This window comes from Theropithecus gelada, chromosome 2 (assembly GCF_003255815.1).
Source record: "Theropithecus gelada isolate Dixy chromosome 2, Tgel_1.0, whole genome shotgun sequence".
Classification (NCBI taxonomy): domain Eukaryota; kingdom Metazoa; phylum Chordata; class Mammalia; order Primates; family Cercopithecidae; genus Theropithecus; species Theropithecus gelada.
In genome coordinates this window covers 141,779,023-141,851,111 of record NC_037669.1, presented here as the reverse complement: position 1 = coordinate 141,851,111, position 72,089 = coordinate 141,779,023, and the positions used below count along the sequence as shown (strand labels likewise).

The window sequence follows — 72,089 nt, the reverse complement described above, 5'->3', positions numbered from 1 at the left end:
TCTGAATTCCATTCTTATGTTCTGAAGTGCTAATAACCCTGTCTCTTAACATCAGCCATACTGAGCTTCATAAATATCATAAAAATTACTGATAAAGTACACAATATATAATACTTCTAGGCCCTCAAACCTGCTGCCATTACTTCTAATGGCCAATTTAAAATTATTCCAAACCACTAAATAATGAGAAAGCTTGACACATATGACCAAATTATTTCTTTATAAAAAAAAAGAATGCTTTTGTGGTTGAGTACCAAGATGTCTGAGTTCTGGGGAATTTATCCTATTGTTTTTCCACGGGTGTTCAGCTTCTACCTTTCAAAGGCAATCTCTTTCCTTACGTAAAAAATTAGGCAGTACATATAGCTCGTTTTCCATACCTCAAGCATTCATCCTGTTAATACTAAACAGGTTTATAATTACAGAGGCAGCAAGGCATGGTGAAAAAGTACTTACTTCAAGAGTAAGAAGACTAATGCTAGTAATGTTTTCCTATGATCCAGTATTTGTTGGAGCTACTATCCATCAAATATGTTTGGTGGATTTATTAATCCACCAAATAGGTGCTCAAATGGAGCATCTATTATGTTCCAGGTACTGTGCTAGGCACTGGAACTACAGAGTGAAAAAGATAGACATGGTCCCAGTCCTTATTTAAGGGATAACAGATACTGGGCAAGTAATAACAAGTTGAGCATTATAACTTAACCTCCATAAGACTCAGTTTCCTGTGTAAAATAAGGAAAATAATAACAGTACCCCATATGTTCAAATGAGGTCATATTGTAGAAAAAACTTTATAAGCTCTCTTTTTCCAGATGAACTACAGGCATCTTCTACTAGCTTTTGATTTTCCAGAGCCACAGAGCATATCTTACTTATCTTTGTAATCTCAGCAAGTAGTGCAGTGCTTGTCAAGTTAGCAGGCCTCAACACGTGTCTGCTGAGTAAGCAACAACTCCAAAAGAAGACAAATCCATACTTTTACACAATTAAAAGTCTTTTCATTTTCTTACCAAGATTATCCACCCATTCATGAATTTATGAACATTATTAGTAGAAAAGCATAAAGTAAAACTACAGTAAACTGTTTCCAGTTAGCATGTATTCATCATCAAAGTGTATATGTTGGAATAACTTAAATATTACAGCATTTAAATTTTCATCGATTCAATTTAATATAACAAGTAATTTGTACCTAAAATAACTTCTGAGGGCAGAGCGTAATTTTGCAAAGTTTGACAAAATTATTTGTGGCTTAAAAAGCACCGATATAAGGTACTCAAAACAAGTGATTTACTTTAAATTTCAAAATGAGATATAAAAAACTCGAATTAACTTCTAGCAAAATTTTCCCCTACAGAAAAATGTTCTAACAATGCTAAAACACGGTGAAATAAAAAGTGTGTGAAAATGCCAACTGACTTGTTTCCCCACGAGTCTACAAGATTGATGGACTTTAATTCTTTGGAACATTAAAATGTATATAGCTGACAGTTTTACTATGGAAGGTAATTGTTTTAGGTTTTTTTCCTTTTAGAGGGCTTAGAGGATAAGCTATGCTTTCTGTTTCTCGTGGAACTGCAGAACAGAAGGACTGGAAGTGAGGCCTAGGAATTGTCTGGTTCAGCCTCCTTATTTTTCAGAGGAGGAAGAACAGAGGCTCAGAGAGGTGAGGTGATCTGCCAGTTGCAGAGCTGGGGCTAGAACTAGAGTGTCTTCTTCTCTAGGAGAGGAAGTAGCAGCAGCCTACCTCAAACAGCAGCCTGGTATCCTGGGAATTTGCTGGTATGCTGTGTGGACATAGTCTGACCCTGGAGAGCCAAATTCCAAGACAGTTCCACATACATTCCAGATAAAAATGCATCTTCATTTGAAGTGAAATAAAATGACAGACCAACACCCCCCCCCCCACACACACACACCCCATTTTAGGACTAGAAACATAAAATTATCTAATATTTTAAAATCTCTACTCCTTAATATAACAGAAAGACCATCAGAGAGCATCATCCAACCACATCGGCAGTTCCCAACACACCAGCCTAACAAGTGCACCTTAAAGCCTACACTGGTCCATTGCTTCTTTCACTTGTCAAGCAGCTACTTTCTGCTCACTTCATCCCCCTGTGAAGAACCTCACACCTATAATCCCAGCATTTTGGGAGGCCAAGGCAGGAGGATTGCTTGAACCCAGGAGTTTGAGACCAGCCTGGGCAACAGAGCAAGGGACTGCATCTCTACAAAAGCTTTAAAAAAAATAATTAGCCAGGCCTGGTGGCGCGTGCCTGTAGCCCCTCACTATCAGGGGCTCTTATCCTCACATTTATCCACATCAGGTTCAACCTCTTTCTCCTGACCCCTCCCTCCACCAATATGAAGTTTCAAAACAAAACAAAAAACCAGAATGTAGTTCCTCTTCACAAATTCGGGAACATCTGATCTGGTGGTTCCTAAATTATAAAATGGAGTAATGGAGAGAACATACACCTGGGTATCACTCAGATCCAGCTCAAATGTGGCTCTGATTATAAACTCTTGAAGAAGCCCTCAATCTCTTGAAGGTTCAATTTCTTTATCTCTAAATTAGAGATAATAATGCTTATCCTACAGAGCTGTTATAGAGATTAAATAAAGACACATTTAAAATGTATTTACCACACTGCCTGGCTCATGCTAGATACTCATTCCTTTCCATCTTTCAATGAAATTATATTTCCTAGCTTCTGAATTATTGTTCTTTATTTATTAGGTTGGTGCAAAACCTAGCTTAACTGAAACTGACATATCTTATCAAATATCTGATGTTCTTCAGCAGGTTTTATACTAATACATGAGCTACGTCAAACATTAGTGACAAGGCTGACCACTTTATTGTTTATACAATATTATTCAGAAAATATACGTATTTGGAAAATATTATTTTGATCAGAAATATTATCAATTTATCTTCTCAGTTTATGTAATTCATAATAATTCTGGGATTAATTGCCTCCAAATTGGATATCTTTTCAAGAAAACTGGTTGCCATCCACTGTTACATGTAGCCTGAATATTGATCACTAACTAATAAAATCATACCGTTTGACACATTTAAATAAAAGTAGTGAGTTCATGGTTCAGAATGAATATGTGGTTCTATTCTTTAGAAAGCAATATTTTCTACTTATGAGGTAGTATTTTGCCCTTTATGATAAAATCTCATGCTCCTTATCTAAACCAGAAAACATCAACCTTTTAATCCATGGTTCTGTGTGTTTCCTGGGATCAATGTGGTTAAACACTTGCAGCCGACTCACTTAGTCTCCCTAAATTTTAGGGTCCCAAGCTAGGTGAATAAAATAATTTTGCATTTATAATAATACCTTTCTTTTACAGAATTCACAATGCATTGAACTACTCTATTATTAATTCTGAAGCATTCCTATAGACTTAGTAGAGGGTATCTATTAAACCCAGCTTCCAAACATGAGTCACAGCCATGGGCTGAGTGATTTGCTCAAGGTCACACAGATATAGGGTTATAAAGATCAAATGGTATCATGCATGCCAAGATTTTGACAACCATAGAGTGCTATATGTGTGCAGGGTATGACCAGATATATGAACAGAACTGTGATGAGTTTTCATAGTTATTGGCTGCTATTCTCAATACTCTTTTCCTTTGACTTTCTGGCCAAAACCAAAATAATATATGCCACCAAAAAATCTCACAGAGCATAATGAGTAATAACAAGAAGTTGGGACATATACAGAATCCCTTGGAAATATGATGCCATGTAAATGTTATGAATATTACTGGTGACCCTATTATTAAAGTATAAAACAACTTGTTTATTTACTTTTTAAGAAACAATAAAACAAGCTTGAAATTCTGATCTAATTCTAACTTGGGGATTGACTTCCAATACTTTTGAATCTCTTCTGCTGCATCTACTTAATTTCCTACTTGGCTAGAGAATTACTGAGAAATCTTGTAGGATATTTTAAGTACTTGCTACACGATGCTGGCTATACAGTTATAGAATATCAGCAAAATTTGTATATTATTCTCCCTGATTCTCAGAACTATTTCAGAGTATAATGAACTGCTTCAGAGGGGTCTGAGGGCTTCTAGTGAAAAGTGGTTTAGGACGTGCCAAATACCATGGTTGCTATGAAAATTATCAACCAACTAGAAACATTAGCTATTTTATGCCAAAAAAAAAAACCAGTGTTTTAATAATGATTCATTTCTGGTCATTAGCTGATTATTCTGAGTTCTCATTATCCTGAAACTATATTAGCACTAAAGAAAAATATGTTTGCAAATTTGGCTTCTTTTATGTGATGGTTCTATCTCTCATGTACCAACCATAAATTCTTTGCCTCTGGGACTGCAAATGCTTCAGCATGTAATGGAAAGTTAGTATCACATGGCAAGACATTTGTTCTCATTGCAGAGTGAGGCCAGCTCTGAAATTCAAACCCTAATGAGAGCAAGTATGTAAATGAGAGCAGCCAAACCAAACAGATGAAGAAAACAAAGCCCAAGGAGTCTATAAAAGACATTTTTTAAAAATCTAAGTATTCATTATTAATCAATAGCATTTAGACTTATGAATTCAAAATAGAGCTTTTCCTAATACTTTGTTACTACCGTGACATATCTATAGACCTACATTTAAAAAACTAAGGAGTTTGTACCCTTAGAGTGTCTATAATTTTTAGATTTTTCTATGCAAAGGTTATTTTAGCCACTACACCAAATATTTAAAATATTTCAATGTGTCTTGAATTAAATATGATTAAAAATGGCTAGTGTCAAAGTAACGTGTATTCTTGATCAAGATTTTAATCTTATACTTTCTAAAAACTAAATAAGCTATTTTCTCAAGGACTTCAACATATGATCCAATACATACCTTGCATATTTTCTGAAAATTTTGCAACAAATGAAATGCATCAATAAAAAGATAAAGAAACCTTTATCTTGTAATTAAAATAGTATCTTTCTTTTTTTCCCTTTAAAAAAGACATGTTTCAGCCAGGCGTGGTGACTCACACCTGTAATCCCAGCACTTTGGGAGGCGGAGGCGGGAGGATCACCTGAAGTCGGGAGTTCGAGACCAGCCTGACCAACATGGAGAAACCCCGTCTCTACTAAAAGTACAAAAATTAGCCAGGCATGGTGGCACATGCCTGTAATCCCAGCTACTCGGGAGGCTGAGGCAAGAGAATTGCTTAAACCCGGGAGGCGGAGGTTGCAGTGAGCCAAGATCATGCCATTGCACTCCAGCCTGGGCAACAAGAGCGAAACTTCATCTCAAAAAAAAAAAAAAAAAAGACATGTTTCAAAAGTATCTGTCATTGCAAGGAATTTCCCACTTTACCAATGTTCCACGCTTTTCAGCATGTTTATTTACTTTCATAAATATTGAATAAAATTGTTGTAGCATGTTGTAAAAATGGAACATTCATTTATTTATGTAACATTTACTTAGAATCCAGTATGTCCAGGTTATATTATTCACTCTGAGAATATAAGAATGAACAAGACAGATTAAAACCCTCTCCCTCTTGGAATAATCCATTTCAGTATAGGAAGAGAGACAACAAACAAAATAAGTAAATAATATAGTATATTAGAAGGTTATAAGTGTGCTAGAGAAAAATCAAGCTGAAAAGAGGGATGGGAGGTGGAGAGGCTTGCGGTTTTAAATAGTGTAGTCAGGGAAGTCCTCACTGAAAAGGTGACATTTGGGCCAAGATCTGAAGATGAGGGAATTAGTCATGCAAACAGCTTAGGGAATAAGGAGAAAGTATAGTACGTACAAAGGTCCTGAGGCAGGAGGGTACATTGGTAGGCTACAAGAATAGCAAGGAGATCACTGTGGCTGGAGTAGGGTGAGCACAGAACAAATCATACAGGTTATTGTTAAGACTTGACTCATTCTGAGTATGACAGGAAACAATGAATTTGAGCAAAGTTGTACAAATCAGAAAAATAGAAATGACTTGGATGTATTCACCTAGTTCTAGCAAGAAACTGAAGGCACAGTTCCAAGGGGATTTTGAGTACAAACTAATGTAAAGAACAATTACAGAAATATGGGCAGTTAAGAGTCCAAACAAGGAATGCTGAGGCATTCCGGGGCTAGTACACTGGGGTTCTATCACCACACCTGGATCTGAAGCAGCCCAATAAGAGTTAGAGCCATGGGCGGGGATCTGATACCGGATGCGGTTGTAGAGGGATGGCATCACTACCAGAATCTCAGCCTAGCTCAAAGGGAGGGGGAAAGAAATACCCCAAGTTCTTTTTTCTACTACCCTCTGACCTCCTGCCTGTGGTTCTCATTGGCTAAACCCAGGGAAGACAAGGGATTCCTGGTGATGAGGGCCAGAGCACTCCATTCCTGGAATGCAAGAGTGCACAGAAAAGCAGGGAAATGATAGAGAAGTGGAATCAGGCAATAACCAGCACACTTGAGTGTTACCAATGCTGAAGCAAAGACATCTTCTGGACCCATTTATATATTTATTGCTGCACGTAAAAACAAGAATCCAAATTTGTTTGGGGAATTTAGATTCATGAAGTATTGGCACCGAAAATAGTCATTTGTTCAGCCAACTCTGTAATTTTACAGTTAAAGAAACTGAGGCCCTTCAAGACTATGACTTGTTCAGGGACACACAACTAGACACAATGCTGCAGAGACTGTAACAGAACAAAGGTTTCCTGACGTCCGTCTCTTTCAACTTTGCTTATAATATTTTAATTATTTTTCTGTCCTGTCTGTCCTTGTAATTCCATTCTAAAATCCTTTTGTATTTCATAAATTAACTCTTATAAGTTTCTCTGCATTAGTTTGATTCAACTGAAAAGGCACCAATTATTTCTAATATTATCTTTGAGGGCATTCAAATATATACTATTCCCAAGGGACAATTTATCTTTGGATAGCATTTATGAACTATCGTCGATCACAACAGCTAAAACTATAATCTTGGCTGTTGTTAATACACCCTTACAAAATTATTTTTGGCTTAGCCTGGAGTCTGTGGGTACATTTTAAAATATACGAAAGTAATATATTTAAATAAAAATGATATGTGATCATTGCAGAAATTTTGAAAAAAATATATAAAGCAAAAAAAAAAAAAAAAGCCTATTATCTCATCCTTTAGATATAGCCATTATTAAAGTTCTGATGTATTTCTCCCAAACTCTTTTCCTATGCATACATGTAATTTTTAAAAGGCATGATATAATTTTAAATTTTTTTACTTGGTATTCTAACATACTTAACATTTTTAAAAATTTTCAACAAATGACAAATGTTCATCTTCAAAATGATTTTGACTTTTGAAAACAGAAGTCAACTAGAAGGTCAGGAGTTTGAGACTAGACTAGCCAAAATGGTGAAACTCCATCTCTACTAAAAATACAAAAAATTAGTCAGGTATGGTGGTGGGCGCCTGTAATCCCGGCTACTCGGGAGGCTGAGGCAGGAGAATCCCTTGAACCCAGGAGGCAGAGGTTGCAGTGGGCTGAGATTGCACCACTGTACTCCAACCTGGGAGACAGAGTGAAACTCTGTCACACACACACACAAAAAAGTCACCTAGAGGCAAAGTTCATTAATAAGGTGGGCTATAAAGTTTGGGTAATATTTTTCTACCCATAACAAGGTGCTATTTTAAAGCAATATGATCAGGATTTGTAAGCTTTATAATTAAGTTGTAAAATAATCTAAGTTTTAGGATGATATTTAACAAAAATGCAACACGAGCATGTGTACCCTTTTTAAAGAATTTACACAATAACTTTGGCATGCTATCCTTTTTTTTATTGAGACAGGGTTTCTCTCTTGTTGCCCAGGCTGGAGTGCAATGGCATAATCTTGGCTCACTGCAACCTCTGCCTCCCAGGTTCAAGTGATTCTCCTGCCTCAGCCTCCCATGTAGCTGGGATTACGGGTGCCTGCCACCATGCCCGGCTAATTTTTGGTATTTTTAGTAGAGATGGGGTTTCACCATGTTGGCCAGGCTGGTCTCGAACTCCTGACCTCAGGTGATCCATGCACCTCAGCCTCCCAAAGTGCTGGTATTGCAGGCGTAAGCCACCGCATCTGGCCTTCCTTTTTTAGTCTTAAGGTTTTATCATATCTTATAAAACACCAAATGCCATCAAATAGTAACATATTTCAAAAGCATTGGATAAGATAAGCAAACTTTCTTCTTTTTGCTTGGAATTTATATCACCTATTCACATTTACATTGGAGCCTATGGTATAAAACATCTAGCTATTTCTTCTCTCATGTTCAACTAGGAAAACAGGTTACCTTTGTGTGCTCTAGAGAAAGTAATAATGGCCTATGGTGGCCTTGCTTTAGATTTTAGCTGAGTAGGAACAAATTTAACCTTTGTATATATAGGTCTGAGTTGAGAGAAGATAAAGGGAGATATGAAGAAAGTGCCCAGGCCAGTTGTCCCCACAGGTGCTTGAGAGTGTAACCTTGCTAATAAAGAAATAGCCCATGAAACAGAGTAATAATCATCTACTATTCAATTGTACTGGACAAGGAAGAGAAAGTAGTTTCTACAAGAAAAGCAACCCACCAGTATCAAAACGCATGGCCTTTCCACCGACCTCTTTCAGAAAAGGCCCCCGCTCTGAGGCCCTTTTATGACTACTTGAACTCTTTAAAGTGTCCCTAGATTTGCCTATGGATATTTTTATCCACTGAAAAAAAGGAGTCTCAGCCCTGAGCATCCCTAAAATTAGCTCTATTTTTGTCACACTTATCTAATAATTACATTTAAACAAAATGACTTCTTTTTCCCTGTTGTCCAGAGTTGTTTTTTTTTTTTCAAGTGGGGCATTTCAAGCTTCTCTTAAATATTGAAATCACTGCCTTTAAATTAAAGTTAAGGTTTCATTGAGAAAACGATTTCTCTCTTACAAAAACTTAGTCATTTTGCAACAAAGTTATTAAATCTCTATAAGAAATGCCATATAGATTGTTGAATATTTCTTCCATTTTGGTATTACACAAATAGTATAGTCCTACAAAAAGAAACTTACCTTTGACCATATAAGTTATTTTTAAATCTCTCTAAACATAATACACAATATATTATAAACTATTAGAGGTTAAGAAGATTTTTTAAAAAGGTTTAACAAGTGTAAATCAGATCATGTTAATCCTCTGCTTATAATCTGCCTGTGGCTTCTCATTGCATTTAAAATAAAATATCTGTTCCTCCACTTGGCCAACAATGTCCATATGATCTGGCCCTTGCCTACTACTCAGATGCCCCCTACTCCCTTCCAACCACATACTGGTTTCCAGCACAAAGGCATTGTCCTCATCTGTCTCCCTTCCTAAAATGCTCCCCTGATGAGCTTGTCCTTAGCTCAAAGAACACTTCCTCAGGCCTACCTGCAGGTAACCTGAGTAAGGTACACTGTCTCCCTTCTCACCTTGCATTGTTGTTTCATTTTGTTCTTAACACTTACGAATATTTGAAATTATATTTTTTTGCTTATTTCTTTGGTGGTTGTTTCCCCCACTAAAATATAAGACCTATTTGAACAAGGACTTTGCTTTTCATGTCTGGTTCACAACTATTTTCCCCAAGTCCAGCAAAGAGGCCAACATAGTAGGTTTCTTATGGAGTCTTGTTCTGTCACCCAGGCTGGAGTGCAGTGGTGTGATCTCGGCTCACTGCAATCTCTGACTCCCAGGTTCAAGCGATTTTCATGCCTCAGTCCCCCAAGTACCTGTGCCTGCTACCATGCCTAGCTAATTTTTGTATTTTTAGTTGAGACAGGGTTTCACCCTGTTGGCCAGGCGGGTCTCAAACTCCTGACCTCAAGTGATCTGCCCACCTCGGCCTCCCAAAGTGCTGGGATTACAGGTGTGAGCCACTGTGCCCAGCCAGGTTTCTAAATTTATGTTGAATGCATGAAGAAGTAGAGCTGGTATTATTATATTTGGAGCTGTTTGTCCAAGATACAAGCTTGATGTTACTATGATAAATCTTTTTATTCCACAGAAATAAAATATCTCAAATGAAATATTAGTACAAAAATTATTTTGAACACAGTAGTTATGCTTAAAGAAATTCAGTGGTGAATACTTACTATGATTGAATCATCACAATGTAATTTATCTTTCTTGAATATATGCATTTTTGTGTGACAGGCTGATTTTTTTTTCCTTGGAGGGTAGAGTCATTGTATTGATGAAATACCAATGAAAAAAACAAAAATGAAATGTGGATAAGCTAAAAATCTGAAATTAGATTAGTTGTTGAGTAAATATACACAATACGCAAAGAAAAAAGATTAGTATCAAAATCCAGAAACAATGGGGAAGGATAAAAATTCTAAACATTTGAAGATGAAAATATATTTACATCTAGTCAATTTAGTTTAACAACAGGTAAATGCCACAAAAAGGGGGTCAAAACAATACTGTTACCATTATTCACTAGGGGTTTGATGGCCAAAATTAAAACAACCCTCTGGTTAACTTTTCACCTTGATTTTGCATTTCCCTATGTCTTTAGTTTGGTCACTTCCTTTTCCTTCAAAGATCCCACATTAAGGATGGGGGTAGGGAGTGAATATTAATTTGCAGAGAAGCAGCTCATTACATGACCATTTTGAGTAACACCCAAATCCTTATGTAAACATGGATCATGTGTTGAGCTTTTAATGAGTATGAATGCTTTCAAGGTAGGATTTCAAGTATTCTAAAGTTAAATGCTAAAAGTGTTTTGTTTCCAGTGACTAAAGAGCTAGCTATTTTGGAATTAAAACATAACTGGGAATGCAAGGTAGTCAAGATTCTATCTGTACCTTTCAAAACTTTGGCTTCTATGAATAAAAGTAGTTCAATCAGCCAGGTTAGAATGACCTTCAGATTATCAGTCCGGAGCATTTAGGCTATCCTTCATGTGTGAATACAGTTTATATAAGTTTCTACACTCACATTTTTAAAAACTTTACAAGCTGATAGTAGTAACATACAGAGGGAATTATTACCCCCAAGTCTAGAAATTTGCAGTCTTTCAATGTTCTTTTGTGAGTATTTAAAGTTTTACAACTTAAAATTACAGGTATACTACAACTTTAATCAATACTTCAAATTCATATACAAGAAAGACTAGACAGTGATGATTCACTTTGTCAAAGAATGTGTCATTGAAAGTCTGTAAATAGCTCATCTATGACAGAATATGGCTTCTCCATAAAATCATGGATATCTAGTAACTGCTTTCTTCTTTTTTTTTTGAAATTAACAAATGGTATTGCCAGTAGTATCACGTTGAGTTGCTATCTTTTCTTCTGAAGATGCCAAAGCACTGCCACATCTGTGACCTTTTTCCAAAGTTTTTCAGTGGGTTTGGTAGTTTAACACCCCTTTACCACAATGTTATTTCTTTTTAGTGATAGGGAAACTGAGGGATTAATAGACTTGTCAGTAATCACAAAACAAGATTATAGCAAAACCGGAGCTTACTCTTGATCTGTCCAACTAGGAAATGTAGTTTAAAAAAAAACTTTATCCTGAGTGGCCACATATCATATTTAAAAAGAAAAATAAAGAAGTAATATAGTCATTAATGGATTTTGTTTGGATTTTCTGTTGCCCTACATTGCAGCATTTAAACAACTTGTAAAACCACAGAGTTAATATCTTACATTCTAAGTTAAATTCCATAAAATATAATACAGGCCTTAATAGGACATTATGTTTATTATCAGTTTGAAATGCACCCTTTACTTTTACCAAATTGCTACATTTTGCTTGAACATCAAAGGTCTTTGGACATCAAGGAAATCTTCACTAAAAAAAAAAAAAAAAAGACATCATTGTTTCACAGTATATTAAACTCAAAAAGAGTATTTAATAGAAGTTTCCTTAAAACACCTCATTATCAAGTAGGCATTTGTGCATCTCAGTCAAATTATATTTTTCTTTATAAAAGTATTTATGGAATTTTATTAGCCTTAGTTCTTTCTCATTACATTTTTTTTTCCTTTTTGGGCAATACCACACAATGGACTCACTGAAGGGGTTTATTAATATGATATTGTTCCAGAAATGGAACCCTAGGAAAATCATACTAATAAATCAAGTACCACTTATTTAGACAACTGATATTTATTTCTACCAAATGCTTTCTGGAACCTGAAAACTATTTCTCCATTTTGTATTTTTCTATTAGGTTGGCGCAAAAGTAATTGTGGTTTTTGCCATCATGTAAGTGGCAAAAACCACAATTACTTTTGCACCAAACTCTAATAATTTGGTAATAAAAAACACAGAAAATAAGCATAAGCTATTTCTAAACTCCGGAAAAAATTGTTAACTGGGCTACAGGTAGTCCAATTCTTAATACACAACACAGAGAATGTTCAATAAATGTCACTGTCTGGTAGTATTAATGCTAAAGGGTTACTTCTCTTTGCCTAGGCCGTTGCTTAATTTCTATGGAAAGTATTTTCTTTATCCCATAATGTTTAATGTATCATTATTATTTTAAATATATTATATCTTCATTTAAAAAAAAAGTCAGGTTTTCTTGAGTATCTAGAGTTTACATTCCAGGATTTTCTATGAAATAATGCACCATCTGGTACTGATATGGTTAGATAATAACCTACGAAAATTTGGGGGTATGATGTTTGCAGATGATGAAAACATCTTGCTGTAGCAGTTTTTTATTTCATATCAGTAGAAATTCTCCTTAATTTTTAACTGCTATTATTCCCCTGTATTATGTTTTATAAATGTACCTCATGCATCACTGCAATTTGAAATATTTGAAAAAAGTACCAGGTACAGAAGAAACAGTCAAATTGGGGGCTCTAAGAGCAGTAATCGAGGATTCCCACAGCCTCTAGTATGGTCTCTGGGTGCAGGCATGCAGCCTGGTAACTGCATTAAGACTCCTAGTCTTGAGGTTTGGGACTCCAGGGATCTCTTTCTTCCAGTGAGTTAGGCTACCATGTTACTTATTAACAACACTGTATACAGGGAGAATATGTACTTGCATATACATCCTGCTTTCTATCATTTAAATTAGTTATTTAAAGGTTTTCAATTCTCTGTGGACCAACTTATGAATTACATACTTTTTTATTTAGATATAACTATGCCACTTTTTGTCCTCTACATTGATTTCAAACTTAATTGCAAAAATCAGAATTCTTATTTATTCATAGCAGTTTGATGTAATAAATTCTGTACATTTTTTTAAGGGCAAATGTATAAAAGTAGCTAGGGCCTTTAAACTTTTGGAAAACAGTATTTTCAAGAGAACTATTAAACACAAACACAAATCCTTAAACATCTAAACGAGACTTTTAAAAGTTATAAATCATATGCTTTTCCTAAGATGTCTTTGAACACCTTTAGCACCCTCATTACCAGAAATTTAGTCCACTTCTGGATCTCTTCTAAATTATCTTTATCTTTCCTTTCATCTCATAATATATCCTTTTAAGGAGAAATGGTCTTACAGATTACTTTAAGATTTTTCCTTTAAATATATGATTTAAGAGTATTATAACGAGTAATCAAGAAGTTTATATGATAAAATAATGTAAAGGGATGAGCAGGCATATAACACTCATTTTTCCAAAAGCACCACCATCAACACTACCCATTGATAACCACCTTAAACAATCTGGTAAATCAATCCAAAATTAAATTAAGCTTTTATAAATTCATATTGGATTTAACCATTTGATCTAATTTATTGATGGAAAACTGCCTCTGACAATTACCGAAATTACAGATTTAGAAAAGAAACATTCCATTAGCTATCGCTGCCACAATAGCATAACGTTACATTTTATTCCATTACTTTCGCCCACCCCCTTAAGAAACAGGGATTTTATGTGGTCTTATTTCACATTCTGACTCTAGTCACTTGGGTTTGGAGGGCATGGTTTCCACTAAGATTAAAAGACCTAGTTGTATAAATTACAACTAAAGACCTAAAAAATTCTCTGCAAATTTAATTCTCAAAACACCTTTTGGGATTAAAAAGTATTTCTATTCTTCAAAGATTAGAGAACCGAGTTCAACGATTTACTGATTTAAGTTATCATAATGTGATTGCTAACGCTGCAGTAGATATGAAATCTCGATTTCCATTAAGACTTAGATTTTACCTAAATGATGACTGCTTTAGTATGTCAAAGTTTAGGAGCCCATCCCCATTTTTTTTTAACTGCTTAAAAGAATGGCCTTACCATTTTCTTTGGCCAGGAACTAGCTACAAGATGATAAATTTGCCAGTACTTTCTTTTCATAGTTATGCTTTGTACTGCAACAGGAAAGGGTGCTTTATCACTCGTTTTGGTTGTTTGTGGCCCAATCCAAATCATATAACACCCTGGCTGCTACTAACAGTTTTAGAATAAACAAAAAGAACTATAATGCAGTAGGTTCTACATTTATAAAGCCTAAAAGCTGATTTCGTGCCGAAAGTAAAAACAGTGTCAGGAGTTTAAATGAATCCTGGAATCACAGCAAATTCAGGAAATTTAGGAATACGTTGGTAACCCTTAAGCTTTTTAAAAACTGACTTCACCCTGGGCAAGTAACCATCCCCTGATGCCGTTGTTGGAGACAGAATTTCTGGCAGGAAGATAATTTTCTGACTCAATCTGGCTTGCTGTTCTTGTTTAATCATCCCCATTTCTCTGAACATTTTACTCCTCTGACGACAATGGTCAACATTTATTTTCAGAAGTTTTAAAGTGATTTAGTTCTTCCAGCCGCATCTCTCTTTATCCCATCTAAGTTTTCCCCAGCCCCCATTCCTATCGCCTCGTTTCACTAAGATTTTGCTAAACATTAGACACAAGCACATGACCTCCAGTCTTCCAATGTCTCGGAACAAACCGACGTAAAAACATCTGATTAGTTCCATTGTAAGCTTCCCTAGGCTTGGAATTTAAAAATTGTCTTTAGCTCGTCAATTCTTAAAGAACCTTCAACACAAAATTTAAATTTAAAAAATTTTCAATAAAGAAACCGCTCCCTTTTTTAACCTTTAGCTCCGCCCATTGCCCCCCCCCCAGGTTCCACGCGATACTGCAGGAAACCGGAGGGGGCGGAGCGGTGACGTCACGACGCCGGTGCGTCACGGAACGGCGGCGGCTGCGGCGCTGGCGGTAGCTGCGGCAGCGGCGGCATTTTAGTCGGCAGCTGCGGCGGCAGCGGGGCTGCTGCTTCTCCCAGCATCCCTGGCGCGGCCATTTCAGCCCCATCTTGGCCCAGCGGAGGGAGCTGCAGCCGCCGCTTCAGCAGTTTGAATTTCAGTTTCTCCGGGGTTTAGGAATTGGGCGCACCGAGAAGGAGCCGAAGAAGCCACCACCGCTACCTCACACAGCCGGGGTGCCTCCGCTCCCGTGCCAGCGGTCTGCCGCCGCCGCCGCCCCTCTGTGAGAGAAGCCGCGAGGGGAGGCCGAGACCGCCGTCGCCGCCCGCGCGCAGGGGTGGTTCCCCCTGTAAGGGGAGGACCGAGCCGGCTTTCCCCTCCCCCAGAGCGGGTTTCCGCCAGAGACAGTCGACATGTCCCTGGGGTTGAGCTCCGGCTAGAGCCGGGGAGGGAGGGCCGCCTGCCCGCGCCGCAGCCCCACCGCCCGCCGGCGGACCTTCAGCCAGCCCCGGCCCGCGGCTCCCGGCTGAATCAGGCATCTCCGACTCCGGACTCGCCACTCCTTCCCTCAGTCGGAGAGCCCAGCGCTGACGCCGGCACCGGCCTGAGGAGCCCGAGCGGGGCAGCACCGCCCCTCACGCCGCCGCCGCCACCGCCGCCTCCTCCTCCTCCTTTTCGCCCTCCCACTCCCACCCCCAGCCAAGGCCTGCTGACCGCGCCGAGCGCCGAGCTGGACTGACCACGGCTGCCCGGAGACGGGAGAGGAAGCAGCCGGCCCGCCCCTGGGTTCGCGCTCTCGCCGCCTCTGAGGGAATTGAATTGAGGCGCCGCGGCTGCGGGAGCTGAAAAGGAAGGAGGAGCCGCCGCGGGACTGAGACGGGGGCAGAGCCGAAGAGACAGACACAGAGAAGGAAACGAGGAGGAGGATGTCTCACCGGGCGACCAGCGCCTGGATCAGCTCGTGACTTACAGCGGCGGGCCTCGGACCCCAGCGCAGACTCGGACTTTTGTCTTTGGGGGCCCGTGCTCTGCCCTCCCTGGTTTCCCGCAGGACCCGGAGGAGCCGGCGTGCCTCTCTGCCCTCCAGCCTTCTTCACCATGTCCAAGATGCCGGCCAAAAAGAAGAGCTGCTTCCAGATCACCAGTGTCACCACGGCCCAGGTGGCCACTAGCATCACCGAGGACACTGAGAGCTTGGACGACCCGGACGAGTCACGTACAGAGGACGTCTCCTCCGAGATTTTCGACGTCTCTCGGGCCACGGATTATGGCCCTGAGGAGGTCTGCGAGCGCAGCTCTTCCGAAGAGACGCTTAACAATGTTGGGGATGCGGAGACTCCCGGGACCGTCTCCCCAAACCTCCTTCTGGATGGGCAGCTGGCAGCGGCGGCTGCTGCTCCCGCCAACGGAGGAGGAGTCGTTTCGGCCCGGAGCGTGTCTGGGGCGCTCGCCAGTACCCTGGCGGCGGCCGCCACTTCGGCCCCCGCCTCAGGAGCACCCGGCGGCCCTCCGGTCGCGGGCTCATCCGCCGGGCCAGTGACTGCAGCCCCATCTCAGCCTCCCACCACTTGTAGTTCCCGTTTTCGCGTGATCAAGCTGGACCACGGGAGCGGAGAGCCCTATCGACGCGGCCGATGGACGTGTATGGAATACTATGAGCGGGATTCAGACAGCAGCGTCCTGACTAGATCCGGGGATTGCATTAGACACAGCAATACTTTTGACCAGACTGCGGAGCGGGACAGCGGCCTGGGCGCCACCGGAGGGTCGGTGGTGGTAGTAGTGGCCTCCATGCAGGGGGCGCACGGGCCCGAGTCGGGAACTGACAGCTCCTTGACTGCTGTGTCACAGCTACCCCCGTCGGAGAAAATGAGCCAGCCCACTCCGGCCCAGCCGCAGAGTTTTAGCGTTGGGCAGCCACAGCCGCCGCCGCCACCCGTAGGTGGGGCTGTGGCTCAAACCTCGGCTCCGCTGCCGCCGTTCCCTGGAGCCGCGACCGGGCCGTCGCCAATGATGGCAGCCGCGCAGCCCAGTCAGCCCCAGGGAACGGGGCCCGGGGGACAGACTCTGCCGCCGACGAATGTAACCCTGGCGCAGCCGGCTATGTCCCTGCCTCCGCAGCCGGGCCCTGCAGTCGGCGCTTCTGCTGCGCAGCAGCCCCAGCAGTTCGCGTATCCTCAGCCTCAGATACCGCCCGGACATTTGCTGCCCGTCCAGCCCTCCGGCCAGAGTGAGTACCTGCAGCAGCACGTGGCCGGCCTGCAGCCGCCAAGCCCCGCGCAGCCGTCGTCCACCGGCGCCGCAGCGAGCCCCGCCACGGCGGCTAGCCTTCCCGTGGGCACCGGCCAGAATGTCTCCTCGGTGGGCGCGCAGCTCTTGGGCGCGTCTTCCCAGCCCAGCGAAGCCATGGCCCCCCGGACGGGACCAGCGCAAGGTGGGCAGGCCGCGCCATGTCAGCCGGCTGGAGTGCCGCCGGCTACTGTGGGAGGCGTGGTGCAGCCGTGCATGGGTCCTGCCGGGGCTGGGCAGCCCCAGTCCGTGCCTCCACCGCAGATGGGTGGCAGTGGTCCGCTGTCAGCCGTACCTGGTGGCCCTCACGCCGTGGTGCCCGGAGTTCCAAACGTGCCTGCAGCCGTGCCCGCTCCAAGCGTGCCTAGTGTGTCTACCACTTCTGTTACTATGCCAAATGTACCCGCGCCTCTGGCCCAGTCTCAACAGCTGAGCAGCCATACGCCAGTCAGCAGGAGCAGCAGCATAATCCAGCACGTTGGGCTGCCCTTAGCGCCAGGCACACACAGTGCACCAACAAGTCTACCACAGTCTGACCTAAGCCAGTTTCAGACTCAGACCCAACCTTTAGTCGGGCAAGTCGACGATACTAGAAGAAAATCAGAACCCCTACCTCAACCACCACTTTCTCTCATTGCTGAAAATAAGCCTGTTGTGAAGCCGCCTGTTGCAGATGCCCTGGCAAACCCCCTTCAGTTAACACCTATGAACAGTCTGGCCACCTCTGTATTCAGCATAGCTATTCCTGTTGATGGTGATGAAGACAGGTATGGAAATATCTATTTTAAATATTTGATAGAAATGCTTGGCCAACATTGTAGCTTAGGATGCAACTTTGGGAGATTTGTTGTCAACTGAGGCCCTTAGCATTTTTAAATACAAAATTTAGTGTTTGCTAAAATTGATTTAGATTGCTGATGTCAAAGGGTGTAATGAGCGAATTGGTCATGTCACAGTTGTTTAAAAGCACTAAAATGGGTCAGGATGCAACATTGTTTACTCAAAAAAAGGTGAATTTAAGCTTAATCCTTACCATTTAATGGTGGTAGCTAGTATGTTATGCTCCCATAGATTTGTTCTTTTCTTACATATCAGTCACACTTGAACACTTAAGGCAGAGAGATTTGTCAGTGTGAGTTTTGAGGCTGAGACATAATATTACTTACAAATGTTCCTTTCTGGAAAACCAGAAGGCCCTCTAGTGAAAAAAAAAAAAAAAATCCATGTGAAGAATCTCCTCCAGTGTATCTGGAAAGGCTGGAGACGTAATGGTGAAATGTCAAACCCGGCTTTGAAGATCATACTTAGTTCAGCCTTTTGATTAAAGAAGGTACACCCAGAGACTTCTCTAAGATACTTTTTTTGTTGTTAAGCAAAAACTGTACTGGAAAGATGTTCTTACCTTCCATCAGTCTATTTACTATAGGAAAGGGAGGTTGAGATCGATCCTTTAACTGTAGTGAAAGCTATAGTTCTTGAAATTTAAGAGTAATTTTTAAATAAAAGTGTAAATGTTAATAACTGGCTCCCTGTATTTAGGGATGCTTTTTTAATGGCCTAAATAAGAATTGGTGTATTGCTACACCAATGCCACAAGAGCTGATATTTGGTTATGGTTTAATGAGGATTTTTGTGGTTTTGAGGAAGTGTCACATGTAAATTTGACATATATATTGCAAATTTTTAAAAGCTGACTCGTTGCAATGTTTTAAAATTATATTTTAAAATTATAGAAAAAGTTTCACGAATTTCACAGACATTTCTTTGCTGGGGTTTTTGTTTAGCGAGAGGCTAATTTTAGGTGTTTTTAAAAGATGAAAAGTGGTATTATGGATTTCCAGAATAATTAGTGTGTGGAAGAATACAGTGACATATATGTTAAAGCTTTCTCTTTCTATGGTTTCTTCTGAGTTCCTTCACGTTTCTTAACCTCCCATTTCTAATTAGCCTTGTATTTTTGTTATATACTTCTGTTGGTTTGAAAAATACTCACTGAAATTCATTCATCTTCTCTGCTTTTTGTAATTTAAAGTTCATCTTTTTTTGTAGGTGACTTACTTATGGGGAGTCTTTCTTCACTTGAGAACGCTTAGAGAACACCACGTGTCCATAAGTGCGCTCAGCTAGCTAGTCATTGAGAAATTTTGTGTGGATGGGACTACCAAGTAAACTGATTCCACGAGCCACTCAGAAAAATCTGTCTACTTTTTATAGTTGCTCCCATTGTCACACACAGGGACACACCTGTAACACAGATTGAGCTTTATTTTTTCACTTTTGGTAATAATCAGCAGGCATCTTCTCTTTTCTAGCTGCCACAAGCCAATTTTTTCCTGATAAGTTGGCAAATAACCTTTTCTTTCCTCTGTTCCTGTATACTGCCCATACTGCCCCATATCTCTTCAAGAAATGATGACTGGTTTCCTGACCTACCCCGCTTTCTATACACACAAACCCCTCCACCCAAGAATGCAGATTACATTTTCTCTCCTCTTCACACCTCTCAGTTCACAGCATACATACTTAGATTCCTCAGAACTTTAGTATGATGATAAGGCATGAAGCAGATAGTTCTGTTGATAGATGGAAATTGAAATGTATTTAGGATATGACATCAAAAATGCATTTATTTCTCCTCTTACTGTGTTAACAGTTGGTAATCTGAAGAATCTCATTTCCAAATTTGTGAATGTTTGAACTACAGAAACTACTGTATCAGTGTTCTTATCAATTGCAACAGTTAATTCAGTGCAGGGGTTTTGATGTATGTGCAGTCCTATTTTAAACATGACACTTACCTCCCTCACCCCAACCATTTAAAATCTACATCGCTTACCAAATGTTCATTTCTAATTTTTGTTATAGTCTTTCATTGGTTTTTAACTTGACATGTTAGTTTCCAAGATGTAATCTTACACATTTGACTGTTTTGTCACTGGTCCAACATACCTGGTGAAGGAATAAATCCATTAAGTAGAAATAGTTGGGTTTTTTTGGTTTTGTTTTAATAGAAAGCCTTAGTAAAAAACAGGGCATTTTAAAATTTTGTGTTTGAAATTAAATAACAGTTTTCCAGGCATATGTTTAAATTACTGAGATGAGTACTTTTGAGGAGGCTACTATCTTAACTGAAAATTTTAATTTTAATGTGATTTTGGGTTACCGCCTTAAAATCTGCATTCAGTTTTATATGCAGTCATTCAAATTTGAAATAAAACCAACTGGAGTGAGAGGTCTTGAGTAATTACGATTTAAACTTTGCAAGTAGTTTGACTAATTTCAGATCCTAAGGAAATATTTGTAAATAAGATGTATGCTTTTTAAAAACAAAAAAAAAATTAGGACTTTAGTAAAGTCTATTTCTTTGAGAAAAGGAAGGAAAATGGGAAATTAACAAAAAGATTGAGGTGGTTTAGGTTGATACATTGAAAACTCTATCTTGAGATTTTGATTCCACTACCTAATACAAAGCTCTGTATTGGCTTAATTTTGAGATCATTTAGAATTAAAGAACTGGGCCTTGTAGTAATACATCTTAATATTATCACACCTTTAAAAGGCTGATGGTTGTATATGCAGAAGGTTCTCAATTAGCATTGCCTATTGACTCTACATTAATTACCATAAAGTTTATCTTTCTGGCCATTTTCATTAGAAAGGTTTATGGTCAGTTGTTGAGACTTTTCAAATTGATTTTGTGTAAACTGGTGGATGTGATGGTTGAAAATATAATTCTTAAATGTGTAGCTACTTTTATAGTGAACTTTACAAAACTTGTTTAAACTGCATACACACTTAACAGTCTCCTATAAATGAGAGGAGGTGCAAAGTATTACTGGCCCTTTTGGAAAAGGATCACAATACAGATCACTTTCCATAGATAGCCGACCAGTGTGAACTCTGTAGGCCGCATTCCAGGAACTCTTATGAATGGCTGCAATTGTGAGCTGTCATCTGTGGCCAAAAGACTGTTGAAAACCTGATTCTAAGGATCCTTTGGTGGCAGATATTTCTATGTCTTGTTAATGGTTTTGTTTGTGTGGTTTGCTAGTGACCGCTGATAAAGTATTATACATTGTGAAAGTTAAGTGGTGTGTCCTGGTATGTGCCATAAATACACATTTTGTTTGTACATTTATATATATTTTAAACAAAATTCTGCTTTTTTTTTTACTTGAAGTTTAAGTGAGAGGATTAAGTAAATGTATACCAGGAGGCAGAACTGTCTCAATCTTAGACCTCTGTTATATGAAAGTCTCACTGAATTGAGGTCTCTAAAGATGGACATTTCTGTCTTGAATATGTTTCTTGGAAGCTGACATTTATCTGTTAAATTGTGAAGGTAATTTTGCTCTTGTAGGTTTACAGTTGATGTGTGAATTACATACTAGATACTATCTTAGGCCTATCTACATGTTTAAGAGTGTTCTTACTGAGGAGTTAGTAATAAAAATGTCAGATCATATATATGTGATATTATTGTTTAGTATAAAAACTGATATTGATGTATTCATCAGGAGCGCCACATGGATTACTAAAACATACTTTATTCATAAACGTGGCTCGAAGTAAAAGGAAATGACAGTTTTCCAAAAAGGCTTACGGTTTTCCGAAGTACCTGAAATTCCTAAACCGTGAGCTATATCTGTAGGAGTGTGGCCTTTTATATTCACAGTGACACATATTGTATAAAATTTTATGTGAACTAAATCATATAGGCCAAACATTGTTAAATATTTTTAGAAAACATAATGGCTTATATGTGTGTGAATAATACAGATTCCAACTATTTTAGTAACACTTGTTTTTTCTCTTTAGGAGATCACAACCCCTGAACTAAATCACCTTTATGAGAAGTCATTTTATATAGGACTGGTGGTAGGGGTATATATGTTCTCTACTTCCTGAGAATAAATATAATGCCAATTCATTTGTTATTTAAGAATCCTGGGCCAGGGGTGGTGGCTCATGCCTTGTAATCCCAGCACTTTGGGAGACCAAGGTCGGGATTGCTTGATGTTTGAGTTTGAGACCAGCCTAGGCAACATAGTGAGGCCTTGTCTCTACAAAACATTTAAAACTTAGCCAGGTCTGGAGGCCCACACCAATAGTTTTAGCTACTTGGGGAGGCTGAAGCAGGAGGATCACTTGAGCCCAGGAGCTGGAGACTACAGTGAGCTATGTTATAATATTGCACTGAAGCCTGGGCCACACAGCAAGACCCTGTCTGTAAAAAGAAAAAGAAAAAATAATTCTGATAGCACTAATTTGGAAATAGTGAAATATAGTACTGGATCTGTGAATCTGGTACTTCCCAATTAGGAATGGGAGTCTATCTGTCTCTGCACCAGAAAAGATCAGAAGCAGTTATGAACAAATGGCAGCCCCACCAATCAAGTAGTAAAGAAACCCAAATAAATCTGTTTCCTAATAGAGGAATAGTAGTTAGGAAAGTATAAAAGGATTCTGACCTTCCTTTCCTAAAATGGCAGGAGTTGGGGGCGGGGAAGTGTAGAATGATAGCAGATTACCAAGGTGGAAGAAAATACAGTGGAATAGCATGAAATATAGTCTCAAAAGAAATAGGAACACTTGTGAATATTGAGGAACGGTGTTCTAATTCTTTCTTTGAAGAATTGTTTTAGTCCAGTGTGTATTTCCTTTTCTGAAGATTCTGTTTATTTCTTAATTGCATTACTCTTTAAATACTTAAAGTATGAGGAAGGAGAGGCCTTACAAAAGCAGGTCTGTCTGGCTAAACATAGCCTGAATGATATTCCATAAGTAATTCCTTAATTGGAAAAGCAGATTTTTAGTAAGAAATATTAATCATATTTAAGGGGTATGTGTAGCAAAACTCCTGATATTTAAGTGTATGGTTTTTCTTTATACTAAACCAATGGGCTTGTGATTTGAGGCTACTATTTTCAACGGTATTGTGTGAATTATTGAGTCCACAAAGAATATGTATACCTGAATCATTGGTATAATGTCTTTCCCACAGCAATTCTTGAACGTATCAAATTACTCAATATTTGTTATATTCTTAATCTGGCATTGCTTAGGGCAAAAACTGGGTCTCCCTCATAAAAAGGTAGGAACAGTAGCCAGTTTGCATCATTCCTATACATCGTTCCATGACTTTAATAAGCATACTTTGATGTATACTCTTCAAATTTGGCTTAGTAATATTAAAGCTGTATTGATGGATTGTTTCTTATATGAAAGTGTTGCATGAGTTCTGCTCTCTTTTTTTTTTTTTTTTTTTTTTTGAGACAGAGTCTTGCTGTGTCGTCCAGGGTGGAGTGCAGTGGCTGTATCTCAGCTCACTGCAAGCTCCACCTCCCAGGTTTACACCATTCTCCTGCCTCAGCCTCCTGAGTAGCTGGGACTACAGGCGCCCACCACCTCGCCCGGCTAGTTTTTTTGTATTTTTTTAGTAGAGACGGGGTTTCACCATGTTCGCCAGGATGGTCTCGATCTCCTGACCTCGTGATCCGCCCGTCTCGGCCTCCCAAAGTGCTGGGATTACAGGCTTGAGCCACCGCGCCCGGCGAGTTCTGCTCTTAAATCAGGTGAATTAAATTTCATCTAGATTGCTTGTCTCAAATGTAAAGCCACAAATCAGACTTAAATAATTAGCATTTAGTATTTAGTTTGATTTCTTTGTACCCAAGCTAATTTTTGTTTAAGAAGAAAAAGTGCTTCCATCCTTTTAAATTGTACATTTATTTGTGATGTTAAGTGAAAATTCTGCAGATAATTGAGTTAATTTTATTAGTGTTTGCCTGGGACATATACCTATTATTAGGGTAGGCAGGACAAATAAGTAAAGTCTAAATGTTAAATTACTTAAAGCTTCTTTTCCCATAAGCCTTTACTAAAATTTGTCTAAAGAATATTGCCTTGTAGAAGATGGAGTTTGTGATTAACGTGTCAATTATTATAAATAATGATGGCATAGTTTTAAATGTTAGTGTTAGGCTGTTCATCTTCATTATTATACAAGTATATCATTTAACCTGAATAAAGGATTCCCAAAGCTAAGTGTAAAGCCCACTAGTTTCTAAAGTAGAGTTAGTATTTAGTTTTTATCAAGTGGTTTTGTATGTTAAAGCAAAACAAATCTTTGCTTGGTATACTGTCTACCTAGTCTTTGAAGACAAAACAAAGGAGAAAGGAGCTGTTTTGATCAAATAAAACCAATAGCATGTTTAATTATGTGTTAACATATGTGAATGACCATTACAGAGACAGTGGAGTCAGACATACCTGGGCTAAAATCTAACTGCTGTATTTGACCTTGAGCTAGTTGGCGTAGATGCCTTGTTTCCTCTTATGAAAAATGGGGATTGTACCTACCTGGGAGAGTTTTAAAGGATTAAATGATGTATGCAAGTAATTTGAACAGTCTGTAACATAATATATGTGGCAAACGTATGTCACAGAAATGTTAATATTTCAGTTTCCAAACTGTTCTCCCAGATCACCCCTTCACATGCTGTAAATCATACCAAGAATCTTCCATTTTAGTATGAAAGCATAATTGTATGGTATGGTTGTAGTCAGAAAAAAGGAGATGATGTTTTAGTGCAGAGGAGTCATGATATTGTAAGAAGTATAGGGAATTGTGTTCCAGTCATGGCTCTTCTATCATTTAGCTGGTTTCTTTGGTCAAGTCATTTCACTTGTCTGTTTTTCTTTTTTGAGACTTTGTCAAATTTTAAGATTTCTTCTAGCCTTATGTATATGAGACCATACATTCAGGTGTGCTTCATGAGAGAACAGCAAACTTAAAACTTGTCACCCCTTTCCTGCCACTTGACTGTTGTGTGGCAATAAATGAAGTTTGCAAATACTCATTAAGTAGGTTGATGGCCCAAGAAAACATTTAAAACAGCATATCAGTCATTCAGCTTTCATGATGCTTTGCGAGTAGTGAGCACTGGAATACAAATATGAGACTATCCTGCCCTCCTAGATCTCAGGCATTTTCATCATCATGAAAATGATGATCAGATGTATACTTTGACATACATTGTAGGTGGTGATGGAGTAATATAAGGTGCTAATGGGAACAATTTGAGACATCAGATCAGGTTGGGATTGGTAGGGTAGTAGACTGACTTCTATTTAAAAATTATTCTCTGCATAGGTATTTATATAGTTCAAAACTCAAAATATATAAAAGAGTAAAATCGAAAGCCTCTCTGCTTTCTCTGTCCTCTAGCCACCCAGTTTGTCCTTAGAAGTACCCATTATTACTTGTACATTCTTTTGAGGCTAACTCTTGAACTAAATCTTAAAATGGTCATTCAGATTAGGTCACTAAGAAAAGAAGGGGATAGTTTTCCAAGCAGAGATAAAAGGTAGTTTGTATAATGATTTGTGAAAGAGTGAGAATCTATCGTTTGGAAAATGGTATTATTAATTTGACAGGAACCAGAGTGAAGGACTTAAATGTCATGGTAAGAAATTTAGATTTTTATTTTTTTTTATTACTTTTTTGAGACGGAGTCTTGCTGTGTCGCCCAGGCTGGAGTGCAGTGGCCAGATCTCAGCTGACTGCAAGCTTCGCCTCCTGGGTTCATGCCATTCTCCTGCCTCAGCCTCCCGTGTAGCTGGGACCACAGGGGCCCGCCACCACGCCTGGCTAATTTTTTTTTTTTTTTTTAAGTAGAGGCGGGGTTTCACTGTGTTAGCCAGGATGGTCTTGATCTCCTGACCTCGTGATCCGCCTGTCTCGGCCTCCCAAAGTGCTGGGATTACAGGCGTGAGCCACCGCGGCTGGCCAGAAATTTAGATTTTTATAGTAAGTTGCTGTTAAAGGTGTTTATTGAAGCTTTTATTGTTAAAATAATGTATATCTTGAAATGATTTCAGTATCCTTTCAGTGATTATTGCATTTTAAATTATAATCTTATGATAAAGTTGTGTTAAGGGAATACCTTCGGAGTGCTGAGTCCCAAAAATCAGAATTCTTATCTAATGAAATATGCCAAATATTTTGGTACACCTAGCTCTAAGTTTAAGTATTTTGTTTCCCTCAATATTACCTTGATAATGTCAGAACATTTGGTACATGTTGAGATACTCTACCAAAATTTGATTTATAGGCAGCGTAATTTGGAAACTAACCCTATATTAAACAAAAAGCAAACTTACTTGTGTCAGGTCCTATGTATATAGACTTTCATTTGATCTTTTCAACAATTTGTAAGAAAGTGGTTTCTTCCCTTCCTCCTTTCTTATGGTTTAAGGAAACAAACTCTTAGAATTTGAGTCACCTAGGTATTGGGTGACAAAGCATAGACTCATATTCAGACCTTTAACCCAAAGCCAGTGCTTTTGAATATTCCAAGTTACAAATTTGTTTTATTACTTGGCAGACAGTAAGTTAGGAGGAAGGAAGAGCTACCATAGCCACTGATTTGTTGTGTTGTAACCCTTTACTTAAAGGATATTTTTAATCATTTAAATTCCCCAGATAATAATACTGGAGATGGTGCTTGTTGATCTTCTTCATATCGTATTTCCTTGGTTTCTATTTAGAGATCTCTGAAGTCATATTTTGGCATAGATAAGAGAAAGAGGTGTTTGTTGAGTGCTCAAGTACCTTATGCTTTAAGCTTTGACAATTTTTGTAGCTTAGTTTTGAGGTATGGAATGTTTGTGTTTTTCTCCCTGTTGTAGTCAGTTACCCTACAAAGTAGTATCTTGCAAAAACGGGTAGACATGCCACATGCTTTGAGTCATTTTCTGATATAGTATTTTGACTTACTTGGAAATTAATGTGATGGACTATTGAGTATGTAAAGTCAGGGAGAAAAGAATATATTTTGTTCAGTGGTGTTGAAGAATGTTTACAAATAGGAAAACAGCATTTTTGTTTAGGTGGCTGAAGTACAGTGTAAACCACATCTCAGTCTTCCTAGAATTGCTTCGTTGTCTCTATATTTAGAGTGGTAGTTTATATTAATGTCAAATAAATTGTTAGAAAGCTGGTTTCAAATTTTACTTCCTGAGTGGAAGAGAATTTGTGACCACAGCTGCATAAAAAATCAGTATTTCGTTCTAATAAAATATTTAATTTCAGTTGCCTCTTCATGCTTTCAGGTTTCATAGACTGTAACCTTGAAATGATCCCATTAACAGCCTTTTCCTTGGGCTCTTAATCTCCTCAATTTTATGCCATTCCAAAATAGAAGTCTCTCTGATAATCAAGCCCTTCAATCTTTACAAATGGCTCTTTTCCCTTCTACTTTCTTGATCAGTAATTTCACAGACTTAACTCCTTTAATCTATACCTGTTAATCAGTGTTTGGAGACCAATTATTGTTGCTGTTTGCAAGAAATCCCTCAGTTTATGGATAACATCCCAGTTGAAGTATCCCAGAAACAAAATTTCATAGCTTATAAGACTGTCTGAATTTTTACCTTTAAAATCTAGACTGTTTAAAGTTTTATGTAGTACATAGATTGTATAACTATGTACTATGGAAAACCATGTACTGTGGCTTCTTCACTTTGAATATATGTAGAGTGATTATTAATTGTTAGCTTTTTTCTAATTAAGTGTATTCTAATATGTTCTAAAAACTTTTGATCCATTTATACAGTATTTTGTTTCACAGGTTCTTTACATATCCCAGTATTTACTACTAACTACAAATATGTTTGTTTTTCACTTTTACATTTGACTTAAGAGATATTTCACTATTCTGTAAAACTGCTGGAATTTTATAACAAGTCATATGACTTCATTTGGAACTAACTTACCTGGAATATGAATTTGATTCAAATTAAATATTTATATTTCCAAAGTCAGAGGATCTAAAGTTCTTTTAAAGAGGCCAGGTGTGGTGGCTCATGCCTGTAATCCCAGCACTTGGGGAGGCCAAGGCGGGCAGATCACCTGAGGTCAGGAGTTTGAGACCAGCCTGGCCAACATGGTGAAACCCCATCTCTACCAAAAATACTAAAAATTAGCTGAGTGTGGTGGTGGGCACCTGTAATCCCAGCTACTCGGGAGGCTGAGGTGGGAAGACTGTTTGAACCCAGGAGGCAGAGTTTGCAGTACAGCCACGATTGTGCCATTGCACTCCAGCCTGGGTGAGAAGAGTGAAACTCTGTCTCCAAAAAATAAATAAATAACAGTTATTTTAAAGAATATCATCCCTATAAATATATTGTGAGTACTCTTTAATGAATTTTGAATTGTAGACTTGAAGAATAACTTCCAAGTATACTCTTTCTTATTCTTTTGTGTATACTACCTTCCTCTCTGAGTCACTCCATTTAAACTGGAGGTTTCCAAACAGACGTTTGAGGAGAGCAAACTAGTTCCCATATGTTCCTGGGCAAGCCTGTTTTTTTAAAAAAAACAAAAAACAAAAACAAAAAAGGAAACAACAACCAAAAAAACCCAAATTTGAATGTTCAGTTGGTTCAGTTTTCATTTGATTTGGCAGACTGACTTCTAAGTACAGCGAAAAAAGTGGCCTGACAAATACATCTTAAGAGGATGTAAGCCGTTAAACAAACAGTAGTTAGAAACCTCTTAAGCTTTTCTTGTTATTAGCAGGTCTAATCAGTGTCTTTGATTGCCTTAGACCTAGTTAGGAGAAAAGCGGTGAAGGGGTTAAAAGAATAGAAAGGAGTTGAAGTAGGGCAAGCAATGAGAAATACACGTATTAGTCTCCTAATTAATCAAACAGTTACTTTAGTGATTCTCTGGCATCTTGGAAGTCATTTTTTTTTAATTGTACTAATAATTCTGCACAGAGTTTAAGGCTGTTAATAGGACTCCAGAATTGCCATGTTGTATCTAAACCTCATTTTGTAGATTAAAATAATAGCTATTAAGAATTCACTGTATGCCAGGAACTTTACATTTAGACTCAGTTCTTCAGCCATCCTGCAAAGCTAGGTAGTAATGTAACCAGTTAACAGATAAAGAGACAGACTTAAAGAGGTCAAACTAATGCTGCTGTGTGTTTAGCGTAGTGGTTTAAGAGCATAAACTCTGGAACTAGATTGCCACCTACTAGCTCAGTGATGTAAGCCAAGTTACTTCTATCTGACCCAGTTTTCTCATCTATGAGATGGGAATAGTGGTTCCTACCTCTTAGGGCTATTGTCAAAATGTAGTTAATGAGTGTAAAGCAGTTAAAATAGTGTGTGGAACCTAATAAATACATTCTTAACCACTGCTGTTCTGCTACAAAGTTATATGGCAAAGTTTTTGTTAGCTTCCAGACTTACAGGTTGAAGGTGGGGGAAGACTATGAAAGCGTGCTGAGGAGGAGGGAACAGGTTTGTCAAAAGTTTGGGTCCCCGTGGAACCAGTCCCTAGATAGGAGGTGAATCATACTTACTGGGAGACAGTCCAGAAGAGCCCATCAGTTAAGAGTCTATGGTGATAGCCCTAGGGAATGTATCCCTAGGGAATGTTAGAAATGAAAAATAATTACGATAAATAGGCTTTTACCCCTTAAAGTGGTACAGTACCAATGCTAGAATTAGAAAGCTGCCAAACAATTGCAGCGCCTTTTTTTGCCCTATACGAGAAAAAAAAACACATATAAATAAATGGGTTTTGAAGGTGGAAAGGTGTCAAGTCCAACCCAGGAAAGAACTCTTCATTGTTAATTATCAAACCTTTGCTACTTTTAACAGAGCCTAAGAAAAGTTTTTACATTGTGAAGATATAGCTTAACTTACTTTATGTGGATACTCTACCTGAGAATAGCCTTGTTAAACTGTTAAACAAGATGGATATTTATAAAGGCATTTGGTACAGAACAGTGTTGATTAGGCTATGAATTAGTCATATTTATATGCACACACACACAAAATTGGATGCTACTTAGTATTTAGTTTCATCTGCATTACCTCTTTATAACTGTGATCCTGAATTATTGTTGAAGTCTGCTGGATTTTGTCCAGTTTTTAATTTCTTTCGAACTGTTGTTTTAAGCAAACTTACGTGGTTTTTAAATCTTTTTATTATTAAAAGTTACACTGTTTTAGAAATCTAAAATCTTCCATCTTCTTTTGAAAAGTAGTGATTATACTGTACGTTCTCAACTTCATTTCCATTTGATTCTCGGATCTCACAGGAATCCTTCAACTGCTTTCTACCAAGCGTTCCATTTGAACACGTTACAGGAATCAAAGAGCCTCTGGGATAGGTATGAATACTTACATATGGAATGCATACATGCAAAACTGTATGCATGAATTGCTTTGCACTGTACTGGTTTCTCATCATTAAAACTGATCTTTGTTATTTTATGGGGGGGAAATCACATGGTATCTAGCATGGGACAAAGCAGCAAAATAAACCAAAAGGACAATCTATATTTTATATAGAAAATAAACATACTTTTCTGCATCCTGTGTACTTTAAGTATATCTATATTTCTGAAGGGTTCCTATTGTGTTGAATTTTTGATATGAAATAGTCACTTCCCCAGTGTATTTTAATGCAAATACATATTCTATAAAATAAACTATATTTTAATTTTTGTGCTATTTTATGTTTTCTTTTTTTTTTCCTGTAAAAGCCATAGTGATTCAAAGCAAAATGTTATTTCAAATTATGAAATTGGAGGAGGAACAAGACCAAGGTATCAAAGTAATTGTTATTTAATTTTTGGCAAGAAACTTTAACTTCAAGTTTGTTTGCTAGAATTCACTAGGTCTGCATTACTGATTTGTAAGCCCCTAAAACAGTTTGCTTTCTTACAGAAATGCTATATAGATTTTACTGTTAACTTTTAAAAATACAGAATGAAGTCTTGGAGTTCTTTTATGGCAAAAGATACTTTGGTTTATCTTTCTGCTTAACACACATTTTAAGTAGTGTATGCTCTGTTCGATCGTTTTGCTGAATATTTATTAGCACTCCATCATTTTGTGTTTAGTTAATAGAAGTTGAGTTCAAACAATGTTTTTAAAATTCACACAAAGCTCGTTAGATTCTTTTAACTCTGCCTGGCAACGCATTTGTGTCTTCTGCCATAGTTTTTGGATAACACTCATGAACTCAACTCCATCTCTTTCATTAGAAAAGAGTATTGCTAAGTGCATGTACATGTCATATTAAGACATGATACACATTGCCTAGAAATGCTAAAACAGTCTTAATTCTTCGGCTTGATTTGCTTGTGTGTGTCACTCTAGGGAAATAACAGTTTTTTTTTTGATGTTGTGTTCCAGAAATGTTTTTAAATAGTTACTTTTAGAACAGGAAGTTTTAAAATTTGTAGTACCGTGTTTATAAAATAAATTTTTAAATAGTTCTGTAGCCATTTAAATTAATACATAAATGTAAATTGTGAGATGAAATAAACATGAAGGTTTAATCATTCAGATAGTTTTCCAAATGTAGCCAGAATGTGAGTACTTTGGAGTATGCTTTATAGTTTCCCTTAGAAAAAGGAAAAATAGCACTCTGTTTAGAAATGTAATAAGAGTAGCTTTCAAAAGTTTGATGATTTATTTCAAATAGCTAACTTTGAGCTGTCATGGTGTCGATATGAATGATATATATTATTTTTATCAGTGTAGAAAGGTTTGAGCTATATTTTTAATAATTTGAATCTAATATTGAAAGGTTTATTTTGTTTCATAATAAAACAACCATAGAAGTTGGCTGTACATCATTTGTTGTTACAGCTAAATACTCCTTATATGTTTTCTTTTTTAGATACCAGAAACTTTTAAGTATCGGAAATGAGGCAGGTTGCGTATCTATGGTTTCTCATGGGTTGAAAATACTTATTTTATCTTCTCCTTGGAGCCTGTTGTTCAGAGCCAAAGAAGTTAGTGGATTAATGTGTCTGTAGTGTGTTAATGCCAAAATATAATAAAATCAAAATATAATCAGATCAGCCATTCTTCACTGTAAATTGGCCTTGTTGGTACTAAGGTGACAAGCCCAACCCAATAGAAACTGGCTAGTGGCTTTCTTTGAACTTTTCAACTAGCTTATTAAATTTTCCATTGAGAGAAGCAATCATGGCTAACTTTGTTAGTTTTAATAATCTACACTTTCAATTGGTAACTACAGAATTACTGATAGGTGTATCAGCTGATAAAGTATCGTGAGACCGTTTATTCCTTGCAAACGAGTTGAAGATTTGTGTGTGTTAAGCTTTAAAAAATATTAAATATAACTTCTGACCTTGTTTGTTTTGGACATCACCAAATTACATTGTTCATTTTTACTCTTATAAATTCAGGATTTTTTATTTTACTAATTTGTCAAAGAGGTATTTGGCAGGGGTGATTCTACTATTAAAGAGAGACATTGACTGGGCGCAGTGGCTCACGCCTGTAATATCAGCACTTTGGGAGGCTGAGGCAGGTGGATCACCTGAGGTCAGAAGTTTGAAACCAGCCTGGTCAACATGGTAAAACCCCATCTCTACTAAAAATACAAAAATTAGCTGGGTATGGTGGCACGCGCCTATAATCCCAGCTACTCAGAAGGCCAAGGCAGGAGAATTACTTAAACCTGGGAAGCGGAGGTTGCAGTGAGCTGAGATTGCGCCATCGCACTCCAGCCTGGGTGACAAGAGCGAAACTCCATCTCAAAAAGAAAAAGAGAGATGTTTGGGAGTTTAAGGGACTGCAAGTCCCTAACGTTATCTTCTACATTATCTATTTATTTTGAGGCATAGATTTGTCTCGCTATTGCTAGATAACAAATTTTAGGCTCCTATTTATGAATGTTGGAAATCATTTTCAGTAGGGGCAGCTTTTAAGTGCCCATTTTCAGTAAACCTGCCCTAAATAGCTGAATATCCCTAGTTTGATTTTGCGTAACTCGAAAGACAAGAATCTCCTTTTTTCCCCAGGAAATCTTTCAATTTAGCAGAATATCTTTTAAAATATAAGTAACTAATGTACCTTTCTCATATTGACTTAAAATTCTCTAATGGCCCCTTTGTTTCCTTCCATATTTAAATTATAATTGGCAAATTAATAGACTTTTCACCAAGTAGCCTGCCTCTGCTTATATTTAGATACTTCTCTTTGCATTTATATCCAGTGCTTTACTCAGTTATTGTACTAAAATTGCAGCTTCCCTCAAGCCTTCCTTTCCCTTTTTCTGTAGGTGCCATCATGGTTTCTGTCTTCTCTGTTTGCCATTTGCAGAGTCCTCAGGGAATCAATTAGCTGAAACCATCTTCAAATGTAGGGACAGTAGATACTGATAACTCAAAAATAATCCAACCCTTTCTTCAGTAGCCCAAACTGTTTTTGAGTTGACTCTTTACTAAAATAAATACTATAACTGCCGTAGCTTTCTGGGAGATTATCTTACTATGGAGGAGTTAATTTTTCATGAGATCCTAGCCTATTGGTATTTCAGAATAGTAACTTTAATATTTGACTTCCTATTTTCTAAACAACAGTTTTCCGAAGTTAATACTTGGCATTGCTTTGTTAAATTGGCAGAATTAGTTTAGAAACCTATCCTGATGATCACTGGGGTGCAGGGAGCAGGTTGTCTTTGGGAGTCCTTTGTTTACAAAAGCTCAGCGTAAGAATTTATAGCAAACAATTTTACCCTCTTCTAAATACCAGGTCACTAAAGTAAAGGAGTACTAAAGGGAAGAAACTTCAGCTAGACTAAAGGAAGAAATTAGGTAGCTTGTAAGGCTTTAACCCTATCGATAAGCATTTGCAGAGCTTTTGTCTTCATTAAGAAATGCATAAATGTTGTTAAAACAAGTGAGAGAACAGTTGCTAGGTGTGCTTGTCTATCCTTATGATAACATGAGTATTTAGAGAGAAGTTTATAAGGAAAGTAGTAGACATGGGTTATTAACTTAAAATGAAAGTCTAGTAAGTTTATCCTAAATTTTTTCACTAGATAATTGATGATCTCTCAGATTGTTTTCTACAGTGATTATTCACTTACATTTATTACCTCTAATTTTAAAATTATTGGATAAAAAAAGTCTTCTTATTTCAATAGCCTCGAGTATTTTGTGTAGGGAACGCCTTCCAGTATTTCCTATCATTGTTCTCTATGAGATGTTTTTGAAGCTAGGAATAAATTAGAACTAAGCTGCTTGTATCATAAATACCTTTGGTACCATATGAGACAATTTCTTTTGTTTTACTCATCTCTAAGAAGCTTGGCTCCATCATGAACATCCACCAGTACTTGTTGTCTCAAATGGTAAAACTCAAGTTGTACAACTTAGCTGATCTAGTTTTTGAATGCTTGGTGATAGGACTTGTTAAATTTTTTTATTGAAGTATAATTTGTATCAGAAAAGTGCACCATTCATAAATACATAGCTCTAATTGAACACACCTGTGTAACCAGCGCCCAGATCAAGACAGAATATTATAAGCCCCTTTCATTTCCTCTTCGTGCCCCCCATCAGTCACTTCCCCTCCCAATCCTAATTTCTAATGTGTTATATATGTAGGACTATACACTATGTGTTTTGTGTCTGACCTCTTTCACCCAGTATTATATTTGAGATTTATCTGTATGGTTCTGCATAGTTGTAGATATGAACTATGTAATTTTAAAGAATCACTCAAGTAAGTTATTTGTTGGAGATTGGTATTGGTTAGATGTTCTCTCCTAGTGATTATGCGTAAGTATCTTGAGGATATGTACCTGAACCATTTTGTGACCAACCCCAACAGATTCCTTACTAATTTGTACCTAGTACTTACATAATTTATTATCTGATTATATTTCAACCAATTCCACTAAAAGACGTCTAGTAGAGGATAGTCCGGGAAGCTAAAAATTAATAGAGTATAGCTTTTTAATGATTGCACCTTTTATTCTTCCTCCCTCCCTCCCTCTTTCCTTCCTTCATTTCCTCCTTCCTTCCTTCTTCCCTTCCTCTCCTTCCTTCCTTTTATTTTACTTTTTAATCTGAAATAATTTTAAAGTTGCAAAAATAGTGCTGAGGGTTCTTGTATGTCCTTTACCTAGCTTCCCTTAATGTTAACATGTTGTACAGCCTTAGTACAATTATTGAAGTTAGGAAGTTAACATTGATAGAATACTATTAACTACAGATCTTATTTTAATTTTACCAAGTTTTCCACATTTTAAGTGTCCTTTTTCTGTTCCAGGATCCAATTCAGGATTCCACATTGTGTTTAGTCATTATGTCTTCCATTTTAATTTGTAACATAGCACTGTTCCTTTATTGAACATAGTAAGTACCAAGTCTGGTCTTATTGGTGTGGAGAGTCAGTTAAGTAAGGTTTTCATCAGTAGTTTAATCTGTAGTTCTTAAGTGGGGAATGGGACAGGCCCAGGGTAGGAGGGGCAGGTAATCAGTGGTACTTAGAGGATGAAAGCTTTATATATTCATTCTAAAACTCATTTTTGAATCTCTGATTTAGATGGAAACCTCAGGGTGTGGTTATGTTCAGATGACGTTAAATCAAGGAAGTGACAGCCATTGAGGATGACAGCATTTATAAATTTAACTGAAACAAATACAGAAACCAAGAAATTGGAAGAACTCACATGTAAATTCAGGAAGGTTGAAACCTAGGTTGACTAGTTATAGCAAAAAAAAAAAAATACTTAGATATGTGTGTTAATGGCATTTTGTAGTATTGGTTAGCAAGTGACAGGGCTGCCACAACTAATGTGATTTTAGGTGATATTTCTAGAACTAGAGTAAGAAATGATGGTGACTAATCTGTTGTACTCCATTTCTACAGAATAGTTGTTCTAAATACAAAACTAACTAGAAAATCAGATTTCTTTATACTCTACTTGCACATCCAGGGGTATTGCAATAGGCAGACCTGAGCAAGCTTACTAAAAGTAAACAGATCCCTTGGGAAATGGTCTTGCCATCACTATCTTCCTGTCTGTTAACCAAGGATGCTGATTTTAAGTGAAATTTAGTTTTAGTTACTTTAAAATACCTACGCTGGAGTTTTATTTCCCCCACTTTTCTAAATGGAAAAGAAAAGAGGTAAGTACAAGCATTGGAATTGAACTCATTTACTTGTTTTGTCATTATTGGCTGTGATTATCAGTAAACCTTAAAGAGCTGTGTATTTGCTTAAGGAATGGAAGACTAGCAAATTATTCTGCTCTTTTAGGAAAGAATGTTGGTCTGAATAGAGAAACCAGTGGAGCTTCCCTCAGAAGAAAATGAGTGACAGTAAGCTTATTTGGAAATGAGAATTGCCGTAGATAGTGGTGGTAAATGAAGCCCCACAAATAACTAGGCACCAGTTAACACCATGCTGATCATTTCAGCAGCATCTTAAAAACTAGTGAATTCTTCATACCCAGGTGCCAAGTGGAGGTAGAGTAACTCATGGAGAGAAATAACTACACATTACAGACTGACTGGCAGAATTTAAGGTTAACTTCATTTAGAAATCATGGACTATATATATAAATGGGTATCATCAGTCTAGGTCACAGTCATAGGACCATAGGGAAAACCAGGCCTCCAAGTTTTTAAAAGCCACGTGGTTGGTTATGAAATTGATGCTCTCAAAAATGCAATTCAAATTCTTGTTGATCTGGCAATAAGAGTAGTATGTAGGAAAGAAATACAATTGTATGTAGAGCGTAGTGAATGTAGGTCATTGGAATTTTAATGAAAGAAGCCACTTAAAACTGTTTGAAACCCGTGCCTACAATGTTCTGAAAAGCTACTTGGGAAGCTCAGTAAAGTATTATATGCTTGGTCATATTAATAAAGTAGTCTGTTTAACAATACATGTTTGTCCCAAATTATAGATACTTGCTGTTTAAGGCATTTTTCTGTTACCATCTCAAGTGGTCTTAGATCACCTTTTCCAACCAAAAGACTCTAAAACCTTAAAAATCTCACTTTTTTAGAGTAGCTCTGAATGAATCTAAGGGAAAATATCAGGAACGTTTGCAATTCCTTGACTCAGCAAAAGTTTGTTCTCCTATAATTAAATACTAGAAGAAACAGTAAGATTTAGTAACTGCTTTCAATGAGCTTGGTCTTAATATGGAAAATGGTAAAGACATTATCACGTGATTGAAAGTGATAATATATAAAATGTAAGCACTTCATGTCTCTCAAGTACAGCTGGAGGGATTGGTCAAAGTTTCTTCAAGAGGTGGCTTTTGAGTTGGAAACTGAAAGGTGGGTAGAATTTGGTCACGCAGAATTAAAGAACTGAGGGGAAGGGAACATTCCAGTTAGAGGAAATACCGTGCACCACTATGAAAGTACTGGGCTTATATGATAAGGATAAAATTAAATTTGGTGGGTGTATAACATATTTGAAGACAGGAGAGGAGAGCAGTTAGATTAGAGATGGTGATTCTAGAAAGGTACTGAGGCCTGAATTAGGCAATGGGGATGAGATAGGAATTACAGGATTTTACAACTGATTGGTCATGATAGGGGAGCAGTCAAACCTGACTCCAAAGTGCCAAACCTAATTGACTGAGGGAATGCTGGTATTGTTAGGAAGTATTAGTGAAAGAATTAGTTTGGGAGGGAGAAAGTAGTGATGAGGTTTTTGGTTTTAGCTGTTTTTTGGATAAGTACATCCAAAAAACTGGCTGGTACAAAGTCGAGGTGAAAATATTTGGGGTACAGCTGAGGCTGCAGACTTGCAGCTTGATATAGACATTAAAGCTAGTTGAGATTTAAGAATGTTTTATTAGAGTTCGAGCTTTAGGAAAGGCCAAGGTTGCCAAGGATTAGAGTAGGGTAAAGGGTCAAGCCAGGACCTTGGGCAATATCACCTGTATTTAGAGAACAGAAGGAAGTCTGAAGAGGATGATTGGTCTTAGAGATTAGAACATTCTGAGGATATTATTTTCCAATCAAAAAGAAGAGAAATGTCTGAATCTTTATTTTGAAATAATTTGAAATTTACAGAAAAATTACAATAGTACAGAGAACTCAATCTTCTTACCAAGATTCAATGTTTGTTAACATTTTGTCATATTTGCTTTATCATCCTAACATATTATTTTAGGAACCACTAACAAGGTGAAACCCCATCTCTACTAAAAATACAAAAATTAGCCAGGCATGGTGGCAGACACCTGTAGTGCTCTGTACTCGGGAGGCTGAGGCAGGAGAATTGTGTGAACCCAGGAGGTGGAGCTGGCAGTGAGCCGAGATTGCACCACTGCACTCTAGCCTGGGTGACAGAGTGAGACTCCGTCTCAAGAAAAAAAAAAAAGTAGATAGGAAGTACCATATCCATTTAACTTCAGATACTTCAGCGTATGTTTCCTAAGAAGATTATTCTCTTAACAACAATGTAATTACCAAATTCAGGGTATCTTATATTAATGTACTGTTATCAAATATGAATATATAGTACATATTCAGATTTTGTCAGTTATTACAATAATATCCTTCATAACCATTTTTTAATCTGTTAGAACAGCCAGTATAGGTTCACCAATTATACTTATGTTGTCTTTTTCCCCTCCTGTCTTGTTTGAATATGTGAGTACTTGTATTAGTCACCTATAGGATTATTTAAAATTTAGATATTTACAAAAAAGGCAGTATTAATGTTTTGGATAAAATACTAGAAAAAAAATGTACTTGCTTAGCTAGTTTCTGTTATTGGAAGTATTGGGAGGCAAAGGAGTACTGCCTAAAATCCAGCTGAAACAACTACTAGAATTGGTGAAGTTTTATAAGGGGAGGTCTTTTATTGCTCAAAGTTGGGGTGGTGGGTGGCAAGACTAGGAGAACATTTGTATATTAATGTGTCCGTTACAATAGAAATTGAAGTATATTTGTATACTTCCCTTTCCGTACTGTGATTTTTGTATGTATGTATTAAATTGGGCTTTTAATTATTTTGAGTTGGAAAAAATAGTATAATTTTAAAGACATTTTACATCACCATTTGGGCTTGCAAATTATGTATTGCTATCCTTTATATTCTGTTGTATCCTCTTAGTTTTATTCTGGTAGTAGTTGTGTTAGGTGTCTTGTCTGCTGTGAGATTTTTAACCACAAATCTGAATCTCATTATTCGAAGTGGTGTTTCACTGGACCCTAAACATCTCTTCTCTAAACTTTTCTATGGCTAGCTGAAGTGGGACACTAGACATTCTGACATCTATTTTCAGCACATTACTAGATTTCAGAATTGGCAAAGAGAAATTATTTCTTAACTGCTCACCCACCATTATATATGCTTTCTGCTAATATGTCTACCACCTTCCTCTTTAGTAAATTTAATATGTTACTTAATAAATTTCTCAACCTAAGTCATCCCAGCCTATTTTGAGATGTTTTGATAATTATTTTCAGGTGAAATTTGAGAAACAGTTTTGAAAAAGGTGGGAATAGCTGGTTAAGGTCTCTTTATTATTTATTTATTTATTTATTCAATTCTTTTAACTTTTCAATCAAATAGATTTTAAGTAAACCAAGGCTTTGAATAGAACAGAAAAGTGTATGTATGTGTGTACATATGAACTAACTCGCCAAACTCAATGTATTTTTTTCTACGGAATCTAAAATTCTATTGCAGAGCTTTAAAAAAAAAAAAAAAAAAAAAAGAAAAACTAACTGAACTTGTTCAGACAAGAAGGAAATTTAAGGAACCCGGAATTGTTGAACCAGATAAACATAGAGCATCTTTTTGAGTTTTGTCGTTCTTGTTGTTTTGTTTTTCCATTCTCGTCCTCAGCAATTTTAAATTTTAAATTCACACCTCTTCAGTTGTATTTAAGTCCACAGTTGGGCAACCTTTTGGGAAGAAAGAAATATTAATGGAATTATTTTAATTTTTTATTTTTATTAAGATTTGAGGTGGTAGGTAGAGGTAGAAGAAAGAGATGACTGACTCTTTGTATTCTAGCCTGACATTCTTTTAGTTTGTGTGTATAAACATGCTCATAATATTCCAAGTTACTCAAATCAGGGAATATATTAAATTTTTGTGATTGATACAGAGCTTTTAAATGCCTTAGCTTACCAAAAATTAGCTTCTGTGTTTAAGCTTTAGTTGGCTACTTCTAAAGTATTTTTCATATTTGATAGAAATAAATTTAAATAAGTGATAATAATTTAGAGTTTATCCATTAGTAAATATCCTTAAGAAATAACATTTTTATGCCAGTTTATCTCCCAATTGTTTCAAAGTTTGAAGATTGTTGGTTATAAATACTAAAAGATTTGGAAGGTGCTATTGTATTTTTCACTTAATTGTGTGATAATTTGGCCCAAAAATAGTGGTGTCTTCACTAAGTTAAAGTATGTATGCAGGCAGCATGGCTGTCAGTGTCCCCAGCTATTTATATGGCCACATACTGAGAATTTTCTTTGTGACTTCAGTATCAATACTAATGGTGGTATCCATAGTAACTACATATTTTCTACCAATAGCAAGATGTTCAGAATATATGTAACCTTTGTCATAGAAGACAGAAACATCTTTCTACATATCTGCCTGCTAATAAAGAAGTATATTTTCCCTAGTCCTACACACTATTGGAAGGGGAACAAGGAGGAAAAAGAGTTGCAGTGTCTGGCTAATAACACTCCTGTTCACAGTGATGCTAACCATTGGTCTTCAGAAAATGTCTGCATTTATTTGTAGTAGCTGTTTTTATTTTAGATAGTACTTAATCCAGAAAATGTTGCTAAATGTATTTTTCTAGAGTGGTCATAACTACTTTTGTTTCAAGAAATAAGAGATACCATCTCTTCAAAAAGCATAATATATTATGGTCTCTTTACAAGTTCTATTTCTCCCGAGCATGATGGCTCATGCCTGTAATCTCCGTGCTTTGGGAGGCCAAGGTGGGCAGATTGCTTGAGCTCAGGAGTTGCGTCCAGCCTGGGCAACATGGCAAAACCTCGTCTCTACAAAAAATACAAAAATTAGCCGGTTGTGATGGCGCATGCCTGTAATCCCAGCTAATTGGGAGGCTGAGGCATAAGAATTGCTTGAACTCACAAGGTAGAGGTTGCAGTGAGCCGAGATTGCACCACTGCACTCCAGGGCCACAGAGTGAGACTCTGTCTCAATAAATATATAAATAAATGTTCCGTTTCTTTTGTGTTAGCCGCTATTAAGCTCAGAGTCAAAAAATAGGAGGCTTTTTTTTTTTCTTTTTGAGACAGAATTTTGCTCTGCCACCCAGGCTGGAGTGCAGTGGCACAATGTTGGCTCACTGCAACCTCTGCCTTCCGGGTTTAAGTGATTCTCTTGCTTCCCGAATAGCTGGGATTACAGGCGCCACTACCATGCCCTACTAATTTTTGTACTTTTCATAAAGACGGGGTTTCAGCACGCTGGCCAGGCTGGTCTCAAACTCCTGTCTTCAAGTGATCCGCCCTGCCCTAGCCTCTCAAAGTTCTGGGATTACAGGTGTGAGCCACTGTGTCCAACCCAAATATTCAGCTTTCTGTTAACAAAACATGCAGTTCCTTATTATACATATATTTGAGTGTTATGTAACTGGCTTATACTTACTTTGATTTTCCGTTTTTAGAGGGAGCTCTACCTTTAATTTCAATATCTTTTTCCTTTGCCTTCTTTATCAGCTGTTTCTACTCCTTTTGAAAGGATCGAGTGTATAAATCATTTGAGAATAAGCGTGTTAAAAATACCAATAGCCTATCTTCTTAGAGCTGTTTTTCAAAGCTGTATTAATGAAATTTTTTAAGTTGTATATTTTGTGTTTCTTCTACCAATAGGTGCATTTGATTTAATGCATAAATACCCAACACTTTATATATGTATATACATGTACTTACGCTTATATATGTATGTGTATATATGCTTATATATATTTAGTTTCTGGTATAGCTAATTGTGTCTTAAATGATATCTTGGATCAACCACAGATAGATGAAGTTTCTTGTCGTTGTGTGTTGTGTGTCTTTTTATGTGTGTCTTTTTTATTTTATTATTATTTTTTTGAGATGGAGTCTTGCTCTGTCACCCAAGCTGGAGTGCAGTGGTGCGATCTTGGCTCACTGCAACCTCCACCTCCCGGGTTCAAGCGATTCTCCTACCTCAGCCTCCTGAGTAGCTGGGATTATGGGTGCCCACCACCATGCCTGCCTAATTTTTGTATTTTTTAGTAGAGATGGGGTTTCTCCATGTTGGTCAGACTGGTCTTGAACTCCTGACCTCAAATGATCCACCACCTTGGTGTCCCAAAGTGCTGGGCTTACAGGCGTGAGCCACTGCACCTGGCCCGTCTTTTTATATGTTAATTTTTTGGAACATACTGTCTTCCCAGCAGTTTTATTTTTATTTAGGTACATTTGTACTAATTTTTAAAGTAAATTTATCTTTGATATTTTAAAGTTTTTTTTTTCAATATATAACCTATGGAATGACTCTGTGTAATTTATTGGAGTACATAAAGGATTGCCCTGTTTGCCCCCTTTTTCCATTTAAAAATAAGTATTTCTGACCAAGCATTGGTTTATCATGGCTAGGATTTCTCCAAACAATGTAGTGAACTTTTTTGAACAGCAGGGTGAAAATATGGCTATATTAATGGATAATCTTGTAGAATTTTCGGAATCTTTTAAGGAAATGTGGTTTAAACCTGAAAACAAAATTTTCTGTCAAACTAAGATAAGCACATTCATTAGGAAACCAGGTTCCTTTAGGAACTCTTGTAGACCTGTTTGATTTAGCATGTCCATTTTCAAGTAATTACTTGGAAATTACAAATCATCCACCTTCCTCCCCTTTCACTGTTTTTTTCTTTTAATATAGATTCACCTTCTCACAAAAGGAAATTATAAAAAACTATAGGGAATATGTGGGATTTGGTTTTGGTAGCAGTCTTGCCAGAGAGTCAAGATTATGATTGATAATATTAGTACAGTTTTCTCATTAAATACTCATTTTTAGGAATAATTCTAATTTTAAATTTTAAAGGGTATCTGGTTAATCTGAATGCTGTTCATCTGTAACCACTTTACCCAGTTTCATTTCAGGTTGTTAATAAGGATGTCCTATATGTTGGAATTTAATGATTTAAACTCTTGAAATATGACCCTGGACTTGGTAACAACTAGTTTTGAAATTATATGCTTAGGAAAATTTTGATACATAAGTTTTGTATCTTTTAAAATGTATACAGTTCTAAAGTCCTGATTTAACCATACATTTGTGTAATGTACACACTCTTAAAAAAATTTTTTTTTGTACGTTTTCGCAGTAAAGTAACTGCTTCACATGACTGGTTTAATTGTATCTTCCAAAAATACTTTCTAAGCATTTACCATAACAAGGCTTTTTTGTTGGCAGGCCCTTTAACAAAGGGTCAAGCAGTCGGCCCTTTAAATGACCTTAAATCAAAGCCTTGCAGACAAGCAGATTTACCAGCATTATAGATAAGTATTTCAGGAAGTATTTACTTTACTAAATATGACTGTATGTTTGTCCTATAAAAAGTAAATCTTCAAAAGATTTAAAAATTTTTAGTATATTAGTTGATAGGAGATAAGAGTTTTATTAACACTTTCTAGAAACGTTTGGTAATATGTTAATGAAATGACCACAACTTTAAACTACTTATCCTCATAAATATGGATTTTTGCCTTCACCAGGTGATTACATTATAAGGCTGTGCTTTCACAGAAGACAAAATAAAGTTGTATGATTTATATTGAAGTCAAATGTGTTGTGAGATTACATTTGGAAAGATTATATTGGAAAAATTCTAATAATTTTTCAGGCTATGTGAGAGACTTAAGTGACCATGTGTAATAGAAAAGTTCCATTGAAAGTTAAAATCTGCAACAGCATGAGCCAACCTGTACATTCGGGTCAAGTATCTTTTTAGATAGCTGCAGAGCAATGCTGTCTTTCAGTTTTCTATAGCTTTATGCGTATTGATCATCCTCAGTAAGGGCCCTTTTCTTTCTCCCATCCCCTCTGCCCCTTTATAGTGTTTTATTTAGGGAGTTAATTTAGGCAAAACTATGCCCACAAATCTATGGATTTCCTTTTCTGTGGATTACTGGCAACCAAAAATATAAATGTACATTCTTATCAGATAGAAAATGTTATTAATGATACTATTCTTCAGTGATTAGCATAGATGCCCAATTGAAAACCTTCTGGTAAAATTTAATAAATTTAACACGATATTTTTAATGAAGTGATTTTTGCCATTATTAAATCATCCTTCCTCCAGTTTTCTTCCCTGCCCATATACAGATGAGCAATAGGGACCACTGCTGCATAGGATACATTGTTATGTCAATTACATAAAGCACATAATAAAATTTTAATTCTTGCCATTATGTTGTCTGTTTTCAAAATCGGGGATAGTAGAGACAGATGAAGATTTAGATATAAAAATGGAATTCTTTCTTAAGCACTTAAATGATGGGTATGGATTGTTACTGATCCAGCCACCCATGCTGTAAGTCTAGAAACTCGGCCCAGCATGGTGGCTCATGCCTGTAATCCTAGCACTTTGGGAGGCCGAGGTGGGCAGATCACGAGGTCAGAGATCGAGACCATCCTGGCTAACATAGTGAAACCCTGTCTCTACTAAAAATACAAAAAAAGAAAATTCTCCGGGTGTGGTGGCACGTGCCTGTAATCCCACCTACTCAGGAGGCTGAGACAGGAGAATTGCTTGAACCCAGGAGGTGGAGGTTGCAGTGAGCCGAGATCGCGCCACTGCACTCCAGCCTGGGCGACAGAGTGAGACTCCGTCTCTAAATAAATAAATAAATAAATAAAATAAAATAAGAAACTCATATACATGGATGTGGACCAAACAATAGAACTCAAATGCCGTTCTACAGGACTACAAAGCTGTTTGTATCAGGTTATGGTGTTAAATCATAATTTCTGGATCATGATCTTAAACCTTTAATTGGTTCCATTTCTACTTTACTCTTTACTAACAAGTATCCTGATGGCCTGAAAATCCATGTTGAAATTTAAAGTTTGAATTTTCCAGATCAAATATGAAATTTATTTTCATTTTTTAAAGTACAAAATATCAGTTGTATAATCATGGTAAAACATAAAATTTTGCTATAAAAGATTTTTAAAGGCTATTTGATTAAAACACTTATTTACTTAAACTCTTTGCTAGAATTTTTTTTAGAATTCAGCATCGGAGGAGGAATGTGACATAATAATGATCGAAAGCCGAAAGTTTAAAAGTTGTGATGCCCTCACATGGTTGGAGGGTTATTCTAGCTTCTAAGGACTGAATGTTGTCCACAAGAGTGTCATCAGGTCATAAATTGGTAAGACTTAATGGCTTAGATTTTATGTATTATACCTGATGTTATTGTATTGAGATGAATATTTATGAACAAAATGAGCACATTGTGTAAGAGTACAATATTAAATATAAGTTAAAACTTGGAATTTTAAATATTTGGAGTATGTAAGCCTTTCAAAGTCTCTTGAGGCTGAAGACCGTATCTTTGCAGTGGTGTTTACTAAATACATCAGTTTAAAAAAAGAAAGTGAAATCCTGTATTATAGTAAGATTATTAAAATACTGCTATTGCATCTGCTGTAGATGCCTACAATATAGTGAAGAACCCAAATACTTTCTAGGTGTTATACCAGGAGATATTTGAGAAATAATATATTCATCTTTTCTTTAAAAAAAAATCCATTTTTCTTAATAATATATAGCTTCATTGTATTGCTTTGGGGGATTTTATTTCTTAATAAAAGACATGTTTCCTCTAAATGTCTAAAATAAAGCCAAGAAAATTTTTTCAGTTCTTACATTGAGAATACCTAAGATGCTGATATCATATGAAAATGATACATTAGAAGTCATTGCACATTTTTTATATTCCCTGAAAATTAATTTTCTCTCAGAATTGTATTCTGCTTAGAAAAAAACTACTTTGTTTTGTGCACTTTCTTATTTTGCTTTGTTTTATACAGCCGTATTTTGTAGGGTGACCATTGGAAGGGTAGAGTTTAGCTCAGGATAAGACCTTATACCTTTTAATCTGAAGATCATAATATTTTGTAGATGAAGAAAAGGAGTCTGGATTATTTGTCCAAGGTCATATAATCGTAGAATTCATGTTTTCATTGAAGTGTGGTATACATATCCTGCATGTCAGTCAATAATTATTTGAAATTAATTATTTTCCAAAAAAGCCAGAAGGTATGGGTTGATATCAGCTAAACAGGCCACTATATATATATTCCAACTTTATCCTTAACCAGAGACATGTTATTTTATCTCTTGCCCATTCTGCCTTTTGAATAATATTCTGAATTGTTTCTGATATAGTATTCCATGATTTCATTACATTCTGTAAGCTTAAGTCCCTTAAGCTAGTAATTACAATCAATAGTAGTCTGGAGGGAAATACAACAAACTAATTAAGTTATCTCTTATTCCATATACTTTTGTATTTTCTTTATTTTCTATAATCTACATAACTTTGATAATCAGGAAAATAATTTCTAATTTCTCTAGTACAGGATATCCATATTTAGTAGTCAGTGGTTGGGATTCAGGAGATCATGAACCATGTGGAATTTTGGGTAGAATTTTTTTATGTTCACTTTTCTGTGAAAGGTTCAGAGCATTTGTCAGATTTTTTTTTCAGGGCGTTTGTCAAATTTTCGTCTGTCAAAAACAGTTAGGAAACATTGCTAGTGAATGTTTTGTGTCAAAAGGACAATCCTTGTTAGACACCTAAGTATGACTCGTGAAAAATTTCTAGCAAGAACATTGATCCTATGACTCTTACTGATGTTTATTCAGTGCTGGGTTACTATAAATGCCCATTAGACTGATGGGACAAATCAGAGCCAAGCCACATTTAGTTTAGGAATTTCGTACTGTCAGTCTCTGTGCTCAAGGGTCAATTGGATTTTTCTGCAAAGTAGTTGTATTTTGGCCACTGAGTGTCAGGCACTGTGCTGAATATTTTTGGCACGTTATCTCATTTAATTTTCACAAAGTCATATATTAATAAGACATTATCAATATCCTCAGTTTACAGAGAAGAAAATTGAAAGCTTAGGGAAGTTAAGTAACTTGCTCAAGCCACATAGCCGTTGAGTTCTGGAGCTAGAATTCAAATCTTATTACTAACTGGAACCTGGGTATCAGTATGCTGGTATGCTGATATCCTCTGAAAACTTGAAGGATAAGATAAAGGAGAATTTTATATTGTATGAAGATGTGAATTCATAAATTTGATTTATCTTGAACTTAAGTAGCAATGGGTCATCCTCCATTACAAAACTATCTTTTAAAGTATTTGCCAAAAAATAAATGTTGGAGGTTGCTTACTATCCAAAAGTTAAGTATTAATTGCATTAAAAAATAAATTCTTTTCAGATTTAATGCTTATGAATATATGCAAATATATGTGTGTTTTTTTTTAAGAAAAGTCTTAGTACTTATTAGAATAGTGTTATTAAGGAACTCATCCTTTCATATTTAGGATTTATAAACAGCAAACACTAGGAAGCATTGATTTAAAAAGCAGCTTTGAACTGCAGATATTTCTTGGGATAGTGGGATATATTGCATGTAAAACCCTTATTAAATGCTATGTGAGAGTTTTCCATTTGCCTTTAGTTGTGAATAATTCTATTGAGAAACCTCTTTTTTTGGCCCACTTTTAAAGCATTTATCAGGCAAAATTAATTTTGGGGGATACATGAGATTTTTTGGTTTTGTTTTCTCTTGTACTTTGTCATATCCTTTTTGTTGGTTTAATTTTACTCTCAGATGAGCTCCATGCCTTATAACCTTTTCCCTATTTTTAAGTGTTAATAATAAAAGGTTGAATCTACAATAAATAGTACTGCTTAAAATTTGTTTGCTTCTGAGTGATGTTGAAACAGTCTGCAGATCTAGTATAAACTGTTTCTTTAGCACCATGGTTAAAAATGCACAACTTGATAGGTCATCAGAATATGAGAATTCTATCTAAAAGTCTTTTTTTTTTTTTTTTAAATAATACATTTGTACCCCAACTTCTGTAGTACTAATATGTTTGCCTTTTCAAAATTCAAACTGGGAAATTTGGAAAATAGAATAAGAATAATCATACTTAATCCAAGTTTTTAACAATTACCATCTTACTGTTTGCATATTCCCAGACTTGGAATACATATATATTAATAGTTGCAATCATGGTAGATAAGTAGATTTTCAATAGTTTTTAAACTATTTAGTTAAAACTAAAGCTAATACTGATACGTGATAGGTTTTAATTTTTAACTGATATTTGTTATCTGTGATACCATTCCCTCCTGTTTTTCCTTCTGCCTTGCTGGTTGTTGCTTCTCAGACCAGTTGGCAGGCTTTCCCTTCTGTCTGTTCTTTTAAATATTATTGGAGGCCGGGCATGGTGGCTTATGTCTATAATCCCAGCTCTTTAGGAGACTGAGGTGGGAGGATCACTTGAGCCCAGGAGTTCAAGACCAGCCTGGACAACATAGGGAGTTATCTCTACAGAAATAATTTGCTGGGCATGGTGATGCACACCTGTGGTCTCAGCTACTTGGGAGGCTGAGGTGGGAGGATTGCTTGGGCCTGAGAAGTCAAGGCTGCAATTGAGCCATGATCACACCACTCCACTCCTGCCTGGGCAACAGAGTGAGACTTCGTCTCAATAAATAAATAAATAAAGGAGTCATCAGAATGCTATCTTCTTCTTACATTCTTCATCGTAATAAGAGCTTATAGATGGCTTCCAGGCACATACCATCTTTATGCTATAGGAAGTCACCTGTGTGCTCTAAGGTGCTCAAACCCATTACTTCCAGCCTAGGTATCTCTCCTTACATTCAAACTTCCCTGATCTCTCATAGCCAGTTAATCACAAAGTACTGCCATGTCTGCCTCCTGAGTGTTTTGCCAGCCTATCCATCTCTTGTCCCCATTCAGTGCACTATCCTTTCTTATGTGAAAATGCAACAACCTTCTGACTGGTCCTTGTCGTTTGAGTTTTCTAATGTGGCCAACTGCACCTACTGTTCTTCTTACTTGGAACATTTTTTTGTACCTGTCTTTTTTTTCTCCACCCAACTGTGTCACTTCCTCTTTCCTGATCCAAGAGCTTGATTATGTGGCCCCAGAACACCCTCTCAGATCTTGCTCTGTCTTAGCACTTATCACCCTTAACATCTTGTATATCTCCTGCACTAATTGTAAACTCACAAACTCTGGAATTATGTTTATTTGACGTATCCCCCGTGTCTGATAAATGTTTTAAGTTCATTACAACCCCTTTGGAATGTAGCATCACAAAATTTGGTATTTGAAAATAATGTTAGAGATTATTGTATGGAATTAGAGACAAGACTCAAATGTAGAAACCACATTACCTAACTCCTAAGTCAGTGTTTCTTGTGTATTTCATGACATTTAGATTTTGACCACTATAAATTATTACTGCAAGTTATTAGGTAACATAGTAAGTGTTTACCATGTGCCAGATACTAATGCATTATCTCTGAATCCCAGTACCCGGTCCTATTATTGTCCTTTGGGGAGGCTAAATATTAGCTTGTCTAAAGTCATATCTCAGTTTTGGTGCAGTGGCTCAAGCCTTTAATCCCAGCACTTTGAGAGTCCAAGGCAGGAGGACTGCTTAAAGCCAGGAGTTCAGGAGCAGCTTGAGTAACCTTGTCCCTACCCGCAAAAAAGAAAAATTAGCTAGACATCATGGCACATGCCTGTAATCCCACTGAGGCAGAAGGATCACTTGAGCCCAGGAGTTTAAGGCAGCAGAGAGCTATAATGGCGCCATTGCATTCCAACCTGGGAGACAGCAAGACTGTGTGTTATAAACTAAGATGAGAGATGGGATTCCAAAGTGGATATAACTCCAGAACCAATGCCCTTTTATTTATTTCTTATTTTTATTTTTATTTTTTTTTGAGACGGAGTCTCGCTGTGTCACCCAGGCTGGAGTGCAGTGGCGCGATCTCGGCTCACTGCAAGCTCCGCCTCCCGGGTTTACGCCATTCTCCTGCCTCAGCCTCCGAGTAGCTGGGACTACAGGCGCCCGCCACCACGCCCGGCTAGTTTTTTGTATTTTTAGTAGAGACGGGGTTTCACCATGTTAGCCAGGATGGTCTCGATCTCCTGACCTCGTGATCCACCCGCCTCGGCCTCCCAAAGTGCTGGAATTACAGGGTTGAGCCACCGCGCCCGGCCGAATGCCCTTTTATTTAATACCACCTCTCCGAATTTATCTTCTGAGTTTTGAATTATAAAGCTGAGTTAGAAGGGAATTTAGTGGTCATTTATTCTAACCACCTATCCTGTACTTGGAGCATGTCTAGTGTTCCTTCCAAGTTGTCATCTAGTCTCTCAACACCTCCAATGATATCTTACTTTGCATCCTGGTCTCTTTTTGTATTTATAAACCTCCCATAAACCCTTTCTGTAAAACAGAATCTTGAAATGTGAAGCAGAGAAATCAAATGATTGCCATCACTTAAAGCGTATATAAGCAGCACTAAAAAGTCTGTGGAGATATTGAACTGGATACATCCTCTAGTTATTTCTGTATTTTCATAGCTGCTATAATCAAGAATGTGGTTTCCAGTTCATGGCCGTAAGTCACTGGTTTTAGTACATAGTCCTAAAGTTCTTTTTCAAAAATGGATAAGGAGACATTGCTTAATACCTTAGAGATCACAAGGACGTTTCTCTACTTATTGATTGTGGTGATGATACAAGGACTTCGTGGGAAACCTTTATGTGTGACGTGATCCTCAATGTAAAAAGAGTGAAATAAATGTGAATATCTTCAGACTCCTTGGTCTAGTTTACATAGAACTTGCACTTATTCATGAGTCATGCTTAAAGGCATGGTAGTTTGAATTGTCTTTTTTATCTGACCAAAAGCCTTTAGGATTTTTAATTCTCCCTGTAGACCTAATTTTGATTGAATAGAAAGTAAGATTAGTCAGCTGAGAGAACCCATAAATAGATACTATGAGGCATGATTTTACAACCAAGCTTTTCACTAGATTTACAAATGGTTTCTCCTTAAATCCATGATTCTAATGTAAAAAAGTCTCTGTCAAGGTTTTTATCTTAAGATCATTAAGAGTTTTTAACATCCACTTTATTGTCCATGAAGTCTTCTGTGATTTAGTCATCATCATGATCAGTATATGGAGTTACCAAGTTTCACTGGCCATGGCAACAGTAACCTGGAAATTCATAGAGCCTAGCCCTTTTCTGTTACTCAAACTTAAAACCGTTTTTCTATTTACATCAGTTGCCTATACTGTATAGAAACTGGCACACTTTTCTTCTTTCTCAGTGGGTAACAACCAGATTCAAGGAACATCAAAAACTTACCTTTATTAGCGAGAAAAAAAGTCTTGAGGTCTGCCCATATTTTACTCTGTTCCAGCGATACTCTTAATTAGTTTCTAATAGTTTAAATAGTTGGTTAATTTCTTAGATCTTTGTCCTGGCATGATGAGCCCAATATAACATCTGTTTATACCAAACTTATAAAAATATATATTAGATAATATATTGTAGGTTGTATTCTGTCTTTTTCTTCAAGTAATATGTTTACTATCAATTATATGCAGAGTAGTGTTGTAATAAGTAGATCCTGGAGATGGACAGTTTCTGCTTTTAAGGTTTAATTCAAGAGAAAGGAACATTTGATAAAGACAAAAAATCATGGATGAATCAGAGAAGTGGAGCCTGTTGGCAAGAAAGGAAGAAGGCTAAGGAAAATGTAGGTGGAGCATTCCATCTCAAGTGACAGTCTTATCTCTGGAATCTAAATCGATTTAACAAATTTCAGGTCATGATGTAAGTGTAGAATTCATCATAAAAGATTTCACACAAACAGTTGTAAAATTCTATCATTCACCATGTCTTAATTATTAGAATTGTTATTGCCTAAAAGAATTCAAGGACATGAATCTAGACTGAAATGATAAAAACTTGGATGTCAAACTTTTTGTCTCTGAAAATGTGCCTACTTGAGTACAGTTTTGCTTGAGTGAAAAAAACCTAATGACCCTTTAGATTTTATAGTAGTGCTGTTTTCTGCTTTACATCAGAATCCCTTTTTGAATAAGGTAATTCTAAAGCAGTGATTCTTAGCTAAGGTAATAATTTGTTTAAAAGCAAACAACACTTTATACCACTTTTCTTACTTGCTTTTAGTAATATTTAGTGTTGAATTTTCATATAACAGTACTAAGGGAAGACCTGGGATATTTTTAAATACCCTTTTTTGGAAATTTTTATTTGAATTAAATTGGTTATATTTCAGTGGCTTTTGGAAAAATTTCCCACAGTAAGATAAGTTTATTTTACTCTAAATAATGAAACACCAAGATCCCAAAGAAGATCCATAAGAACGTTATTGACGTCCAATCCACAGGGATCCTGTGTTTAATAAGCCTTGTACAGGAGAATCACTTGAACCCAGGAGGCAGAGGTTGCAGTGAGCAGAGATCATGCCATTGCACTCCAGCCTGGGTGACAAAAGCAAGACTCTGTCTCAAATAATACTAATACTAATAATAATAATAAGCTTTGTAAATGTAAATCTCAAGTCAAACAATTTTTGTTAACATGTATTTTGTGGCTGCATTAAATCTTTAACATCTAATTGAATACAAAAAAATCAATTTGTTAAGGAATAACTAGGATTTTATTTTGGGTGAAACATAAATATAAAACCTGTTTCTTAATACTAATCATAATTGATTTTTATTCATGTTTCACTGCATTGGGAGATTAACTCTTATTTAATTTTCCCAAGATACACTGGGAAAGTAGACCTTATAAAGTGTCAAAATCCAAATTGATCCAAATGATAAAAGGAACTAATTGGGTTGTTGTGTGTACTGTTGTAAACAGTCTCACATAATCCTTATAGCAGTCCTTTAATATATGTACAACTGTATCCCATTTTATAGTTGAGGTAACTAGTTTCAGTATGTTAACTTGCTAGGATCACCCCACCAGTAAGTGGGTGGAGTTTGGATTAAAAGTCAGCTAGCCTCACACTTGTAATTCCAGCACTTTGGGAGGCCGAGACAGGTGGATCACGAGGTCAGGAGTTTGAGACCAGCCTGGCCAACATAGTGAAACCCCATTCCTACTGAAAATACAAAAATAACTGGGCATGGTGGTGTGCATTTGTAGTCCCAACTACTTCGGAGGCTGAGGCAGGGGAATCACTTGAACCCGGGAGGTGGAGGTTGTGGTGAGCTGAGATCGTGCCACTGCACTCCAGCCTAGGCAACATATCAAGACTCCGTCTCCCAAAAAAAAAAAAAAACCTAGTCTAATTCTAAAGCCTATGCTTTTAAACCATTTTATTATTCTTTCTGAATTCAACTTTTTGCTTAGGCTAGGCAACTGCTGAGTGAGAGGTTGTCTTACCCCTCAACGTCTGACCCCAGAATGAAGTAGAGAACAGAAAATACTTTAGACAAGAGATAGTAAACTGAAACGTAGTCAACTTTAATTCTTCAAGGCCTATATTTAGAGCGTTGCCTTTATATTTGTTGAAAGTGAAAAGTGTAATCCATGGCTGGGTACAGTGGCACACGCTTATAATCCCAACACTTTGGGAGGCCAGGGCAGGAGGATCGCTTGAGCCCAGTAGTTTGAAACTAGCATGGGCAACAGAGTGAGATCTGTCTCTACAAACAACAAAAAAACATTTTTAAAAAGAAAGATGTAATTCCTTGCTTGAACCCAATCCACTATAATTTTAGAAAATATTCCAAATGGAAAACATTCATTGGTTTATTAAAAATAAAGACTAGGCTTCCCCCCCACCCCCAATATGATATATTCTGTTCATTTCCCTAAGGAATGATGACCATGCTTGGTGCTCTCCCTTTAGTCTAAATCAGAATCAAGCAACTGTCTCTTTAAAAACCTGATGATATTCTTCTGAGTTTCGCCCTATTTTGAAACGGTTCCGTGACAACCTTTATTTATTACTGTACTTGGACTTTGGGGGACAGATTAGGAAGGAGACTTAAAGTAGCAAAGAAAAATTAGTTAATAACTTCGGAGCAAATTGTAGTCACGAAATCCTAGTGACTAGCCTAATATAATTTTACTTTGTCAAATACATTGTTCATAGAATTATACTTTTTCTAAAAAGCTATTTTAACTAACATTTCTGCACTTTCAAGAAATAGTCAAAAGAAAGAGACAAAATGAAAGGATGAGCAAAACTTATGTACTTTTCACTGGTATTTGGCTTTTGGTATATACATATACCAAAGGGGATAGTCTCATTTTTACTTTAGTCAAGTCTCATTGTAGAAATGGGATTGAGAAGATATTTAAACAAGGTATCTAAATAAGAATGACTTTAATAAAAAGAAATAATATGTTGAGAATGAGGAGGCAAATGTGAGGCCATTAGATGAATAAGTAGCATTCATAAGAATAGTTTCTTCCCAAGCCCATCTTTTTCCATGACTCTTTACATGTTAGTGTTCTCCAGTGTTTTGGCCCCACTTGTCTTTTCATTGTTTGTGCAGGTTTGTCTTCTCCTATGGTTTGAGCCGTGTACTGCATTCTTACAGCTTTCAAATCTAGATTTCTAGGCCAGAGACTACTCTGGAATTCTCAATACCTATTTCCAGCAGCCTTCTCTCTGTATTTCTCCAACAGGATTCTACATTTCCATGTCTCCAAATTCAGTAGTCCCAAGTGAAACTTAAATTTCTTTTCTCATCTTTATTTGCAGCGCTTTATTTGCACATCTTTATTTGCACCACCTACTCCCCACCCCACTTCATCCTCCCCAAAATGTAGCCACCTTCTGTAATACACCAGCCAACTCCTAGTTGCTCCAAGAATAAAGCCCTAGGCATCCTTAGCATTTTCTTTGTCATAGATAGTCTCTTTCCCTTATCATCTCACTGATCTCTCAAGATTCGGTGTGCTTCAATTGAAACTTGAAATATTTTCTAATTCCTCTCACCCTTTTTTTCCTCTGAGGTACCAGTGTACATCTAAGTCTAGGTAACTGTCAGTCTTATACTATTTTTCCAGTCCCCAAGAAATAATTTAAAGTAGCAGGTATTATAGTGTCAAGTTTTTAATTTGAGCTTATTATTGGTATGTATTACCAATTACTTGGTATGTATTATTCACTCCTCAATAATATACTGTCATCAGATTAGGTAGTTGCTGCCATGTAAACAGTAAAATGAAATTTCTTTCAAGAGAGCCTGCTCTAAATGTTAAGTACTTCAATATCAAGGAAAATGCCACCCTCCTCATATCCCTTTATCCTGTCCTTTCTTAGATCTTACTCAGAGGAAGGAAATAATCTTTGCAACCTGTTAAACCTTGCCTATTGTTAGTCTATTAAGAAGTAATGATTTCATCTAATAAGAAATAATGCTAGGTAGGATGACTGGTTCCTGTAATCGTAGCTACTCGGGAGGCTGAGGTGGGAGGATTGCTTTAGCCCAGGAGTTAGAGACCACCCTGGGCAACAGGATGAGGCCCTGTTTCTAAACAACAGATTTTAAAAATCAGCTGGGAATGGTGGCGCACACCTGTAGTTCCAGCTGCTCGGTTGACTGAGACTGAAGTAGGAGGATTGCTTGAGCCCAGGAGTTTGAGGCTGCAGTGAACCAAGATCATGCCACAGCACTCCAGCCTGGGCATCAGATCAAGACCCCATCTCTAAAAAACAACTAGCTAGCACACAAAGTCAAGTATCTTAAATAAATGTAACTCTATATTATTATAACATTTAAGTGTTAACTTGAAATAGGATATTTAACTTTGTTTGGAATATTTGGACTGCATAAATAGTGAAACTGCTGTGCAAATTTTACTTTTGTGCCAGTCTTCAATTTTTCCAGACTAAGTTCTTATCTCTTCGATTTTGAATATTTTCGTCGATTTTTAGTTCAGCTAGTTTTAATATGAAGTTTCTTTAAAATGGCTCTACAAGAGAAATGTAATTTTATCAGAATTTTACTACCAAATATTAAAATGATCCCCCCAAAATATCATAACTTGGAAATGTGAAAGAGATCTGGATAAAGAAGATAATGTTAATTTTAATCTTGTATATATATTGGGGGATAAATTTTTAATGTAGTTTTTATTGTGTAAGTTTACATAACTTTTTGTAGTATAGATCTTTACCGCAAATTTTTATCATTTGCTTACCAGATTTACTTCGAATAAACAGAAATCACTGTACTGGGAGCTATAATCATAATTTACATCATATTTGCAGATGGTTATAATTCACTCTAAACCAAGAAACGGAATTTTTACAAATCACAGATATCACTTACGTTGATCATTGTTTTGTTTGTTGAATATAGTACCTTATCTTGCAGAATGAAATAGTTCCTAGAGAAAATAGAGTTGGCACCTCTTCCCTCCTTTCTCCCTTTCCTATTTTCTATCATTACTTTTCCTGTCTGCCATTTGTTCATGTCTGGAGTTTACACTGTACAAGATAGCTCCTTCATGAGTCATTTTCATTTTGGAACACGGTTTTCATTGTTCTTCAAGATGTAAAAGTACTCTTGCTTCTATCTCTGTCCTGCATCCGTCTGCCTTCCCAAACAGATAGCCACTTCCTTAATGTGTGTATATCCTTCTTTATGTGTATATAAGAAAACCAATGTGTATTATCTTCCTTAATGTAAATTATAATGTATTGTACACACATCTGTACCTTTACTTTTAAAGATCTCCAGGATACATTATTCCCATCTCAGTACTTAGAAAAGTATCTTCATGGTTCTTTAATAGATGCATACTATTTAATTGAATGGATGGCTATGCCATGATTCATTTAACCAGAAGTGTTGCTGTTATAAACAGTGTTGTAATGAGTAGCCTTGTTAAATACATTATTTGCTATGTATATAAAGTATCTAGAGGATAAATTCCCAGATGAATGATTGCTGGCTTAAAGAGTGAATAATTAAGGGGAGGTCGGGAGAGAAGAGAGGGAAAAGGAGAGAAATCTGTTTTGGAAAATAGTATTACATTATAGTTTTAATTTGTATTTTTATTTTATGATTCAGATGTTGAGTCTTTTTTCATGTCTTTCTTGTTAATGTTCAGTGTGAATTCCCTCCATTTTTCTATTGGGCATCTGGTCTTACAGATTTTAGGAAAATTATTAGAGACTTTTTAACTTTAAAAAAAAAATTAGGCATGCAGTTACATAGTCCTCTCTCACCAAAGTATTAAAGAAATTCTAATTAAATGGCTTTATTTAAAGTTCTTAGTACAGATGATAAGACTGATTCTAGACAAAGGGAGTCTAAGGTAGGAGATGGACTTCGTATAGATTGCATGCTCTTTCATCTACGCTTTACTGGCTAGCCATTTGATAAAATTAACAATATAAATATAAAATATGCCGAGGGCATTGGTGAACAAGGTTTTTGTAGAAGATGCTGACAATAAATATCAATCATTATATAAGTATTTAACTGGGTTTTTAGTAGTTCCTTGGTAAAAGCATTTATCACACCATTGCAGGACTGGCTACTTGAGAAAAAGTAACACTTAAGTTTTGTAAGTAGAAATTTTACCTGCTTGCTCAGGATGAATAATAGCTTTAAAATAACTTATTTTGTGTTACTGCTAATAATAATCTCTATGGGGCATTTTGGGTTTCTTTTTTTTAATCATGAAATTAAACATTATTTGTTTTATATTGGTAGAACTGATGGTCAATAATTAGAATAACATAACATTTTGAGTTCTTAGTTTATTATTAACTTCACCCAATTTTTATTCTTTACCATAGAGGTTTGCATTCAGCTAGAGATTGTCTACATGAATTTTATTTATTTAGGCCCTTTTGAAAGGAAAATTGTTATTTGTTCTTGAGTAAGCTATAAATATGTTTTTAGTTCCCTCTTACAGAAGAGTGGTGGATTTTTAAAATTATATATAACCTCACAAGCTTGCTGAACTGTAGATTTATTCGATTTATTCCTTTGTAATCAGTGACTTGCATTTTCTTAATTTTCTTTCTAAAAAACAAAACATGCATTTGTTAGAGAATAGGCAAAATGTTACCCAGGTTAGAAGTAATGCATTTTAGTAGTAATGATGTTATTACAGTGCTTATTTTGGGAGATGGGAGTGGGTGGAATAAAGGTTATAGATGATTTACTGGAAACAGTATATGATTCCTGAGGACTGCCCCCAAAGAAAGGTATAGCTTCCTTCTGCTTGTGCGTTTCTGAAGAATCAGTTTTAGTTGGTTTGGGCAAGGCGGGGTGAGCATGAAGTACGCCAGATTTGCCAACTCAAAGGAGTTTGTATTACAAAAAATTTGTGTAATTTGGAGAGTTCCTGTAGTGCATTTATAGTTGTGGTTGTAACTCAATGCAAAGTTAGAGGAGTCTGAGTAAAACAAGGCATTTATTTTATTTATTTATTTATTGCAGTATTCTAATTAAAGATACATAATATTTTTAAGACATCTTCAGCTTTCTAACAAACCAGAAGAACATTTTCGTTCTTGGCAATTAGGTAAACTATATTGGCTATGAAAAGATCACTAAGCAAGTGCCTTTTCTAAGAGGTTCCCTCCCTTATTCTCAGAGCTGAACCTCTTCTAGGAATATGCCAGATAAGATAAATGGCATATTCTGAGCATGGTTTAATCTTTGGATCCATGCTTATGGTTTCACAACTTAACATTTGGTACTTCATTAAAGCATTCTTAATAATATACATAATTCTGGATTTATTTCAGGTCACTAGAGATTATTTTTTCACAGTCTTACTATTATGGAAGAAAATACATGTGTTTTGACATTAGGTCCACGTTTGAATCCTGTTCCTAGTGTTGTGTCTTTGAGCAAGTTACTTGACCTCAGTTTCCTCAACTGTAAAATGAGAATGTTGCTCAGGCTTGTTGTAAGGACTCATTAAGATAAGGTGTGCCTGCCCTAAAGTAGACAATCATTAAGTTTTCTTTTCCTCTATCTTGTTAATTTGTTAATTAGCATTTATATCTAGGGGAAGATGGAAAGACAAAGTAGTCAAAATATGTCCATTTTGGGAAAAAGAGAAGTAGTTACTTTTCTTAGAGACAGGTCTGGCTCTCTCACCCAGGCTGGAGTGCAGTGATGAACCCTGAACTCCTGGGCTCAAGCAAGCTTCCCACACAGCCTTCTGAGTAACTGGGACCATGGGCTTGCTTTCTTTTCTCTTTTCTTTTTTCTTTTCTTCTTTCTTTTCTTTCGTGGGTTCTCACTATGTTGCCCAGGCTGAATTTTTTTATTTTAAATAAGTAGTCATGATGTCTGTGTCCACATTACTACAGATAAAAAAAAAAAGTTGGTTTCTCATAGTTTTTTAAAAATAGAGATCAAGGCCGGGCGTGTAGCTCACGCCTATAATCCCAGCACTTTGGGACGCCGAGGCAGGCAGATCACCTGAGGTTGGGAGTTCGAGACCAGCCTGACTAACATTAGAGAATCCCCATCTCCACTAAAAATACAAAATTAGCCGGGCGTGGTGGCACATACCTGTAATCCCACCTACTCAGGAGGCCGAGGCAGGAGAATCGCTTGAACCTGGGAGGAGGAGGTTGCGGTGAGCCAAGATTGCGCCATTGCACTCCAGCCTGGGCAACGAGTGAAACTGTCTCAAAACAAAAAATTAAATTAGATTACCTGTTTCTTTAGTGATTTTAACTTGTGAAGTTGGAAATTCTTCATCCGTCCTCTTGCTTTCTCAGTGATGTTGCAAGTAATCTCATGGTAAGAATAAGGAAACCTAGGAGGAAAAGCTGTGGTGGGGAACCAGTTAGGATCAATTAAAAGATGAACAGCATGGAAAGCCAACCTGTCTTACTGTAGCATTGATACTTTGAGTTTTACTTTTTCTGTGAGTGTAAGTATAATTAGCTTTAAACACTGAATTCAAGCTTATTTATTTATTTTGGAGCAGCAATTCCGGTAAATAAATACTTTCTTATAGGTCTTTCTTACTTTCCACAGCTCTATATTTCTGTTCATTCTCTCCATATCCACAAGTTTTAATGCATCTATAAATGCTAATAAATGCTTGATTTTTATTCTAAGAATAATTCATAGTAAATAGAAAGTTTATTTTTAAAAATTATCTTTTGACTTTATTTAGCACTTCCAGTTTACCATAATAGTTTAAAAAAGAAAATTCTGAACTCATTTTTCCCTCATGCTTCTGTGGCAGTAATTGTAACACTTGGTTTAAAATTGACGTATTTCAGTTTGAGTGTGTATATACACATACACACTAATCTGAAATATTTGTTTATACTACCACCATTATAGGTTACTGGGTATATATACTTTGTGCTGGGAATAAAGACAGAAAACGTTTTCTTAGGGAGCTTAAGTTTGGAAACTGGTTAACCATCAAAATATAATGTGCTGAATGTGATAATTAAAAGGAAAACAAGGTATATAGTATTACAATATTAGGTGAAGGAAGGAAATTATTGATTCTGCTTCAGTTGATCTTTCTCATTTTAAAAGAGAGTCAAATCTCACTATGATAACTTTGAACATAATAGAAAACATCTTGATACCCTCATTGAAACAGTATTTTTAAACCATACTCTGGGATCTTGAAATAAAATAGTCTCTTATTTGCTTAAGACTACCATATTGGTGTCTTCATTGTAAATCTGGCTGTTTAAAGCAGTGGTTCTCAAACTTTAGTTTCTATCTGAATCGCCTGGAGAGTTTTTTTAAAGTAGATTACGGGCCCCGCCTCAAGAGTAAATCTGGGGTGGGTCCAAATATTTACATTTCTAACAAGGTCTGGGTGGGTCCAAATGTTTACCTTTCTAACAAGTTTCCAGGTGATGCTGATGCTTCTAGTTCAGGGACTACACTTTGAGAACTGATTTATCTGAACTTAAAGAATTTTAATGCCTTCCTCATAAGAACCAATAATTGTTTCAAGTCTATCATATCTAATTACTGTCAGTATGCATTGAGTTGCTGTGTGCTAAGCACTGAATTCACTTACTCACAAAGGTAAAGAAGTTATGGAACCTTTCTCAAGGAGCTCAATCTAATAGGATCAACAGTGGTAGTATTATAATACTCAAAGTAATCACTGTCTGTATTGAGTGCTCAGTGTGCCAACTACTATGCTGAGCATTATTTAAACTCATTTAATCCTCACAATTGGCATATAATCCTTATTTTAAATGAAAAAACTGAAGTCTAGAAAGGTTAAATAATTTCCATATAGTGAGTATATGGAGGAGCCAGAATTTGCTATTCTGCCTTTTTGCACTACAAAAAGTTTGCGAAGATTGGTAGACCCCAGAAGGGATGGAGTAATTGGCTCTACCTTAGAAAATCAAACAGCATCACAGAAGAGATGGCACTGGAGCATCTTAAGGGACAGGTGTAAGATAGCCAGATGAATTGGAACTGTGAGCACTTCCAGCTGAGGGAGCAGTTTCTGAAAGCCAAGGAAACCTGAGAGAACATATTTCAACAGACTGCAAATAGTTATATAAGACCATAACACAATAGGCAGATGGGATATAAGAGGAAAACAGATTGTATAAGGCAGAGGTCAAAGTCATAAAGAATTTTATGTACCAGGCTAAAAAGTTTTAAAAATAGAATTAGGCTTCTTAATTTTTCCTCCTATAACTTTCATTTGTAAGCCTGCAGTTCTCAAAGCATAGTCAGACAGCAGATTCCACATCATCCGGGAACTTGTTAGAAATGCAGAATCCTGGTTCCATGCCTACTAAATCAGAAACTCTGAGGGGGAAGCCCAGCAACCTGCGTTTTAACAAGACCTCCAGATGATTCTGGTGCGTGCTAAAGTTTGAGACCCCTGCAGTAGGTTATAGAATTCTTGAATAATAGCCTTCAAGATAGTTAAAGGTCACTATAGTGGTAGTAATTATATTTGACACTGATTTATTCTATTAGAGTATAACACCTAATAGTTGAAATATTAATACCTGTTAAGGGATACATCTTCATCATTATCTATTTATATCTTGCAAACCTGTTTCTTCTGTTGTCAAAAGAGATCTTAGGAAAAGAGTTTGTTAGATCCGCATTCAAAGAATAGCATGCTAATTATTCTTCCTTAGCTATGGGAATCATTTTAAAACTTGCTGACTGATTTTAATTATCAAAAAAAAACAAAACAAAACAGTAAACCCTTTTTTAAAGGTTTTGGGGTTTTTTGTTGTTTTACTGCTTATTAATACATAAAACTGACGTTGTAGTTAGTATTTAAGGTGTGCTATTTAAACCAAATGTGTTGAAGGAATCAAATGATTTAAGTCATGAAATGACTTAAAAGTAATTCAATCTTTCCTTGCCATGTCAATAAAAATATAGAACCTATAATCTGGGATTCCCAAGCAAGCTAATCTAAATGCCTGTCACCGTCTTTTTTGCCAAAATGTGTTCAGTATTTGTGGTAAATATATCTGCATGGTATCTGGCACTGAAGTACATATTAAAGCCTTATGGTTTACTTAGTGATTCTGTAGTTTATAGTTACATATAGTCACACTTTGCACAGCTCACTAAAAGCATTTAAAGCCCAGCACGTATAAAGTATTTGTTAATGATCCATAAATCCTTTCTAGATACTAGATACACAAAACCTCTTTTCATCTTAGAAATAGTAGCAGCAAGAAGTGAAGGTAGTATGCTGTAATTAATGTGGTTAATGCTCAAATAAACTTAGTTTTCCATCTAATGATTTAAGGTTTCAAGGATTTAGAAGTGGAAAATCCCTTGAGGCATTGACATCAACCCCTTTGTTTTACAGATGGGGAAACTGAGATCCAGGGAAGTTAAATAGGTGATTTGCTGATGGTCACATAGGAAATGAATAGTAGGAAATCATAGGACAGGATATTTCTGAGCCTCAATCTGATATGACATTGTGGGTCCACACCATCAAAGTAAAGTAGTTTCCACGTATCTTAGCACTAAAATCTTAGGTGGAGTATACTTTATGAAGAGTATTTAGTAATATATAAAAATTATCTTTTTGTATTGGTACAGTAAGCTAAAGTATCAGATTTTTCTTTACAAGAGTAATTTTTAAAAACCTAATAACTGTTTTTTGAAATAAAATTAAAAAAAAAAAAAAGAAAAGGGTATAAATTCCAGCTATTCTTACTACTTAATACATGGTAGAATATAAACCACCAAAGAGAACAATTATTCAGCCTTGTGTGTTATTATCGTACAGTTGCTAAGGTGATATTTGAACTTGGAATGTGCTTAACAGGCTGGATAACTTTTCAGTTATTCCCAGGGAAAACTGATCGAAACCACATACTTTATAGGTGATTCTAACCTTGTAAGTTATTCTTGCCAGCAAGTAACCTACAAAGACATATAGGTCTGCCAGAATGTTAAGTTTCTTTTCTTTCTTTTTTTTTTTTTTTTTTTTGAGATGGAGTTTTGCTCTTGTTGCCCAGGCTGGATTGCAATAAATGGCATGATCTCGGTTCACTGCAGCCTCTGCCTCCTGGGTTCAAGCAGTTCTCCTGCCTCAGCCTCCTGAGTAGCTGGGATTACAGGCGCCCGCCACCATACCTGGTTAATTTTTTTTGTATTTTTAGTAGAGACGGGGTTTCACCATGTTAGCCAGGCTGGTCTGGAACTCCTGGCCTCAAGTGATCCTCCCACCTCGGCCTCCCAAAGTGCTGGGGTTACAAGCATGAGCCACCGCACCGGCTGAATGTTGAGTTTCTTGTTAACCAATCCTGCCCAAAGGCTTTCTGAATCATTTTTAGAAGCCATTAAAAATTTTTTTAAAAACTAGATGTTTATAAAACTTATAGCAGAAAAGTCTTACTAAGAGGAAGGACTAGAAAAAAAAAAAGTCAAGCCATCATCTGAATTTTACTACAATAAGTAATTATTGGAATTTCTACATGAAAGGCAATTAGAATATATAGTTGGTTAATGAAGAAATTTAAGAGATACAGAGAAGGCACTGCCCATTTAAAATGTATCCTTTTAAAACCACTGAACAGAGAAATTCTTAATACAATTGAGAGTTAAAGTAGCATACATATATCACAGGCAAATTAGAAATGTTGGCACTACGAAGGACCTGTAGAAGTCTTCAATTTACTGAGACTCTCATTTTAGAAATGAGAGCTTTGAGTACTGAAATTGTTAGAACAGAATAAGCTATTTTAAATTACTATATATTTGGTTTTAAGTGAAGCACGAATGTCTTTTACATTCTTTTAAGAGTTGGAAGGGAGGTTAACTTTTTTAGAATAATTTAATGACATATTCTAATTTTTTCCAGTGCATCTGGGGGAGGTGTTGTAGCCATTGACAACAAAATAGAACAAGCAATGGTAAGTAAAAGTTTACAGTTCTCCCATTTCATAGATTGTTGGTTGTGTGGAACACTTAGCTTTTCTCAATTTTAGAAAACAAATAATTTATTTAAACCAAAGATGACCAAATCATGTTTTTTGACAATGAGATTTCGTTGTAGATGCTAGAACATTGAGAATTTTTAGTCTAGAAATACTAATTGAGTAAATATTTCTCCCATTTGAATATCTCACATTTCATGCATTATCATTGGTAAGGACCATTGGTGAGGGGGCATACATATTTAAAGACAACATGTTCCCCAAATATTTCAGCACTGAAAATACTTTAGAGCGAAAAAGAGTATTAAAGCAAAAACAGCTAGAGGTCTGATGGAAGTAGACTATAAGTAAGCTGTGTAAGTAGGCCAGGCACAGTATCTGTAATCCCAGCACTTGAGCTGAGGTGGGAGGATCAGTTGAGGCCAGGAGTTTGAGACCAACCTCGGCAACATAGCAAGACCTTGTCTCTACAAAAAAAAGTTGGTATTTTTGTTTGTTTTGAGATAGTCTCGCTCTGTCACCCAGGCTGAAGTACAGTGGCACGATTTTGGCTCACTGCAACCTCCACCTCCCAGATTCAAGCGATTCTCCTGCCTCAGCCTCCTAAGTAGTTGGAACCACAGGTGCACACCACCACATCTGGCTAATTTTTGTATTTTTAGAGACGGGGTTTCACCATGTTGGGCAAGGTGGTCTCAAACTCCTGACCTCAGGTGATCTACCCGCCTCAGCCTCCCAATGTGCTGGGATTACAGGTGTGAGACCTTACAGGACTGTTAGTCTCAAACTATTTTTTTAATCCTAAAATTTTAAAGTCCAAAATGTTATCTTTAAAGCAGTACTATGACTAGTTTAACATCAAACACCTTTCCATTGGAATATTGTTCCTTTGTTCTCTTGATCTACCATTTTAAGCATGTGATTTTAACCTTTTTTTTTTTTTTTTTTTTCCAAGCTTAAAGAGTTGACAGTTTAAGAAGCTGGTATTTTTTGGAAATTGTCCCAAACTTTGAAAAGAAAATTCTGAGCTTACTGCTCTAGTTGGGAACTGGGTTTTTTCCAACCCATCTTCCATAGGCTCGGTCAAGATAAAGCAGAAATCTTAAAAGCAAGAGCAGGAAAACTAATATAAAAACTTAAACAGCACCAAGTAGGCTAGAACCGGATAGCACCACCTTTACCTTTTCACTCTTTGACATTCCTAATTTTGTTTTTCACAGGATCTGGTGAAAAGCCATTTGATGTATGCAGTAAGAGAAGAAGTGGAAGTTTTAAAGGAACAAATAAAAGAATTAGTTGAAAGAAACTCTTTACTTGAACGAGAAAATGCACTGTTAAAATCTCTTTCAAACAATGATCAATTATCCCAACTCCCAACCCAACAGGCCAATCCTGGTAGCACTTCTCAACAGCAAGCAGTGATAGCACAGCCTCCGCAGCCAACGCAACCTCCACAGCAGCCGAATGTCTCCTCAGCATAAAGCTTTCTTAAGCCTCATTAAGAAAAAAACTGAAAGCAATCTATCCTTGTGTGCCACTGGTGTTCTTTCCACTTTATACGAAAGCAAGTAGCCATGCTTTGGTTGTGTGTTTGGCCTTTTCAGTATTAGACAATCATTCTACAAGAGCTTTTCCTCTCTCTGAAATGTCATGCAGCGCTGTTGATGTCCAGTTCTATGTCATCAGTACACAAGGAGAATAATGGGGTTTATTAAAGCGAGCAAAGTCTGCATTTTACCTGGTGCGCATGAGTGGGGTCTTTAAGAGTTTTGGTGGCTCTCCCATGTTTCCTATTACCCTTGGATTTACCCTGAGCCTTCCTATCACATTATAAATAACAGTTCATCTAAAGAGCCACTTTTCTTTCAATATCAGTAACATTTGCCTACGTAAGTTTTCATTTATTTGTGTTTTATTTATTACAGGGCTGCTATTTTCATAATGTACATGAACAATGTCACAGAACTTTTTTAATTTTTTTGAATAATTATAAGTATCAGTAAAGGAAGTGAAAGACAGGATTGCATTTAATAGATAAAACGTTTAGGCAATAATTGAACAAAAGAATCCTGGCATATTTCTAACACTAATGGCAATTTACTTTTGGTATTTATTTTCAGTAGTAAAGACCCAGCTTGAATGTAAATTTTGTATAGTGTAAGTATGAAGAACATAGTGCAACTGTACAGGTAGTCACCAGTTATTGTGATATAATAAATAATTGGGCTATTTTGATGAAGAAAACTTTGTTCATTTGTTTCTACTTTCTAAGAGAAATTGCCACGATTCCTCTGCTTTTCAACATTTCGTATGACTTTTTTTTCGGGTGGGAATAAAAAGCTGTGAAATTGTTCAACCTACTTTGTAACCAAAGAAGCAAAGCTGTGTAATGGAGTTTTTTGGGGTTTTTTTTGTTTTTGTTTTTGTTTTTTTTTTTTGTCTTTTTTTTTATAATGCACATTCTTTATGTATTTTTATTTAGTGTTTTCTCAGTCACAATTTTCTTTGCTGTCTAGCATGATCTGCATGACCTATAATCTTTGAACCACTTTCGTACCTCATGTTTTTATCCAGCACTCTTATTGTAATATGTACTAGTCTGTGAACAATGTCAAATAAAAGAGAACGAACAGGTAGTTTGGTGGAGCTGAGCTAGTGTACAATACACTAGTTGTAAAAAAAAAAAAAAAAGTGAGCCATCTTTTGTTCATTTAAAATGGTGTTTTGAATTTCGTATGCAGAAAACGTTTTGTTACATTGCAGATTTTAATGTATTTAATAAATGCAACATGCAGATTAAGTGCAGTGTATACTGAGTATTTAAATTAAAATGTACATTTCATAAATACAGTTTCAAAAGAAAGCATCATTTTGTGTATACTAACACATTAAGTGTATGTCAGAAATTGATGTATAAATATATATTTTAACACATTTTCTGAAATTAAACTGCAGTTTTGTTGAAATATTTGGCTCTATATGTGTTCAAAATTTGACTAGATTTGTATTTTCACAATTCAAAATACTCCTTAAAGACCTGTTAATAATGACTTACTGATAGTTCTTAAATTTTCAAATTAAAACAATTTAAAGAATGCAAGAATAGTGAGCAATATTTGTACTCAATATTCATATTATGTTAGTGATACTGAAGTAGGAAATCCTTGTCTACCAAAACTTTTACTTGAATTCAGAAAGGTGCCTGTAGAAATTAATATGCGCTGCATCTGTAGCCAGCTAGCTAATCAGAGTCAATGAGAACCAGTAGTTAGTTCTCCCTGTTAAAAGACGTGTTTATTTGAAGTAAAAATTTAATCAGATTAGCCACAAACGAGGCATAAAATTGGGATGTACATGAGATTGCCAAATATTTTCTATTCTAGTTGCGCTGTAAGACATTGAACAAAATGTTAATGAATAACATTATAAATAAAGGAACTAAGTACATAGGCTTGAGTAAGCAACCCTAAGGATGTGTAGTAAGATTCCAAGTAGAGCTGCTACAGGTGAGATACTTAATGGAATGTGAAACTTCGCTGTTGGACTGTTAACCAGAGAGGTTTGCTGGCTGTGCCCCTCCAGTGCTAACTGTGATATGTGATATTTAATACAGGTGGAGAAAAACTAGTCTTAGAAAAAGAGGTGGGATTTTTGTGAAAATGGATTCCATTTTGATTCTGGGGCTGGAAAAACACTTTATAAACAAAGTAATAGTCTCCAAGGAAATGAATAATATGTTAAGGTTTAAAATGGTAACAGCAGTTATTACTACTTTTATATTAAGAAAAAAAATAGAAAAGGAGAGAAAACAGGGGTAGTTCACAGAAGAGATAGAGCAGTTTCTAAAGGTTCAACTTCTAGTAACCTAAAAAATGCAAAGTAATATTTTTAGCGAATTGTAATAAGTGTCCAAAGTAGCAGGACTTAACATAGAAAGACAGGCTTTCCTGTGTACTTTTAGAAAGTAATTTGGCAATATGTTTCAAGAGCCTTAAATAATAAGCTTTTCAGTGTAACGACAGAAGATACTCAACTCATGGTGCATTGTTCAAAAATGCAAAATTATTGTCGTGCCTGCCCTCTGCTTTCCCATCATCCCCGCCTGCTGTCAAAATCCAAACTATCCCTACTGTCAACCCTTCCCCCAGCTGATTGTTTAGGATCTTAAGTAACTTCCAGTTCAGCTATTTGAGTCTCCAGCTATTTGGAGTCTTACAGGAATGCCATCTATCTAATTCTGTCAGTGTAATGCCCATAGAGCAAGGTCCCACATAAGCTTTTCTGTTTTAGCCAATAAATCATAAGTAAAAATTTTTCTGATACGGTAATTGTCTACAGTTCAAACCTAACTTTCCCCAAATAAAATTTATTTTAGGTTGTTCCAATGTGATCTCACAGCTTGCCACACCAAAAACAAATAGTAGGGGTTAGGAGGCGTTAAATGTACAGTTTCCTTAACTCCTGATTGTCCAAAATAGCTGAATTTTTCAAATTCTATTTATAATATCCTATACTAATTTAGAAGTATTGAGATAACGTTTTATAATCAAGCCTCCAGTGATTGGGGATCACAACTGCCATTATTCACAAGAATTTTCACAGGTGAATGATTATGTTTCTCCAAGTTGCAAACTCCGGTAATTCATGGACCTTAAAAAAAAAAAAAAAAAAAAAGTCTTAATAGTACCAGAATATCTCTGTTCTTGAAAATTTATCTTTGCAGAACCAGAAATAGCTAATTGTCTGGAAACAACTTTTAAGATTTGAAGTCACATTTTTAAAAGAAACTTTATGGCTCAGTGACAAGCACTTTGTGACATGGCTCAATTTTCTTAAATAATCCTAGGAAAAGGACAAAACCCAGCCCTCAAGATTGACAATTTGAGGACATAATAAGCCAACTAATAATGCAGCGAGAAATACTTGTTACTATACAGTCAGGGATGGTTTTTTTCGGGATAGGTTTCCTCAAAAACATGACACCTGAGTCTTGAAGGTCATAAGAGCCAGAGGGAAGGGCATTCCAAGCACAAGAAAAGAGAACTTAATGGCTTAAGAGCATAAACAAGGCTCCTAGAGCAGCCACAGAATTGCACTGGAGACAGGCAGGCAGTGACTTCCCCCCGACCTAGTAGTTTGGCATCTATTCAGAAAGCAAGAATGATTTATTGAATGGTTTTAAGTAATGGGATACTGTGCTCAAATTCTGCTGGATGTGCACAATTCCAGTGGCAGATGGGAGGTAGATTAGAGTAGCTGAAACTGGAAGCTGAGAAATAATTTAGGAGGGATGATAATCCAGAAAATAAACGATGAAAAGGCAAAATTACAAAGGCAATTTTGTGAAGCTCATGAAGGAAGTTTGTCTTGTGTCTTTCTGTACCATTTTCCTCTGCACAATGAACATCCCATTCCCAGTATCAGGTATCAGGTGCCTATTTCCTTTTTTTTTTTTTTTTGAGATAGTCTCGCTGTTGCTCAGGCTGGAGTACAGTGGCAAGATCTTGGCTCACTGCAACCTCTGCCTCCCAGGTTCAAGCGATTCTCCTGCCTCAACCTCCTGAGTAGCTGGTGTTACAGGTGTGTGCCACCATGCCGGGCTAATTTTTGTATTTTCAGTAGAGACGGGGTTTCACCATGTTGGCCAGGCTGGTCTTGAACTCCTGACCTCAAATGATCTCCCCCGCCCGCCCCGGCCTCCTAGAGTGTTGATTACAGGCGTGAGCCACCACACCCAGCTGCCTATTTTCTTGTCCCTCCAAAAAAAGATTAAAGAGTCCCAACTCATACTTGAAAGTTTGACTCAGTCTTTTCCTTCCAACAGTCATAAATCTGTGAAATGAAAGTCTTTGTTTCCTTAAAGGAATTTCAAGAATTTAACAAAAGGGTCGGGGGAATGGAACCTTTGCTGTCACTATGCCTCTGTGTCAATTCTACCCTAAAGGTAAACTAAATGTAATCCTTTTATAGTGACTAGGATTAGGATGATTCCAAAGTCTCCCTAAAATCTATTCCTTGCTCCCTGGAAAGGATAATATTGGTTCTGGCCCCCACTGTAGGTACTGACAACCCAAGGCAGAATAGGTTTTGCTAGGCTTTAGCCTTTTATTCTTTGGCATAGGTCAGTCCTGCAGGCTTCTTTTTTCTAAGTCTCCTGCTTATCCAAAACTAGACCTTTTCTCCCACCTCCTTCTGCTTCAAGCCTCTTAATAATCCATATTTCTATTTCCTAGCAGTAGTAATAGTTTATTATTTAGTGATGTATACTTGCACCCTATTTACTCCTTTTCAACATTTCAAGATAAATCTTTGTCATGTATTTCTGTACCAGTTCACAGAATTTCTACAGCAAGATCCCTTTAAATGTATGGCTTTCCTTCATAGGTTGCAAGGATTACTTTATACAAGTGCTATTGTAACTATATCTTTCGTGGAGTACAATTGGTATGACATGCTGTGTTCATAGATGAAAATGCTAAGTGAGGCACTCTGAAGCAAGTTAAAGTTCACAGACATTCTTGCTTCCCCCCCACACCCTGCCATGGAATCATCAAATAAGAAAAATAAGACAGATTTTCAGATTGGCGATGGCCAAGTAAGACGCTGGTATTTTGCACTGGCGCTGTCCACTTAGTTGTTGAGTTTGTTCAGCATACCTGGATGGTGAGTGAGTTAGCTTTATTTTTCATTCTCAGCAGGGAAACTGATAGACTAGGCAGTTTGGGGAGTTTTCCCATTGTCTACGGTCATGGGTCCAGAGTATCTAAGTTTACAGACTACGACATTGTCCACAGAAGCCATATTTATCCCTTTGGAGGGAAGGAAAAGGTGTGCTTGGATCATAAAAACAACTGAATTTTAAAACAAGGCAAATGCCACAGTTCAACTTTTCCATAAAAAAGTTAAGTTCATCTCTTCATTCTTTTGCATTCCTACAATATTTCCATATAACAACTGTAAAGTACTCTTGCCTGCTGCAATCCAAATGTTATCCAGATCACAGTTCTTGCTGTCATTTCACAGGCATGCAATGTATCTATAGATAGGTCATACCTGAGGGAGATCAGAGACAGCAAGGGAACATTTTCCCCACACTTGAGACTGAAATAATAACAGATAAGTGTCTAATTCTAGTTTTCCTACTAAAAAGACACATGTATGACATTGTAAAACCCTAAAAGTGACATTTTCAAGAAATTTAGGCTTCATTATTTTATTTTTAAAAAATGTTGACATGCAATTTAATTCTATTTCAATGTAGGTGCTGC

At 36.7% G+C, this 72,089-nt stretch overlaps 1 protein-coding gene across 4 annotated transcripts; it reads left to right on the top strand.

Annotated features, from left to right (window-relative positions):
* The first annotated feature begins 15,250 nt into the window (after positions 1 to 15,250).
* On the top strand, positions 15,251 to 67,787 carry TSC22D2 (TSC22 domain family member 2). 4 transcript variants are annotated; one of them, XR_003118176.1, is made up of 5 exons: positions 15,251 to 18,231; positions 30,586 to 30,657; positions 45,546 to 45,702; positions 64,746 to 64,797; positions 66,042 to 67,787. XR_003118176.1 is itself a non-coding variant. In XM_025376941.1 (4 exons), exons 1-4 carry the CDS (start codon positions 16,274 to 16,276, stop codon positions 66,300 to 66,302), a joined length of 2,343 nt encoding a protein of 780 aa, XP_025232726.1. In that variant the 5' UTR covers positions 15,251 to 16,273; the 3' UTR covers positions 66,303 to 67,787. The 4 variants fall into 4 exon arrangements, 3 of the variants coding, with proteins under 3 accessions (XP_025232726.1, XP_025232727.1, XP_025232728.1); XM_025376941.1 differs by lacking the exon at positions 45,546 to 45,702; XM_025376942.1 differs by lacking the exons at positions 30,586 to 30,657; positions 45,546 to 45,702.
* Positions 67,788 to 72,089: the final 4,302 nt, after the last annotated feature.

Excerpts from the sequence above, each read along its gene's own strand:
- TSC22D2 (XM_025376941.1), top strand. The coding sequence starts at position 16,274 with ATGTCCAAGATGCCGGCCAAAAAGAAGAGCTGCTTCCAGATCACCAGT. Across the intron at positions 30,658-64,745 it reads TCAAAGAGCCTCTGGGATAG|TGCATCTGGGGGAGGTGTTG; the intron begins GTATGAATACTT and ends AATTTTTTCCAG. Across the intron at positions 64,798-66,041 it reads ACAAAATAGAACAAGCAATG|GATCTGGTGAAAAGCCATTT; the intron begins GTAAGTAAAAGT and ends TGTTTTTCACAG.